This window comes from Lissotriton helveticus (genome assembly GCF_964261635.1).
Source record: "Lissotriton helveticus chromosome 1_1 unlocalized genomic scaffold, aLisHel1.1 SUPER_1_unloc_53, whole genome shotgun sequence".
Lineage (NCBI taxonomy): Eukaryota > Metazoa > Chordata > Amphibia > Caudata > Salamandridae > Lissotriton > Lissotriton helveticus.
Window position 1 is genome coordinate 190,257 of NW_027611696.1, and position 71,851 is coordinate 262,107.

The window sequence follows — 71,851 nt, forward strand, 5'->3', positions numbered from 1 at the left end:
TTTGTTGGGTCACCACGTGACAAGGTGGTGCCACAGATTTTGCAGCACACCTTTGCCGCATTCACCTTCTTTTCACCTTCGGGGAAGGTAAAAAATTTCCAAATAAAATGTTCTTTTACTTTGCGCCGAGGAGGGTCCTCTGGCACAAACTCTTCATCAGAGTCACTGGAGGTTGTCTGTCTTCCAGCCATTCTTCAGAAAAAGACAACATGCTGCAGAAGAACCAGGGAACAGCTCTTGCTCTCTCCAAGTTCAAAGTGGTAGTGAGGGAAATGGGTAGAGGCTTTCAATATTTGGAAAAAAAACTGTTATGAACCAATGAAAAGTGTTGTTTTAAGGTCACATGGCTTGACGCGCTTACGTACGCGCTCCGGAGCGTTCCGGGTGCGCTAACGCGGCACGTATGTAGGAGCTTATGGAGGTGCTTCCGGGGCCGCTTACGCGGTGCGTATGAATGACATTTTACTTGATTTTCGGAAATGTGTTTAGAGTCAAAATACGGTTTTTAAAAATCAAAAATACTACTTTTATGAGTATGCTACTGAATGTCTTGCATTGTTATTTACTTTAAATACATATATTTTTTCGCTCGTGGGAATAGCGCTCATGCTACGTGTACGGATGCGTTTACGGGTGCGCGCACCCTGAGCGCACCGGGGTTAAAAAATAAAAAAAAAACACAGGAAAAATACATTGAAAAATTAATATTACAAAAATATACAATATTTAAATAATTTAAAAAAATTATAATAATTAATAGCTATTAAAAAAACTTAATAATTCACTTTAAAAACCATAGGTTTCAAACTCGTTATAGTTAGGAATTAGCTTTTAAAAAACCTTTGAAATTCATTGAAAAAACCATAGGTTTAACACTCGTTATAGTTAGGAATTAGCATTTAAAAAACCTTTGAAATTCACTGAAAAAACCATAGGTTTCACACCAGTTATAGTTAGCTGAACATTTTACTCATACAAAACCATTGAAATTCCCACGTTATAGTTAGTTGGACTCACTATAACTCGCGCGCCCACAATCCACTGCTGATGATGTCACATATTACATCATTCATGACATCTCAAATGACATCACTGATGACATCTCTGATGACATCTCAATTGACATCAGTGATCACATCACTGATGACATCATTCATGTGATAATACGATGCACCTCCTCACACTCTAATCTAACCTTTGATACACCCAGTCTTAAATACAGACTACCATTCTTGAAACCATTGACACACCAATACCAGTTACTACATACGTACTCACTGATTCCTAGGTCTACACACACATCCACTCATTCACCCATACAATCACTCATACATACTGTCACTCATCAATACAACACTATCATATGCACTCATACACCTATACAGACACTCACATACTACCACTCATCCATGGAGTTACTCTCACACCTAGTCAGTCATGCAAAGAATCAATTACACTCCCATTTCATCATCTATACAGTTATACACAGAACACCTTACTTATTCAAACATATACTAACACATACTTACTCTCTTATACAATCACTGATACAAGTACACATTGATCCACACAGCCACGTGCACAATCACTGGCACTCATGCATAGTCATTTATATATGCCAACTCTCACATGCACCGTGTTTTACATATGTACTTACTTGGACATGTAGCAGTGAGATATTCATTCACTCACCAACACACACATACACACAGTCAACTGCCCATACAGCTGTTTCCACATGCAGTCTTGACCTCATACACCTAGTGAATCAACTGCTCACACATCTATGCACAGAGTCACACACCTCCCAGCCACCCACTCACACACTCAGCCTCACATACAAATACTTGGGCAACCAATCAATAACCCATATAGCCACTCATATAGCTACTGATCAACACCTGCAGGAGCTTACACAACAACAGGCATACTGATGCACACATTCAGGCAGTTTAGTCACTAACCCATGCATTCAGTAAGAAACATTTAATCACTCACTCATACAGTCAGTCACGCACCTACTAAATCCTTCATACAGACACTTATACATCCACTCATTGTTCAATATGTAAAACATATTTAAACTTTACAGAAACACACAGTCACTGGATGATGTCATCAGTGATGTCATCAGTGATGTCACTGACCATGTCATGAATGATGTAATATGTGACATCATCAGCAGTGGATTGCGGGCGCGCGAGTTATAGTGAGTCCAACTAACTATAACGTGGGAATTTCAATGGTTTTGTATGAGTAAAATGTTCAGCTAACTATAACTGGTGTGAAACCGATGGTTTTTTCAGTGAATTTCAAAGGTTTTTTAAATGCTAATTCCTAACTATAACGAGTGTTAAACCTATGTTTTTTTCAGTGAATTTCAAAGGTTTTTTAAAAGCTAATTCCTAACTATAACGAATTTGTAACCTACGGTTTTTAAAGTGAATATATATATATATACATACACATACATACACATACACACACAGCACTGGGGATGGGGGTCCCCAGAGGCGAATAAGGCTCAGGGAGGCAGGCCATGCAGACCTACTCCCCTTTCAAATACAAGGGGTCCTGGGGTCCCCATGGCCTAATGAGGCACGAACAGGGGTCCCCCTCCCCTTTAAAAAAACACAGCCCTGGGTGTTGGGGGTCTCCAGGGCCTTAATTGATTGATTGATTTGAAAATTTGTAGAGCACACGAATGCCAAGGGCGTCTTGGCGCTAAGTCGATGTAGAAAACCAGAACTGCCGATGATGTGATGCTCTAACTTGGAGGTAAAAAGCCAGGTTTTACAGCTTTTCTGAATGATAGTAGCGATGGGCTATTTTTTATTGTAATAGGAAGAAGGTTCCAGATCTTGGCAGTCTGCAACAGGAAGCTTCTCCCCCCCCCCCCCACCTGACATGCTTGAATTTAGGGACCTGAATCAATATTGCCTGACCAGATCTCAGGCTCCTGGCTGGCTCATACCGTTTCAGATGAGATTTAAAAAGTGTGGTCCTACACCATAGAGGGCCTTATAAGCTAGGCAAACTGACTTAAACCTTATCCTTTTCTCCATTGGTAGCCAGTGGAGGGCTCTTAGTCTGTGGCAACCGGTTCAGATCTGGGGATGTCCAGCACCAACCTAGCTGCTGTGTTCTGTAGATGCTAGAGTTTTGTCAGATGCTGGATTTGTATTCCAGCATACAAGACATTGCCATAATCCAACCTGGACAAGGCCAGTGCCGTTACTAGGGTTTTGCATGATTCTTGGGGAATAAAAGGCAGTAGTCTTCTTAAGGCTCAGGGAGAGGCCCTTATGGCCCCTCTCCCCTTCTTTACTACATTTTGACCACAGGTGTGGTCCCCACAGGCCCTATATTAGTTCGGGGAGGGGGCCCCATGGCCCCCTTCTCCTTTAAAAAAAAAAATGCCCTGGGCGATGGAGTCTTATGAGGCTCGGGGAGATTGGCCACATAGGAGGGTTGGCTTTACATATGGTAATAAAATATTACTTTGTTATTTTTATTTGTTATTTTTTTTAAAAACTAGAAATTCACTGGAAAGACCAAAGGTTATCTGAAGGTTATCTGAAATCTGGCACAGACTATCTTAATGTATGCCTTTCTGCAAAGTACAGCATTTTAAAACATATTACAAGTTGTACTACACTCAGGGGGAAATAGCTACATGGGGTGGAACCAGTAACCAGCACTGTTCCCGATGCCATTCACACAGGCCGCATTTGATACACTGTTTGCAACCAGCCCAGTCCAAGGTGGCCTCATTTGGGACATTACTGAGTTCCTGGAGGGAGGACTGGGACTAAGTATAGTATAGAGCCCGCAACTTATATTACTGGGAATTAGTAATGAATCAATCATTAGCCAGGCACAGGCATTTGTGTTTATTTTAATGACAGATTTTCGGCTAAGCTTGGATACAGCATGGCAAGACCTCTCAGCACCATCGGTCCAACAATGGCTCGCTCGTCTAATGGCTATTTATCATACGGAAGTGGCAGTATATGCAAAAAAAAAAGGCGAGGGGGCTAGGAGGAAAGGGTCAAAGTTGTGGGCACCTCTGACGGGTGGGTGGCTACACTTGAAGAGGGATAGTAGAGCATCTTTCTATTCTCTATGAGATGTGGGAATGGGGGTCAGTTGGGTAAATTTTTCCGCAGGTGCCTCCTACATGGGAAAGATAGGAATATATGTATAAATGTTTGATCAGTGTATAAGAAGTGACATGAATTAATCTTAAGACTGGACTGTCCACTTGGAGAGGTACATTAAAACGTAAGCTATAAGATATGCAATAAAGATATGTTTAAAAGAAAAAAGGAAAACATCAAGTCATTCTCAAAGCTGTTGCAAAGGTAACCCATGAATCTTAGAAGAGGGGCTGTGAACTGTGCTTGGTAGAACCAAAGACCTATTTGAGGAATTATCAGCGTCCGCTTTTTGAGATTGGAAGTAAACCAGTTTTGCTCTTAGTATAAGTGGGTTACAACCACTGCAATGGATATGACAAGTGCTTCTGGCAAAGGGTATATATTTAAGGTTTTTCACTCAGTGTGGGTTCTCTCGTGTCGAAAGGCATCCATTTTACAACTCGTGTTCCTGAAATTCAGAACAGTGATAAGGATTTGACACAGGACGCGTTCTTTAATTTTCATTGAAATTAATTTTATGAATATAGCTTTTCTGGCATTCAGAACACTAATAAACACTTTTCCTTTATAACATGGATCTTCCAACTTAATCTTTACATGCCTTCAAAACACTCATACATTTATTTTGGTTAGTATGGGCTTTTACATGCAGAGTGAGAATTATTTTAAAACTAAAGCTTGTCTGGAATTGAAAGCACCGAAAATGATCTTCCCCATTATGTGTTTTCTCATGAACAGTAAGGTGACTTTTCACACGGAAGGTTTTCTGGCATTCAGAGCACTGATGAAGTTTTTCCCAACTATGAGTTCCCTCATGTAAAGTTAGACTGAGTTTATGACTGAAGCTTTTCTGGCACTCAAGGCACTGATGAGGTCTTTCCCCAGTGTGAGTTCTCTCATGTAAAGTTAGATTGAGTTTATGACTCAAGGTTTTCTGGAATTCAAGGCACTGATCAGGTTTTTCCCCAGTGTGAGTTCTCTGATGTACAATAAGACTGGTTTTATAACTGAAATGTTTTAGGCATTCAGAACACTGATAAGGTTTTTGTCCAGTATGTGTTTGTTCATGGTGAGTGAGACTATCTCGTTCACTAAAGTTTTTGTGACATTCAGAGCACTCATATAGTTTCTCCCCAGTGTGAGTTCTCTCATGGAAAATAAGACCAGTTTGCAACCAATAGCTTTTTAGTGGCATTCAGAGCAGTGATATGGTTTTTCCCCGGTGTGGGTTCTCTCATGTTGAGTGAGAAGGTATTTACGACTAAAGTTTTTTGGGCATTCAGAGCACTGATGGGATTTCTGCCCAGTATGGGTTAACTCATGCCGGGTGAGAACTTTTTTCCGACTGAAGGTTTTCTGGCATTCAGTGCACTTATAAGGTTTTTGCCCAGTATGCGTTCTCTCATGTTGAGTGAGATCTGCTTTACATTGGTAACTATTTAGGCATTCAGAGCACTGATAAGGTTTCTCTCCAGTGTGAGTTCTCTCATGTTGACTGAGAAGGGTTTTACAAATGAAGCTTCTCAGACATTCAGAGCACTGAAAAGGTTTTTCTCCAGTATGTATTCTCTCATGTCGAGTAAGGCTGAATTTACTTCGGAAACCTTTGTGGCATTCAGAGCACTTATGAGGTTTTTCCCCAGTGTGAGTTCTCACATGTCGAGTCAGATGCTGTTTGCGAGTGAAGCGTTTCTGGCATTCAGAGCACTGATAAAGTTTTTCCCCTGTGTGAGTTTTCTCATGCTCACTGAGACTGGATCGACACCTAAAGCTCTTCTCACATTCAGAGCATGAATGAGACTTCTTTTTGGTGCTAATATCTCCAAGTTCGGTTTTGTCTTGTATACATTCCATTATGAGATAAAATTTCTTTCTGAAGTTAATATCGCCAAGTTGGGACATGCCATAAGACAAGACTAAATCTTATTCAGCATGTGTTTAGCATCACCCACTCAAATGTGCTGCACTTGTTCAACTTAACACTTGGACATTTATTTAGCCAAAGATCAATTCTCTGTGGAGTTCACAGTTTATAACCTCTGTTGGCAACCTAATTCACCCTACAACCTTAATATCAGCAGCCCCTGGTACTTATGGGGAAGCCTCTCATGGGATTATTGCCTCTTCATTACATCCCTATAGATTCTCTAACCCTTTTCTCGAACGTATTCATTTATGAGTTAATGAAGCCCTTAACAGGTCTTTTTTTGGTGTTCAGTATTTCAAAGCTAGGTAAATATTCACATAATGTATTGGCATGAACATTCAGAATACTATTGTTTATCAGTAGCAGCACATTGTTTCTTGTCACCCTTCTTACGGATGTCTTCTATATCTGTATATAAGACTACAATGAGGATTTTAAGGATTTTGCAGGTCTTGCCCGGTAACAAATACCTGAGGTCACTTCTAATGGGTAAGAATGGTAGTGGACATATGGACCTGGACTACAAGCAAAATGTGGTCATTGGTCGCAGAGGTGCAGTTATTTTCCCTCACTCTCCTTCCCTTGGTCCCAGATTTACCCACATCGCTAGTTCGTAACTAGCAGATATCTTAGTCCTAACCTGATTACCTGGTCTTTTAAGCAGCTTTGTTTACAATGTATAAGTGATGAACAGATATTTGTTTTTGATTTAACGACAATTCACTGGATATGGTGCTCAAGTTCCATTTTGCTGAGGTCTGTCAAAAACTCTTCAAGTCCCACTTGTTCTGTGTGTATTATCTTCTCTTGGATCGATTAGAACTTTAGACTGATGTGTGTTCTCTCTGGTTGAGATAGATGGTCTTCCTGCCCTGGGTTAGCATCTCCAGGGCATTCATCATATACCATTAGAGCAGCAGGAAATCTATTTCGAGAAACTGCTTTCACATTCTTTATTTTACTCTAATCCAAGTTCCTCACCACATCTTTTTCCTGGATACTTTCCTCTTGTTGGAGCTCTGAAGCAACTTTACTTCTTTAGCGTAGGCGCTTTAATAGTTTTTAATTATTTGCTTATTACTGATCACCATTGTGTCTTCTACGCCAACACTTCAATCACCTGTGGATTTAAAACAAGAGATTGTTAAAGAATGCAAACTGGAACTAAGGAATAACATTTATTAGCTAATACAGACATCCAGAGTCTGAGTTCATTTTGAGAGAGGGATGAGAGGCCTCTAGGCATTCTCGAGATAGAAAGCTTGAGAACACTGGAATACTACGTTGAGGAGGTCTAAGGATGGAAATTCTGATGAACAGTTTTACCCTTGTGTTTCAGGCCTATAATTCCCCAGTCAGTATTATGTAGAATGTGTTTGTATAGTAACCGAAAAGTATAATTTATAAAGTTATTAATATACTTTTATTTAAGTTTATTTTTTTACAGATATTGTTTATCATTATTAAAATTAAGTTATCATGCCTGAGAATTTCAGAAAAAGAGAGCTAAAGGACAGTTACTTGAAAAAAACTCAACAACAAGTATTGGATGACCAAGATAATGTGACTAAAAAGAGAAAATGTTCTGGAAAGACCACCAACAAATTTATTAAAAATATTACTAGACTCAGAAAGAATATTGAAAATGTTGAAAAAAGCACACAAAAAATTCAAAAATATAGGAAAGGAAAAAAAGGCAATGTACATTCAAAGGATACAACTTATGGCAAAAGAAGAGAAAATTAATATAAAGAAATACGTAAAAAATTATTTTATAACAGAGTAGTGCATAATTTTCTGAAAGATATGAAGAAATATAAATAGAGAGCACTGTTTTTATAAAAGGAAGAAACATATTAAATCTATTGTTGAAAAGGCTTTTGAAGTAAAGAGGAAATTATTTATTTTAGTTTTAAACAGAAGTCGATCACTAGATAAACGAATCCATTTCATGAAGGCCAAAAGTAAGAGGGAAAGAGTAATTAATAGAACTAATTTTTGTGAGGTGTTTTTGCGGGAATGGAAACACAGTTCAAGTTCAGAGCCTTTCTTTAATGAAGAGAGTTATTTTCAGACCAATGATTTGCTGCTTGCAGTGACACCAGTGGTCGAGCTTATGAGGTTAGAAATTGTTGTCCAACTGAGAAAGAGAAAATGGTTCCCAGAAATGCAGAAGGAAGAAGTGATAGCTGATGAAGTTCTAGGCTGTGGGGCAGGAGGGAGAGGAGCACAGAGTGGGGCAGAGTGTGAGAGATGCGCATGCAGATAGACAAGGAGGGGGGCAATGTGGGGCAGGAGAGCGAGGAGTACAGAGTGGGGGCAGAGTGTGAGAGATGCGCATGCAGATAGACAAGGAGGGGGGCAATGTGGGGCAGAAGGGAGAGGAGTACAGAGTGAGGGCAGAGTGTGAGAGATGCGCATGCAGATAGACAAGGAGGGGGGCAATGTGGGGCAGAAGGGAGAGGAGTGCAGAGTGGGGGCAGAGTGTGAGAGATGTGCATGCAGATAGACAAGGAGGGGGCAATGTGGGGCAGGAGAGAGAGGAGTACAGAGTGGGGGCAGAGTGTGAGAGATGCGCATGCAGATAGACAAGGAGAGAGGGCAATGTGGGGCAGGAGGGAGAGGAGTGCAGAGTGGGGGCAGAGTGTGAGAGATGCGCATGCAGATAGACAAGGAGAGGGGGGCAATGTGGGGCAGGAGGGAGAGGAGTAGATTGGGGGCAGAGTGTGAGAGATGCGCATGCAGATAGACAAGGAGAGGGGGCAATGTGGGGCAGGAGGGAGAGGAGTACAGAGTGGGGCAGAGTGTGAGAGATGCGCATGCAGATAGGCAAGGAGGGGGGCAATGTGGGGCAGGAGGGAGAGGAGTACAGAGTGGGGGCAGAGTGTGAGAGATGCGCATGCAGATAGACAAGGAGAGGGGGCAATGTGGGGCAGGAGGGAGAGAAGTACAGAGTGGGGCAGAGTGTGAGAGGTGTGCATGCAGATAGACAAGGAGGGGGCAATGTGGGGCAGGAGGGAGAGGAGTAGATTGGGGGCAGAGTGTGAGAGATGCGCATGCAGATAGACAAGGAGAGGGGGGGCAATGTGGGGCAGGAGGGAGAGGAGTACAGAGTGGGGGCAGAGTGTGAGAGATGCGCATGCAGATAGACAAGGAGGGGGCAATGTGGGGCATGAGGGAGAGGAGTAGATTGGGGGCAGAGTGTGAGAGATGCGCATGCAGATAGACAAGGAGAGGGGGGGCAATGTGGGGCAGGAGGGAGAGGAGTACAGAGTGGGGGCAGAGTGTGAGAGATGCGAATGTAGATAGACAAGGAGAGGGGGCAATGTGGGGCAGGAGAGGAGTACAGAGTGGGGGCAGAGTGTGAGAGATGCGCATGCAGATAGACATGGAGAGGGGGGCAATGTGGGGCAGGAAGGAGAGGAGTACAGAGTGGGGGCAGAGTGTGAGAGATGCGCATGCAGATAGACAAGGAGGGGGGCAATGTGGGGCAGGATTGAGAGGAGTACAGAGTAGGGGCAGAGTGTGAGAGATGCGCATGCAGATAGACAAGGAGAGGGGGCAATGTGGGGCAGGAGGGAGAGCAGTACAGAGTGTGGGCCGAGTGTGAGAGATGCGCATGCAGATAGACAAGGAGGGGGGCAATGTGGGGAAGAGGGAGAGTAGTACAGAGTGGGGGCAGAGTGTGAGAGATGCACATGCAGATAGACAAGGAGAGGGGGCAATGTGGGGCAGGAAGGAGAGGAGTACAGAGTGGGGGCAGAGTGTGAGAGATGCGCATGCAGATAGACAAGGAGAGGGGGCAATGTGGGGCAGGAGGGAGAGGAGTACAGAGTTGGGGCAGAGTGTGAGAGATGCGCATGCAGATAGACAAGGAGAGGGGGCAATGTGGGGCAGGAGAGAGAGGAGTACAGAGTGTGGGCAGAGTGTGAGAGATGCGCATGCAGATAGACAAGGAGAGGGGGCAATGTGGGGCAGGAGAGAGAGGAGTACAGAGTGTGGGCAGAGTGTGAGAGATGCGCATGCAGATAGACAAGGAGAGGGGGGCAATGTGGGGCAGGAGGGAGAGGAGTACAGAGTGGGGGCAGAGTGTGAGAGATGCGGATGCAGATAGACAAGGAGAAGGGGCAATGTGGGGCAGGAGGGAGAGCAGTACAGAGTGTGGGCAGAGTGTGAGAGATGCGCATGCAGATAGACAAGGAGAGGGGGGCAATGTGGGGCGGGAGAGGAGTACAGAGTGTGAGAGATGCGCATGCAGATAGACAAGGAGAGGGGGAAATGTGGGGCAGGAGGGAGAGGAGTACAGAGTGGGGCAGAGTGTGAGAGATGCGCATGCAGATATACAAGGAGGGGGCAATGTGGGGCAGGAGGGAGAGGAGTACAGAGTGTGGGCAGAGTGTGAGAGATGCGCATGCAGCTAGACAAGAAGGGGGCAATGTGGGGCAGGAGGGAGAGTAGTACAGAGTGTGGGCAGAGTGTGAGAGATGCGCATGCAGATAGACAAGGAGGGGGGCAATGTGGGGCAGGAGGGAGAGGAGTACAGAGTGGGGGCAGAGTGTGAGAGGTGCGCATGCAGATAGACAAGGAGGGGGGCAATGTGGGGCAGGAGGGAGAGGAGTACAGAGTGAGGGCAGAGTGTGAGAGATGCGCATGCAGATAGACAAGGAGGGGGGCAATGTGGGGCAGGAGGGAGAGGAGTACAGAGTGGGGGCAGAGTGTGAGAGATGCGCATGCAGATAGACAAGGAGAGGGGGCAATGTGGGGCAGGAGGGAGAGCAGTACAGAGTGTGGGCCGAGTGTGAGAGATGCGCATGCAGATAGACAAGGAGGGGGGCAATGTGGGGAAGAGGGAGAGTAGTACAGAGTGGGGGCAGAGTGTGAGAGATGCACATGCAGATAGACAAGGAGAGGGGGCAATGTGGGGCAGGAAGGAGAGGAGTACAGAGTGGGGGCAGAGTGTGAGAGATGCGCATGCAGATAGACATGGAGAGGGGGGCAATGTGGGGCAGGAAGGAGAGGAGTACAGAGTGGGGGCAGAGTGTGAGAGATGCGCATGCAGATAGACAAGGAGGGGGGCAATGTGGGGCAGGATTGAGAGGAGTACAGAGTAGGGGCAGAGTGTGAGAGGTGCGCATGCAGATAGACAAGGAGGGGGGCAATGTGGGGCAGGAGGGAGAGGAGTACAGAGTGAGGGCAGAGTGTGAGAGATGCGCATGCAGATAGACAAGGAGGGGGGCAATGTGGGGCAGGAGGGAGAGGAGTACAGAGTGGGGGCAGAGTGTGAGAGATGCGCATGCAGATAGACAAGGAGGGGGCAATGTGGGGCAAAAGGGAGAGGAGTACAGAGTGGGGGCAGAGTGTGAGAGATGCGCATGCAGATAGACAAGGAGGAGGGCAATGTGGGGCAGGAGTGAGAGAGGAGTACAGAGTGGGGGCAGAGTGTGAGAGATGCGCATGCAGATAGACAAGGAGGGGGGGCAATGTGGGGCAGGAGGGAGGGAGAACAGTGTGGGGCAGAGTGTGAGAGATGCGCATGCAGATAGACAAGGAGGGGGCAATGTGGGGCAGGAGGGAGAGGAGCACAGAGTGTGAGAGATGTGCAAGCAGATAGACAAGAGAGGGGGGCAATGTGGGGCAGGAGGGAGAGAGAGAGGAGTACAGAGTGGGGGCAGAGTGTGAGAGATGTGCATGCAGATAGACAAGGACAGGGGGGGCAATGTGGGGCAGGAGGGAGGGAGAGGAGTACAGAGTGGGGGCAGAGTGTGAGAGATGCGCATGCAGATAGACAGGGAGACAATGTGGGGCAGGAGGGAGAGGAGTACAGAGTGTGGGCAGAGTGTGAGAGGTGTGCATGCAGATAGACAAGGAGAGGGGGCAATGTGGGGCAGGAGGGAGAGGAGTACAGAGTGGGGGATGATTGTGAGAGATGCACATGCAGATAGACAAGGAGAGGGGCAATGTGGGGAAGGAGGAAGAGGAGCACAGGGTGGGGGCAGAGTGTGAGAGATCTGCATAGCAGATAGACAAGGAGGGCGTCAATGTGGGGTAGGAGGGAGAGGAATACAGAGTGGGGGCAGAGTGTGAGATATGCGCATGCAGATAGACAAGGAGGGGGGCAATGTGGGGCAGGAGGGAGTGAGGAGTACAGTGTGGGGGCAGAGTGTGAGAGATGCGCATGCAGATAGACAAGGAGAGGGGGGCAATGTGGGGCAGGAGGGAGAGGAGTACAGAGTGGGGGCAGAGTGTGAGAGATGCGCATGCAGATAGACAAGGAGAGGGGGGCAATGTGGGGCAGGAGGGAGAGGAGTACAGAGTGGGGGCAGAGTGTGAGAGATGCGCATGCAGATAGACCTTGGGAGGGTGGCAATGTGGGGCAGGAGGGAGAGGAGTACAGAGTGTGAGAGATGCACATGCAGTTAGACAAGGAGGGGGCAATGTGGGGCAGGAGGGAGTGAGGAGTACAGCGTGGGGGCAGAGTGTGAGAGATGCGCTTGCAGATAGACAAGGAGGGGGCAATGTGGGACAGGAGGGAGAGAGGAGTACAGAGTGGGGCAGAGTGTAAGAGATGCGCATGCAGATAGACAAGGAGAGGAGGCAATGTGGGGCAGGAGGGAGAGGAGTACAGAGTGGGGGCAGAGTGTGAGAGATGCGCATGCAGATAGACAAGGAGGGGGCAATGTGGGACAGGAGGGAGGGAGTACAGTGTGGGGCAGAGTGTGAGAGATGCGCATGCAGATAGACAAGGAGGGGGCAATGTGGGGCAGGAGGGAGAGGAGCACAGAGTGTGAGAGATGTGCAAGCAGATAGACAAGAGAGGGGGCAATGTGGGGCAGGAGGGAGAGAGAGAGGAGTACAGAGTGGGGGCAGAGTGTGAGAGATGCGCATGCAGATAGACAAGGACAGGGGGGGCAATGTGGGGCAGGAGGGAGGGAGAGGAGTACAGAGTGGGGCCAGAGTGTGAGAGATGCGCATGCAGATAGACAGGGAGACAATGTGGGGCAGGAGGGAGAGGAGTACAGAGTGTGGGCAGAGTGTGAGAGGTGTGCATGCAGATAGACAAGGAGAGGGGGCAATGTGGGGCAGGAGGGAGAGGAGTACAGAGTGGGGGCGGATTGTGAGAGATGCACATGCAGATAGACAAGGAGAGGGGCAATGTGGGGAAGGAGGAAGAGGAGCACAGGGTGGGGGCAGAGTGTGAGAGATCTGCATAGCAGATAGACAAGGAGGGGGTCAATGTGGGGTAGGAGGGAGAGGAATACAGAGTGGGGGCAGAGTGTGAGAGATGTGCATGCAGATAGACCTTGGGAGGGTGGCAATGTGGGGCAGGAGGGAGAGGAGTACAGAGTGGGGGCAGAGTGTGAGATATGCGCATGCAGATAGACAAGGAGGGGGCAATGTGGGGCAGGAGGGAGAGAGGAGTACAGAGTGTGGGCAGAGTGTGAGAGATGCGCATGCAGATAGGCAAGGAGGGGGGCAATGTGGGGCAGGAGGGAGAGGAGTACAGAGTGGGGCAGAGTGTGAGAGATGCGCATGCAGATAGACATGGAGGGGGCAATGTGGGGCAGGAGGGAGAGAGGAGTACAGAGTGTGGGCAGAGTGTGAGAGATGCGCATGCAGATAGACAAGGAGAGGGGGCAATGTGGGGCAGGAGGGAGAGGAGTACAGAGTGGGGCAGAGTGTGAGAGATGCGCATGCAGATAGACAAGGAGAGGGGGGCAATGTGGGGCAGGAGGGAGAGGAGTACAGAGTGGGGCAGAGTGTGAGAGATGCGCATGCAGATAGACAAGGAGGGGGCAATGTGGGGCAGGAGAGAGAGGAGTACAGAGTGGGGCAGAGTGTGAGAGATGCGCATGCAGATAGGCAAGGAGGGGGGCAATGTGGGGCAGGAGGGAGAGGAGTACAGAGTGGGGCAGAGTGTGAGAGATGCGCATGCAGATAGACATGGAGGGGGCAATGTGGGGCAGGAGGGAGAGAGGAGTACAGAGTGTGGGCAGAGTGTGAGAGATGCGCATGCAGATAGACAAGGAGAGGGGGCAATGTGGGGCAGGAGGGAGAGGAGTACAGAGTGGGGCAGAGTGTGAGAGATGCGCATGCAGATAGACAAGGAGAGGGGGGCAATGTGGGGCAGGAGGGAGAGGAGTACAGAGTGGGGCAGAGTGTGAGAGATGCGCATGCAGATAGACAAGGAGGGGGCAATGTGGGGCAGGAGGGAGAGAGGAGTACAGAGTGTGGGCAGAGTGTGAGAGATGCGCATGCAGATAGACAAGGAGAGGGGGCAATGTGGGGCAGGAGGGAGAGGAGTACAGAGTGTGGGCAGAGTGTGAGAGATGCGCATGCAGATAGACAAGGAGGGGGGCAATGTGGGGCAGGAGGGAGAGGAGTACAGAGTGGGGCAGAGTGTGAGAGATGCGCATGCAGATAAACAAGGATAGGGGCAATGTGGGGCTGGAGGGAGAGAGAGGAAGGAGATGCCTGCCGTGAGAGGTCCTGGTGGGGTCTCCTTGGCTGCAGGGGTGCAGGCACAGGCGTCCCACGGTGTGGGGGGCTCTAGCTCCAAGGGGCCCCCTCGGCACTGCACTGTGGCCGGAGAGCTCCTGATTGAGCCTGGAGGGGGCCCCTCTAAGTACCGTGCAGGGAGCCCCCTTCACTTTTCGTTACTCCAGTGGTGGGGGTCTCCTTGGCTGCAGGGGTGGAGGCACAGGCGTCCCACGGGCCCGAGGCATGGAAGAGTTTGCCAGACAGATGAAGGGCTGCAGTGGCCCTCCATGCAGAGAAATCCGGGTGCAAAAACCTGCAGCCATTGAAGTGAGCAAGGCGTGTTTAAGCACCAGCCCAACCGCAGTTGGCGTCAACATGCCATCTTAATATCATGTTATATTATATTTTGTACCAAAATGTGTTGTTCCTATCAAATGGGCATAGGATAGTGTTCCCCAGAAATGGTTCAGGCGATGGTGCATTGTGTAAAGAGCTGTAGGAAATGCCTCTTAGGAACACGTCGACTCCATTGCACAAACAAAGTGTCATAGGGCAAACAGTGTCCGTGTTTTTCGGGCCCACGGTTGAAAATGGAGCCTTTGGGAGCTATTGTGACTGTTTTAATATACTTTTCACTTTTCTGCACACAGCATGGGTGTTCATTTACACATAATATAGCCGCAAAGTCAATGGGCGAGCTTTGTAAACACGAGGGCCTGACAGCCCGTGCGCCTTGGGAGAGGTTCGCCTGGTCCCCGGCACACTCTGTGGCCCGCCAGCGCCAGCATCCCCCCACTCCACGGGTACACTAGTGCCCAAGGGGGGCTGATCCAACAGGGTGCCCAGACAGGACACACGCACGACGCGTGAAATGCGCGCTCATTAGTAATAATAACAAGCATTTACAATGCAATGGTCTCGGCATTATTAAAGGTAGAGCTATTAGCATTGCTCATTACATTTTTTTTTTAAATCATAAATAAATGGCATTGTCATTTACATTGCCAATAGCTTAATCGTTAAATAAATGGCATTGTTATTTACAATGCCAATAGCTTAATCGCTCCCAAATGCATGACCGATTGCATTTACACCCACACAGAGCCACACACACAAAGCCACCCACACACACATACAGAGCCACTCACACAGAGACACACACACACACAGAGCCACACACACACACACAGCCCCACACACACACAGAGCCCCACACACACACACACACATAGAGCTCCATATACACCCAGAGCCGCACCCACACCCAGAGCCACACACACACCCAGAGCCACATACACAAACAGGAGAGCAAGCACAGCGAGGGGGCAGGGAAGCAAGCACAGCGAGGGGGCAGGGGAGCAAGCACAGCCAAGGGGCAGGGGAGCAAGCACAGCCAAGGGGCAGGGGAGCAAGCACAGCCAGGGGGCAGGGGAGCAAGCACAGCCAGGGGGCAGGGGAGCAAGCACAGCGTGGGGGCAGGGGAGCAAGCACAGCGAGGGGGCAGGGAAGCAAGCACAGTGAGGGGGCAGGGAAGCAAGCACAGCGAGGGTGCAGGGAAGCAAGCACAGCGAGGGTGCAGGGAAGCAAGCACAGCGAGGGGGCAGGGAAGCAAGCACAGCGAGGGGGCAGGGAAACCAGGGGGCAGGGGAGCAAGCACAGCCAGGGGGCAGGAGAGCAAGCACAGCGAGGGGGCAGGGAAGCAAGCACAGCGAGGGGGCAGGGAAGCAAGCACAGCGAGCGGGCAGGGAAGCAAGCACAGCGGGGAGGCAGGGGAGCAAGCACAGCCAGGGGAGCAAGCACAGCCAGGGGGCAGGGAAGCAAACACAGCCAGGGGGCAGGGAAGCAAGCACAGACAGGGGGCAGGGAAGCAAGCACAGCCAGGGGGCAGGGAAGCAAGCACAGCCAGGGGGCAGGGAAGCAAGCACAGCCAGGGAAGGAAGCATAGCCAGGGGGCAGGAGAGCAAGCACAGCCAGGGGGCAGGAGAGCAATCACAGCCAGGGGGGCAGGGAAGCAAGCACAGCCAGGGGGCAGGGAAGCAAGCACAGCCAGGGGGCAGGGAAGCAAGCACAGCCAGGGGGGGCAGGGATGCAAGCACAGCCAGGGGGGCAGGGAAGAAAGCACCGCGAGGGGGCAGGAAGCAAGCACAGCGAGGGGGCAGGGGAGCCAGCACAGCCAGGGGGCAGGGGAGCAAGCACAGCCAGGGGGCAGGGGAGCAAGCACAGCGAGGGGGCAGGGGAGCAAGCACAGCGAGGGGGCAGGGAAGCAAGCACAGCGAGGGGGCAGGGAAGCAAGCATAGCGAGGGTGCAGGGAAGCAAGCACAGCGAGGGGGCAGGGAAGCAAGCACAGCGAGGGGGCAGGGAAGCAAGCACAGCGAGGGTGCAGGGAAGCAAGCACAGCGAGGGGGCAGGGAAGCAAGCACAGCAAGGGTGCAGGGAAGCAAGCACAGCGAGGGTGCAGGGAAGCAAGCACAGCGAGGGTGCAGGGAAGCAAGCACAGCGAGGGTGCAGGGAAGCAAGCACAGCGAGAGTGCAGGGAAGCAAGCACAGCGATGGTGCAGGGAAGCAAGCACAGCGATGGTGCAGGGAAGCAAGCACAGCGAGGGTGCAGGGAAGCAAGCACAGCGAGGGGGCAGGGAAGCAAGCACAGCGAGGGGGCAGGGGAAGCAGGGGGCAGGGGAGCAAGCACAGCCAGGGGGCAGGAGAGCAAGCACAGCGAGGGGGCAGGGAAGCAAGCACAGCGAGGGGGCAGGGGAGCAAGCACAGCCAGGGGCAGGGGAGCCAGCACAGCCAGGGGGCAGGGGAGCAAGCACAGCCAGGGGGCAGGGGAGCAAGCACAGCGAGGGGGCAGGGAAGCAAGCACAGCGAGGGGGCAGGGAAGCAAGCACAGCCAGGGGGGGCAGGGAAGCAATCACAGCCAGGGGGGCAGGGAAGCAAGCACAGCCAGGGGGGCAGGGAAGCAAGCACATCCAGGGGGGGCAGGGAAGCAAGCACAGCCAGGGGGGCAGGGAAGCAAGCACAGCGAGGGGGCAGGGAAGCAAGCACAGCGAGGGGGCAGGGGAGCAAGCACAGCCAGGGGCAGGGGAGCCAGCACAGCCAGGGGGCAGGGGAGCCAGCACAGCCAGGGGGCAGGGGAGCAAGCACAGCGAGGGGGCAGGGAAGCAAGCACAGCGAGGGGGCAGGGAAGCAAGCACAGCGAGGGGGCAGGGAAGCAAGCACAGCGAGGGTGCAGGGAAGCAAGCACAGTGAGGGTGCAGGGAACCAAGCACAGCGAGGGGGCAGGGAAGCAAGCACAACGAGGGTGCTGGGAAGCAAGCACAGCGAGGGGGCAGGGAAGCAAGCACAGCAAGGGTGCGGGGAAGCAAGCACAGCGAGGGTGCAGGGAAGCAAGCACAGGGAGGGTGCAGGGAAGCAAGCACAGCGAGGGGGCAGGGAAGCAAGCACAGCAAGGGTGCAGGGAAGCAAGCACAGCGAGGGTGCAGGGAAGCAAGCACAGCAAGGGTGCAGGGAAGCAAGCACAGCGAGGGTGCAGGGAAGCAAGCACAGCGAGGGTGCAGGGAAGCAAGCACAGCGAGGATGCAGGGAAGCAAGCACAGCGAGGGTGCAGGGAAGCAAGCACAGCGAGGGGGCAGGGAAGCAAGCACAGCGAGGGGGCAGGGGAACCAGGGGGCAGGGGAGCAAGCACAGCCAGGGGGCAGGAGAGCAAGCACAGCAAGGGGGCAGGGAAGCAAGCACAGCGAAAGGGCAGGGAAGCAAGCACAGCGAAAGGGCAGGGAAGCAAGCACAGCCAGGGGAGCAAGCGCAGCCAGGGGGCAGGGAAGCAAACACAGCCAGGGAGCAGGGAAGCAAGCACAGCCAGGGGGCAGGGAAGCAATCACAGCCAGGGGGCAGGGAAGCAAGCACAGCCAGGGGGCAGGGAAGCAAGCACAGTCAGGGGGCCGAGCAAGCACAGCAAGGGGGCAGGGGAGCAAGCACAGCCAGGGGGCAGGGGTGCAAGCACAGTGAGGGGGCTCCTTGACATTGTCATTCACCCTTGTATAGCGCTGGCTAGACCCGCAGGTATCAGAGCGCTTTCCCGTAGGAACGAAGCAAGGGAGAAACAAACTCTGTGTGCCCAATTATAGACAACCTGGAGCACGGCGCCCTGTGCTGTTCCAAGAGATTTTAATTCTTAAAAAATGCTTCTACCCATGTGCTTCTACCCCCAAGGGAATCACCAATTCACTCTTAGGCAGGCAACAGCATTCTGGGGGTGGTAGCGCCACTATTTGCATTACACGTGTGGAACTACATGTCCAAACATGCAGAGCGCTTTCCGCCGAAAGCTAGTAGTGGCTGAAAGGCACAAATGCCGCTGAATATCTCCAAGCAGAGAGCGGCCTGCGAACACACATTTGCCATTGTCTCATCACCTGAAGGGAGGCTAAGTGAAGTAAAGAAAATACGATTGTATAGACATCCGAGAGGTAATGAACTGAACCAGCGTCCCGGAATGAAGGGATCATTATAGGCAGCTTAGAAGGTCAGCCAAACGTGCACCCCCTCTAAATCTGGGCACCCTGGGCCCAGCTCACCCATTTCCAAAAGTCGGCCCTGGAAGAAAATACATTCTTGGTATAAAAGGGCGGGAAAGCGTCTAAGTGGAAACGCTGCCCTTGAACCCCGGATGATTGACTCTTCGTTTCAGCTCTTGCCTTATTATGGAGAGCTGGACAAATGAAAGCAATATCTAGAGGCAGCGCCTCATCATCTTTTAATATCTCCCCTGCTTCTTCTACAGCGATGTAGCCTGGCAGTCCAATTAGATGCCACGAAGCGCTGATGCCTGCTCCGTGGCTCTGCTCCCGTTCCCTCCAAGCCGCTGGAAGGAGAAGCATGTCTCTTGTGCAGCGCGAGAGGCTAGCGCGAGCGGGGGCGAGCGTGAGCCTCTCTGCCTCGCGCTGCAGCATCAGGCAGCGGCGCGGGCCGCTGGGCTCCTCATTAAATAACTCACCTTGTGTTTGGCGGAGAGGAGTTCACCGTCCGTGGTGAGGGTCCTGTGGTGAGGGCGGGAAACAAAGACGAGGGTGAGCGGAGGGGAAAGTGGTCATGGTAATGGAAATGGTGCAGAAGAGAAAGGAGAAACGTGAGATAGGTTAAAAGAAAGAGGGAAGACCCATGGTAGGAAGAATGGCAGCGGGGCTGTTCCTACCAACAACAAAAAAAAAATGCCTGCCGCAAAACTCAAAACAATTCCGATTTGGGGGCGTGTTTTTGGGTAAGTGACAGATGGCGTCACAGATAGAAAGAATCTAAAAAACATGCCCACGAATCGCAAAAAGATGGGGCTTGAACTGAGTGACGCCCCTCTCCTCCAATGACTGGCCTCCGTTTAGGAAGCCAGCCAATGGAGAAGAGGGGCGGGTTCCAAGCCCCCTCTAAGAAACATTAAATCTCAGGCTCCGCCCACTGCTACGCAGTGCGACGATCCTCGACGGTCCTCGACCTAAAAAGTAGCCGCCGCTGTCAGTGGCTGAAGAGGGTACAGTGGCTTTGCACAGCATTGCCTTAACTTGCTCTTGTAGGTTTCAGGGAGCTATTGTGCCTGAATACAGTGAAAGTACTTACCAGCACTAGCCCCCTCCCTTCTGCTGATACAAAGATGGCGCCCCACGAGTAGGGATGGCGGCCCGACTGTCTGCCTGTAGGTAAAGCTCCCCCACTTTAACACCCATCTAACCCCTCCCTTGGTAGTACACTTAGATGACGTTTAGAGGCCTGATTCACAAAGTTTGGTGTTGTGCGTAACTTAGGCCACACGTAAGTGTGAGTCCCTCTTACAGGCTCAGAACTCAGGACATTTTATACCTCAATAAGAGCTCTCTGGAACTTTGCAATTTCGACGAACCCGTAAATGTAGGCCATTTCAGGTGTATTATATCACCCGTCACAGCCACGAGTCACACACGGGCTAAAAAAGAACTGAGAATGGCCCTTTGTGTTAAACAACACACCTTTGGCGGGCATTCAAAACATCACACTGCTAACAGTGGCGTCACTAGGAGGGTGGGGGGGTGCGGACCGCACCGGGTGACACCATCACATGAGGTGACTGCACCGACGCTCTCAGCACGACTACGGCTCCACGGTGACCAGGGAGCAGGCTCCACAGGCTGAGATTCAAGGTGGAAGCGAGCCCCAGGGTCAGACTCACGCACACTCTCTTAAAAGCACACGCACACGCAGAATGTGTCAAGCTTCTCTCACACACTTCCATTTCACCCTCAACCCAGGGCACGCTCGTCGTCGTCTCCCAGTTCGGACCCAGACGCATTGCTGTCAGCTCCTTAAGCACAAGGACAGAACAGGTGGAAGGAACCCAGTGACACCACATCTGTGCGGATGGATAGATGAATGGCGCTTCCAGGCGCTACTCACACAGACTCAGCTGCGGAGCTCCGGGGGCGGAATCTTGCAGCGTTTAGGCAGCGCAAATGTATCCAGCTCAGCAAGACAAGTGCTGGACCCCCCACCCTTCTGAAGCACAGGTCAGAGGGACAAAAGGCGCTGCGGGCGGTCCCTGCGACCCATCATTCAGACAGGGGCTCATCTACCCTCCTGGGGCCCCGGAGACACCCCCGTACCTCACAACAACAAACTGAATACGGTGCAAGGCCGCAGGGACGTGTCTGTGTTCAGACCCCGCATTCCCACAAGGCTCGTCAGTGTTTCACAACACGGGTGGCGTGGACGGCGGGGCCCGGGGGCGGCAAGAGTGTCCATCAAAGAAAGGCGCCACCCCAAAGCGCGGCCCCCGAAGCATGCACTTGCAACAGAATCCCATACAATCATGTCCATCTGAATACCAGTCACGAGAACTGCACTTCCCTAGAAAGTAAGTTAAGTAAACAACTCACATTATGTAAATAAAAACCCGACAATCTACTTACAAAAACGACAGGTTGTTTGGCGGGACACTTCAAATGATTCCCAAAGTCACGGGTTTACACGAAGTGTTGTGAAAAGAACTTCCTTCCGTGGCTAAATAATAAAACAAAACTTTGTGTTAATGGTAAACATAATACAAAGGACGCATTGACGCACTCGGCACATTTAAGAAGTTGAGATGTACTTACACAAAGACGAGAACTGGAAAGAGCCCGAGTGCCACAGGGCCCGTCTCTGGTCGCTTGAACGAGGCGCTGTCCTGGACAGGGGCTTGTGTGGAGGTTAAATAAGGAATACGATAAAGAAAAGAAAAGCGTGTACTTTGATCACAGCAAGCAATGACGTGTGCAATGACGTGTGCAATGACGTGTACCCTGACAACAAACGAGGCAGGCCTGGTGTGAATGGGAAGGTAGCGCCGACATCCACAGTGAGGTGTGACTAGCGCTGCTTGTTGTAAAGATGGCAGAGGCTGACCCTGTGATTGGCGCCTCCTTTCATCCCGTCTGATATGTAAATGTGGGCGGCGCCAGTGACCTGCAGAGGTCCGGTGGAGGCAGCGACATGGAGTTGTTTCGAGTGTGAATGTGTCTTCAAAGATAGGGATCGCTCTGCAGGATGTGGCGACCTGGCCTGAGTTAAAGTCTGGTATGTGAGGGGGGGAGGTGTGGGGGGCTGATCTAAGCAGTAAGAGCAATGCAACATCGAAGGGTTTGTGTGATGTGTTAGAGTAACAATGGCAATCTTAAACATCCCTGGAATAAAGTTTGTTAACCTTCTTCCCGCTAAAGACATCGAGTGCATGTAATGTAAAGAAAATATATGGGTAGAAAGATTTATTCTACGCTGCAGGAGCCGTCAATGATGTGTCTTTCTTTCAGCGCGAGGCGCACGTTCATATTTAAAAGACATTTGTAATGCTGCGGCAGCTCCAGACTTAAAAGGGCCTCTGTGCGCTTTTTTGCTTTCTGTTAATGGCAAAGCACGCGAGCCGCCGCTGCGGCATTACAAATGCATCAAAACCACAGCTGTGGAGATCAAGCAAACACTGTCGACACTGCTCATCGCTGCTGATTTTTACAAATTGTAACTGAGGCTAGACAATGAAAGGAAGGCCTATTGGCTTTGCAAATGCTTGTTGTAATCGATCTCTGTTGGCAGCACGTGTTGTAGACATTAAGGATGATGTATGGATACCTCGAGTCCTGGACCCACGGGCACCCGGGCGTAACTTGTAAACCTCTTGCCTTTGAAACGCTGCTTGTATATTGTATATATAGTAGGTTGTGTGCGACAGTGGGGGGGGGGGGGGGCACCTGGAGAGCGGTGGCGGAGAGGCCCGCACACAGGGGTCGGGCGGTGTTGACACCACTAAACGTATTAATGTCAAGGGGTCACTGCAATCTAAAACAAGCATTGGAAATGCAATAGGTCTCACAATAGAATAGTTAGACTTTTTTCTTTTTGCAAATGGAAGAGTGGCGTTGCGTGGATGAGTGGCGTTGCGTGGATGAGTGGCGTTGCATGGATGAGTGGCGTTGCGTGGATGAGTGGCGTTGCGTGGATGAGTGGCGTGTGTAAATGGCGTTGCGTGTGTGAGTGGCGTTGCGTGTGTGAGTGGCGTAGCGTTTGTGAGTGGCGTAGCGTGTGTGAGTGGCGTAGCGTGTGTGAGTGGCGTTGCGTGTGTGAGTGGCGTTGCGTGTGTGAGTGGCGTTGCGTGTGTGAGTGGCGTTGCGTGGATGAGTGGGGTTGGAATGCAATAAGTATAGCATTAGAAAAGTTGTAGTTATTGGTGAGGGTGAGGGTGTTTGAGGGTAAGGGGGTGAGGGTGATTGAGGGTAAGGGGGTGAGGGTGAGGGGTTTAGGGTGAGTGAGGGTGAGGTGTTGAGTGGGGGTGAGTGAGGGTGAGTGAGTGTGAGGGAGGGTGAGTGAGGGAGAGGTGTTGAGGGTGGGTGAGGCGTTGAGGGTGAGAGGGTGAGTGAGGGTAAGGGTGAGGAGTTGAGTGTGAGTGAGGGTGAGAGTGATTGAGTGTGAGGTGTTGAGGGAGGGTGAGGGTGAGTGAGGGTGAGGGTGAGGTGTTGAGGGTGAGTGAGGGTGAGGAGTTGAGGGTGAGGGTTAGTGAGTGTGAGGGGTTGAGTGTGAGTGTGAGTGAGGGTGAGTGAGGGTGAGGGGTTGAGGGTGAGTGAGGGTGAGGGTGAGGCTGAGAGGTTGAGGGTAAGTGAGGGTGAGTGATGGTGAGACAGAGGGGGTGAGGGTAAGTGAGGGTGAGTGAGAGTGAGGGTGAGTGAGGGGTTGAGGGTGAACGGTTGAGGGTGAGTGAGGGTGAGGGTGAAGTGTTGAGGGTGAGTGAGGGTGAGGGGTTGAGAGTGAGTGAGGGTGAGGCGTTGAGGGTAAGTGAGGGTGAGGGTGAGTGAGGGGTTGAGGGTGAACGGTTGAGGGTGATTGAGGGTGAGGGTGAAGTGTTGAGGGTGAGTGAGGGTGAGGGGTTGAGAGTGAGTGAGGGTGAGGCGTTGAGGGTGAGTGAGGGTGAGGGTGAGTGTGGGTGAGGGTGAGTGAGGGTGGATGAGGGTGAGTGAGGGTGAGTGAGGGTGAGTGAGGGTGAGGGGTTGAGGGTGAGTGAGGGTGAAGGGTTGAGAGTGATTGAGGATGAGGATTTGAGGGTGAGTGGGGGGTTGAGGCTGAGTGAGGGTGAGGGTGAGTGAGGGTGAGGGGTTGAGGGTGAGTGAGGGTGAGGGTGAGGCTGAGCGGTTGAGGGTAAGTGAGGGTGAGTGATGGTGAGGCAGAGGGGGTGAGGGTAAGTGAGGGTGAGTGAGAGTGAGGGTGAGTGAGGGGTTGAGGGTGAACCGTTGAGGGTGAGTGAGGGTGAGGGTGAAGTGTTGAGGGTGAGTGAGGGTGAGGGGTTGAGAGTGAGTGAGGGTGATGCGTTGAGGGTAAGTGAGGGTGAGTGAGAGTGAGGGTGAGTGAGGGGTTGAGGGTGAACGGTTGAGGGTGAGTGAGGGTGAGGGTGAAGTGTTGAGGGTGAGTGAGGGTGAGGGGTTGAGAGTGAGTGAGGGGGAGGCGTTGAGGGTGAGTGAGGGTGAGTGTGGGTGAGGGTGAGTGAGGGTGAGTGAGGGTGAGTGAGGGTGGCTGAGGGTGAGTGAGGGTGAGTGAGGGTGAGTGAGGGTGAGTGAGGGTGAGTGAGGGTGAGTGAGGGTGAGGGGTTGAGGGTGATTGAGGATGAGTATTTGAGGGTGAGTGGGGGGTTGAGGCTGAGTGAGGGTGAGTGAGGGTGAGGGGTTGAGGGTGAGTGAGGGTGAGGGTGAGGCTGAGCGGTTGAGGGTAAGTGAGGGTGAGTGATGGTGAGGCAGAGGGGGTGAGGGTAAGTGAGGGTGAGTGAGAGTGAGGGTGAGTGAGGGGTTGAGGGTGAACGGTTGAGGGTGAGTGAGGGTGAGGGTGAAGTGTTGAGGGTGAGTGAGGGTGAGGGGTTGAGAGTGAGTGAGGGTGAGGCGTTGAGGGTAAGTGAGGGTGAGTGAGGGTGAGTGAGGGGTTGAGGGTGAACGGTTGAGGGTGAGTGAGGGTGAGGGTGAAGTGTTGAGGGTGAGTGAGGGTGAGGGGTTGAGAGTGAGTGAGGGGGAGGCGTTGAGGGTGAGTGAGGGTGAGTGTGGGTGAGGGTGAGTGAGGGTGAGTGAGGGTGGGTGAGGGTGAGTGAGGGTGAGTGAGGGTGAGTGAGGGTGAGTGAGGGTGAGTGAGGGTGAGTGAGGGTGAGGGGTTGAGGGTGAGTGAGGGTGAAGGGTTGAGAGTGATTGAGGATGAGGATTTGAGGGTGAGTGGGGGGTTGAGGCTGAGTGAGGGTGAGGGTGATTGAGGGTAAGGGTTTGAGGCTGAGTGAGGGTGAGGGTGAGTGGTTGAGTGTGAGTGAGGGTGAGGTGTTGAGGGTGAGTGAGGGTGAGTGAGAGTGAGTGAGGGTGAGTGAGGGTGAGGGCTTGAGGGTGAGTGAGGGTGAGTGAGTGTGAATGAGGGTGAGTGAGGGTGAGTGAGGGTGAGTGAGGGTGAGGGTGATTGAGGGTGAGTGAGGGTGAGTGAGGGTGAGGGTGAGTGTGGGTAAGTGAGGGTGAGGGTGAGTGAGGGTGATTGAGGGTGAGTGAGGGTGAGTGATGGTGATGTGTTGAGGGTGATAGAGAGTTATAGAGGGTGAGGGGTTGATGTTGTAAAAATTTTTTGTTAATAAAATGTCTGACGGAAATCGCCACCTGAACGCTACCTACATTTACCAGGTTAGCGTTCTAGTTTTTTTTTTTCTTTTCCCTCCCGTTACGTTTTTTTTTTGATGGACGTTTATTTTAGCCAATCGGAGCGCGACGTTTTTGACGTCGCGTTCCGATTAGCATACGTAATCGGTGGAATTCTCCAGAACATGGAGAATAGCCGGATGCGGAAGGCGTGTTCCTGTACGTGTGCTGTTGGTGCGTCGTCGGATAGGTAAGAGATTCCCTCGACGTGTATTTGTAATATAATGTAAAGTAGTATTGATAGTATGCATAAAATAGTTAATAATTACGAGTGTATTTATATAAATAGTGACATTTTTTGTTAGCGATTGTAATTATTTTAGTTATTTATGTAATTTATATGCAATTAGGTGTTTTATTTACTACATATAGTATATTTAAGTTAACGAATGAATAGGAGTGTATTTTTAATACTGTTGACATTGTATTTTTTTGTTTGTAATATTTCGAAATGATTATTATGTGGTGTAATTAAAGTCTTGTTTTTATTAATCGATATGTAATGTATTAATTTTCTTAAAGTGTTATGTAATGTATTATTAGCAGTTGTTTGTAATTTGACGTACAAGAGCTGTTCATTGAGTTTCTAAGTACTCTTTTCGCCATGAATATTGTACACTTAAAATGTATTAATTGTATAACGATTTCTTTTGTGAAGCTAAGAGACATATGTAATGTTTATTGATTTTTTTTTGCGCTGAATCCAAGTTGCGTAATATGTTTTTAATACTTGATGTAATTCCGTGTGATGAAGTGCTATTGTTATATGCCTACGGCTTTTTGTGTAACTCATGACAATTGTGTTTAATCCTTTCGATTTACGGGATGAATAGTGCTTGTTTATTACCCAAGTTAAAAATAGGCTGTTTTACTTTTGTGTTAGTACATCCTAGTCCTCGCATCCTGACTGATAATTCTTCGGTCTTTTGTTGGTGTTATTTTGTCCTAATAATTGTTGGTTTGGTGACCTGAAGCTTGATAAACATCATTGCGCGTATTTTTACTTTGGTTGTTATTTTCTAGGATGTCTTTTTGTTGCGTATCTTGAGTATGTATTTGTAGGGTGAATTAGGCTGTTAGTTTATTAGGGTGAATTAGGACTCAGGATTTCTATCTTGGAGTTAGAGTGTGGATTAGGATAGTTTATTTCAATTATTCCTTTTGTTGTTGTATGTGTGTGTGTGTGAGGGTGAGTGAGGGTGTGTGAAGCTGAGGGTGTGTGACGGTGTGTGAGGGAAGCTTGCACTGCTGCTGTCGGTGCTGTACCTGTTCCATGTGTAAGGGAAGCTTGCACTGCTGTTGCCTGTGCTGTACCTGCTCCGTGTGTGAGGGAAGCAAGCACTGCTGCCGCCTGTGCTGTACCTGATCTATGTGTAAGGGAAGCTTACACAGCTGCCGCCTGTGCTGTACCTGATCTATGTGTGAGGGAAGATTGCACTGCTGCCGACTATGCTGTACCTGATCTATGTGTGAGGGAAGCTTGCACTGCTGCTGCCTGTGCTGTACCTGATCTATGTCTGAGGGAAGCTTGCACTGCTGCTGTCGGTGCTGTACCTGTTCCATGTGTAAGTGAAGATTGCACTGCTGCCGCCTGTGCTGTACCTGATGTATGTGTGAGGGAAGCTTGCACTGCTGCCGCCTGTGCTGTACCTGATCTATGTTTGAGGGAAGCTTGCACTGCTGCAGCCTGTGCTGTACCTGATCTATGTGTGAGGGAAGCTTGCACTGCTGCTGTCGGTGCTGTACCTGTTCCATGTGTAAGGGAAGCTTGCACTGCTGCCGCCTGTGCTGTACCTGATGTATGTGTGAGGGAAGCTTGCACTGCTGCCGCCTGTGCTGTACCTGATCTATGTGTGAGGGAAGCTTGCACTGCTGCCGCCTGTGCTGTACCTGATCTATGTGTGAGGGAAGCTTGCACTGCTGCTGTCGGTGCTGTACCTGTTCCATGTGTAAGGGAAGCTTGCACTGCTGCCGCCTGTGCTGTACCTGATGTATGTGTGAGGGAAGCTTGCACTGCTGCCACCTGTGCTGTACCTGGTCTGTCTGTAAGGGAAGCTTGCACTGTTGCTGCCTGTGCTGTACCTGTTCCGTGTGTGAGGGAAGCTTGCAATGCTGCTGCCTGTGCTGTAACTGCTCCGTGTTTGAGAGAAGCTTGCATTGCTGCTGCCTGTGCTGTACCTGTTGCATGTGTAAGGGAAGCTTGCACTGCTGCCGCCTGTGCTGTACCTGATGTATGTGTGAGGGAAGCTTGCACTGCTGCCACCTGTGCTGTACCTGATCTATGTGTGAGGGAAGCTTGCACTGCTGCCACCTGTGCTGTACCTGATCTATGTGTGAGGGAAGCTTGCACTGCTGCTGCCTGTGCTGTACCTGATCTATGTGTGAGGGAAGCTTGCACTGCTGCTGCCTGTGCTGTACCTGATCTATGTGTGAGGGAAGCTTGCACTGCTGCTGTCGGTGCTGTACCTGTTCCATGTGTAAGTGAAGATTGCACTGCTGCCACCTGTGCTGTACCTGATCTATGTGTGAGGGAAGTTCGCACTGCTGCTGTCGGTGCTGTACCTGTTCCATGTGTAAGGGAAGCTTGCACTGCTGTTGCCTGTGCTGTACCTGCTGCATGTTTGAGAGAAGCTTGCATTGCTGTTGCCTGTGCTATACCTGCTCCGTGTGTGATGGAAGCTTGCACTGCTGCTGTCGGTGCTGTACCTGTTCCATGTGTAAGGGAAGCTTGCACTGCTGTTGCCTGTGCTGTACCTGTTGCATGTGTAAGGGAAGCTTGCACTGCTGCCGCCTGTGCTGTACCTGATGTATGTGTGAGGGAAGCTTGCACTGCTGCCACCTGTGCTGTACCTGATCTATGTGTGAGGGAAGCTTGCACTGCTGCCACCTGTGCTGTACCTGATGTATGTGTGAGGGAAGCTTGCACTGCTGCCACCTGTGCTGTACCTGATCTATGTGTGAGGGAAGCTTGCACTGCTGCCACCTGTGCTGTACCTGATCTATGTGTGAGGGAAGCTTGCACTGCTGCTGCCTGTGCTGTACCTGATCTATGTGTGAGGGAAGCTTGCACTGCTGCTGTCGGTGCTGTACCTGTTCCATGTGTAAGTGAAGATTGCACTGCTGCCACCTGTGCTGTACCTGATCTATGTGTGAGGGAAGTTCGCACTGCTGCTGTCGGTGCTGTACCTGTTCCATGTGTAAGGGAAGCTTGCACTGCTGTTGCCTGTGCTGTACCTGCTGCATGTTTGAGAGAAGCTTGCATTGCTGTTGCCTGTGCTGTACATGTTCCGTGTGTGATGGAAGCTTGCACTGCTGCCGCCTGTGCTGTACCTGCTCTATGTGTGAGGGACGGTTGCACTGCTGCTGTGGGTGCTGTACCTGTTCCATGTGTAAGGGAAGCTTGCACTGCTGTTGCCTGTGCTGTACCTGCTCCGTGTTTGAGGGAAGCTTGCATTGCTGTTGCCTGTGCTGTACCTGCTCCGTGTGTGATGGGAGCTTGCACTGTTGCTGCCTGTGCTGTACCTGCTCTGTGTGTGAGGGAAGGTTGCACTGTTGCTGCCTGTGCTGTACCTGTTCCGTGTGTGAGGGAAGCTTGCAATGCTGCTGCCTGTGATGTACCGGCTCCATGTGTAAGGGAAGCTTGCACTGCAGTTGCCTGTGCTGTACCTGCTCCGTGTTTGAGAGAAGCTTGCATTGCTGTTGCCTGTGCTGTACATGTTCCTTGTGTGATGGAAGCTTGCACTGCTGCCGCCTGTGCTGTACCTGCTCTATGTGTGAGGGAAGGTTGCACTGCTGCTGTGGGTGCTGTACCTGTTCCATGTGTAAGGGAAGCTTGCACTGCTGTTGCCTGTGCTGTACCTGCTCCGTGTTTGAGGGAAGCTTGCATTGCTGTTGCCTGTGCTGTACCTGCTCCGTGTGTGATGGAAAATTGCACTGTTGCTGCCTGTGCTGTACCTGCTCTGTGTGTGAGGGAAGGTTGCACTGTTGCTGCCTGTGCTGTACCTGTTCCATGTGTAAGGGAAGCTTGCACTGCTGCCGCAATTGCTGTACCAGATGTATGTGTGAGGGAAGCTTGCACTGCTGCCGCCTGTGCTGTACCTGATCTATGTGTGAGGGAAGGTTGCACTGTTGCTGCCTGTGCTGTACCTGCTCTGTGTGTGAGGGAAGCTTGCACTGTTGCTGCCTGTGCTGTACCTGCTCCGTGTTTGAGGGAAGCTTGCATTGCTGTTGCCTGTGCTGTACCTGCTCCGTGTGTGATGGAAGCTTGCACTGTTGCTGCCTGTGCTGTACCTGCTCTGTGTGTGAGGGAAGCTTGGACTGTTGCTGCCTGTGCCTCACCAAGATTTGTCTAAGTAAATGGAGAGGGGGGAGAGAGTTGGAAGAGAGAGTGAAAGAGGCAGAAACGTGTTGAGGAATAGAAAGAGAGAAGGGATCTGTAACCTGAGAGATGTGGCATAACAGAACGCTCGCTAGTGCGGGCACTGCTGCTCAGGGTATCGGCGCGATTTGTGTAAGTGGGTGACTGAAGCAGAGTGGGTGAATATATATGTCTGATGATAATGGATGTCTGATGATTGCATGTCTGCTGGGGTGCAGGGTCAGTACAAGTCAAGCTGTAAGTTGGTGTGTGTCAGAACTGGTTGCCTCGGGGCCAACGAAGTCTGTTGCAGTCGGTTGCGAGGAGTGGGGGGCAGCCTTTGATGTGCGAGAGAGCTGCCGTGAAAGGCATGTAATTAGGGGGGAGGAGAAGTGGCGCTGGGGTGAATGGAGGGAAGGCAGAGAAGGGGAGGGGGGATGAATGTGACCCGGCGGGCAGGGGAGGGGGTGAGCGGGGAGAGCGGCATGAAGGTGTGAAAGCAGCAGGGGCCTGGAGTGGGGCTAAGATAACTGAGACGGCGGGCAGGGGAGGGGGTGAGCGGGGAGAGCGGCATGAGGGGGTGAAAGCAGCAGGGGCCTGGAGTGGGCCTAAGATAACTGAGACGGCGGGCAGGGGAGGGGGTGAGCTGGGAGAGCGGCATGAGGGTGTGAAAGCAGCAGGGGCCTGGAATGGGGCTAAGATACCTGAAGCCACTCGACACGGCAGGCAGGGGAGGGGGCGTAGCGGGGGTGTGGGAGGAGTGCGGCTGAGGGATGTTAGCGCTGAATCCAACTTGCGTAATATGTTTTCTATATTTGATGTAAATCCGTGTGATGAACTGCTATTGTTATATGCCTACGGCTTTGTGTGTAACTCGTGACAATTGTGTTTAATCCGTCCCATTTACCGGATGAATAGTGCTTGTTTATTACCCAAGTTAAAAATAGGCTGTTTTACTTTTGGGTTTGTACATCCTCGTCCTCGCATCCTGACCGAGATTTCTTCGTTCTTTTGTTGGTGTTCAGTTGTCCTAATAATTGTTAGTTTGGTGACCTGAAGTTTGAAAAACATCATTGCGCGTTTTTTTACTTAGGTTGTTATTTTCTAGGATGTCTTTCTGTTGCGTATCTTGATGGTGTATTTGTAGGGTGAATTAGGCTGTTAGTTTATTATGGTGAATTAGGACTCAGGATTTAAATCTAGGAGTTAGAGTGTGGATTAGGATAGTTTATTTCTAGTCTTCTTTTTGTTGTTGTATGTGTGTGTGTGTGTGTGTGTGAGGGTGAGTGAGGGTGTGTGAAGCTGAGGGTGTGTGACGGTGTGTGAGGGAAGCTTGCACTGCTGCTGTCGGTGGTGTACCTGTTCCATGTGTAAGGGAAGCTTGCACTGCTGCCGCCTGTGCTGTACCTGATCTATGTGTGAGGGAAGATTGCACTGCTGTTGGCTGTGCTGTACCTGTTCCGTGTTTGAGTGAAGCTTGCATTGCCGTTGCCTGTGCTGTACCTGCTCCGTGTGTGATGGAACCTTGCACTGCTGCCGCCTGTGCTGTACCTGATCTATGTGTGAGGGAAGCTTGAACTGCTGCTGTCAGTGCTGTACCTGTTCCATGTGTAAGGAAAGCTTGCACTGCTGTTGCCTGTGCTGTACCTGCTCCGTGTTTGAGTGAAGCTTGCATTGCCGTTGCCTGTGCTATACCTGCTCCGTGTGTGATGGAAGCTTGCACTGCTGCTGTCGGTGCTGTACCTGTTCCATGTGTAAGGGAAGATTGCACTGCTGTTGGCTGTGCTGTACCTGCTCCGTGTGTGAGGGAAGCTTGCACTGCTGCCACCTGTGCTGTACCTGATCTATGTGTGAGGGAAGCTTGCACTGCTGCTGTCGGTGATGTACCTGTTCCATGTGTAAGGGAAGCTTGCACTGCTGTTGGCTGTGCTGTACCTGCTCCGTGTTTGAGTGAAGCTTGCATTGCCGTTGCCTGTGCTGTACCAGCTCCGTGTGTGATGGAAGCTTGCACTGCTGCCGCCTGTGCTGTACCTGATCTATGTGAAACGTGGAGAGTTAAAAGAAAGAGGGAATGAATCTAAGCTGCGAGATGTGGCATAACAGAAGGATTGGTAGTGCGTGCACCGCTGCTTGGGGTATCTGCAAGATTTGTGTAAGTAAATGGAGAGGGGGGTGAGAGTTGGAAGAGAGAGTGAAACAGGCAGAAACGTGGAGAGTTAAAAGAAAGAGGGAATGTATCTAAGCTGCGAGATGTGGCATAACAGAAGGATTTGTAGTGCGTGGACCGCTGCTTGGGGTACGACAAACAGGAGATGGTGACTAAAGTTTCAACAATGAGGTTGGAAGGCAGAAAAGTGGAGAGTTAAAAGAAAGAGGGAATGAATCTAATCTGCGAGATGTGGCATAACAGAAGGATTGGTAGTGCGTGCAACGCTGCTTGGGGTATCTGCAAGATTTGTGTAAGTAAATGGAGAGGGGGGTGAGAGTTGGAAGAGAGAGTGAAACAGGCAGAAACGTGGAGAGTTAAAAGAAAGAGGGAATGAATCTAAGCTGCGAGATGTGGCATAACAGAAGGATTGTTAGTGCGTGCACCGCTGCTTGGGGTATCTGCGAGATTTGTGTAAGTAAATGGAGAGGGGGGTGAGAGTTGGAAGAGAGAGTGAACCAGGCAGAAACGTGGAGAGTTAAAAGAAAGAGGGAATGAATCTAAGCTGCGAGATGTGGCATAACAGAAGGATTGTTAGTGCGTGCACCGCTGCTTGGGGTATCTGCGAGATTTGTGTAAGTAAATGGAGAGGGGGGTGAGAGTTGGAAGAGAGAGTGAACCAGGCAGAAACGTGGAGAGTTAAAAGAAAGAGGGAATGAATCTAAGCTGCGAGATGTGGCATAACAGAAGGATTGGTAGTGCGTGCACCGCTGCTTGGGGTACGACAAACCGGAAATGGTGACTAAAGTTTCAACAATGAGGTTGGAAGGCAGAAATGTGGAGAGTTAAAAGAAAGAGGGAATGAATCTAAGCTGCGAGATGTGGCATAACAGAAGGATTGGTAGTGCGTGCAACGACAAACAGGAGATGGTGACTAAAGTTTCAACAATGAGGTTGGAAGGCAGAAACGTGGAGAGTTTTAAAGAAAGAGGGAATGAATCTAAGCTGCGAGATGTGGCATAACAGAAGGATTGGTAGTGCGTGCACCGCTGCTTGGGGTATCTGCGAGATTTGTGTAAGTAAATGGAGAGGGGGGTGAGAGTTGGAAGAGAGAGTGAAACAGGCAGAAACGTGGAGAGTTAAAAGAAAGAGGGAATGTATCTAAGCTGCGAGATGTGGCATAACAGAAGGATTTGTAGTGCGTGCGCCGCTGCTTGGGGTACGACAAACAGGAGATGGTGACTAAAGTTTCAACAATGAGGTTGGAAGGCAGAAACGTGGAGAGTTAAAAGAAAGAGGGAATGCATCTAAGCTGCGAGATGTGGCATAACAGAAGGATTGGTAGTGCGTGCAACGACAAACAGGAGATGGTGACTAAAGTTTCAACAATGAGGTTGGAAGGCAGAAACGTGGAGAGTTAAAAAAAAGAGGGAATGAATCTAAGCTGCGAGATGTGTGCTCCGTGTGTGAGGGAAGCTTGCACTGCTGCCACCTGTGCTGTACCTGATCTATGTGTGAGGGAAGCTTGCACTGCTGCTGTCGGTGATGTACCTGTTCCATGTGTAAGGGAAGCTTGCACTGCTGTTGGCTGTGCTGTACCTGCTCCGTGTTTGAGTGAAGCTTGCATTGCCGTTGCCTGTGCTGTACCTGCTCCGTGTGTGATGGAAGCTTGCACTGCTGCCGCCTGTGCTGTACCTGATCTATGTGAAACGTGGAGAGTTAAAAGAAAGAGGGAATGAATCTAAGCTGCGAGATGTGGCATAACAGAAGGATTTGTAGTGCGTGCACCGCTGCTTGGGGTACGACAAACAGGAGATGGTGACTAAAGTTTCAACAATGAGGTTGGAAGGCAGAAACGTGTAGAGTTAAAAGAAAGAGGGAATGAATCTAAGCTGCGAGATGTGGCATAACAGAAGGATTGGTAGTGCGTGCACCGCTGCTTGGGGTATCTGCGAGATTTGTGTAAGTAAATGGAGAGGGGGGTGAGAGTTGGAAGAGAGAGTGAACCAGGCAGAAACGTGGAGAGTTAAAAGAAAGAGGGAATGAATCTAAGCTGCGAGATGTGGCATAACAGAAGGATTTGTAGTGCGTGCACCGCTGCTTGGGGTACGACAAACAGGAGATGGTGACTAAAGTTGGAAGAGAGAGTGAACCAGGCAGAAACGTGGAGAGTTAAAAGAAAGAGGGAATGAATCTAAGCTGCGAGATGTGGCATAACAGAAGGATTTGTAGTGCGTGCACCGCTGCTTGGGGTACGACAAACAGGAGATGGTGACTAAAGTTTCAACAATGAGGTTGGAAGGCAGAAACGTGGAGAGTTAAAAGAAAGAGGGAATGAATCTAAGCTGCGAGATGTGGCATAACAGAAGGATTGGTAGTGCGTGCAACGCTGCTTGGGGTATCTGCAAGATTTGTGTAAGTAAATGGAGAGGGGGGTGAGAGTTGGAAGAGAGAGTGAAACAGGCAGAAACGTGGAGAGTTAAAAGAAAGAGGGAATGAATCTAAGCTGCGAGATGTGGCATAACAGAAGGATTGGTAGTGCGTGCACCGCTGCTTGGGGTATCTGCGAGATTTGTGTAAGTAAATGGAGAGGGGGGTGAGAGTTGGAAGAGAGAGTGAAACAGGCAGAAACGTGGAGAGTTAAAAGAAAGAGGGAATGTATCTAAGCTGCGTGATGTGGCATAACAGAAGGATTTGTAGTGCGTGCGCCGCTGCTTGGGGTACGACAAACAGGAGATGGTGACTAAAGTTTCAACAATGAGGTTGGAAGGCAGAAACGTGGAGAGTTAAAAGAAAGAGGGAATGCATCTAAGCTGCGAGATGTGGCATAACAGAAGGATTGGTAGTGCGTGCAACGACAAACAGGAGATGGTGACTAAAGTTTCAACAATGAGGTTGGAAGGCAGAAACGTGGAGAGTTAAAAGAAAGAGGGAATGAATCTAAGCTGCGAGATGTGGCATAACAGAAGGATTGGTAGTGCGTGCACCGCTGCTTGGGGTATCTGCGAGATTTGTGTAAGCAAATGGAGAGGGGGGAGTTAAAAGAAAGAGGGAATGCATCTAAGCTGCGAGATGTGGCATAACAGAAGGATTGGTAGTGCGTGCAACGACAAACAGGAGATGGTGACTAAAGTTTCAACAATGAGGTTGGAAGGCAGAAACGTGGAGAGTTAAAAGAAAGAGGGAATGAATCTAAGCTGCGAGATGTGGCATAACAGAAGGATTGGTAGTGCGTGCACCGCTGCTTGGGGTATCTGCGAGATTTGTGTAAGTAAATGGAGAGGGGGGTGAGAGTTGGAAGAGAGAGTGAAACAGGCAGAAACGTGGAGAGTTAAAAGAAAGAGGGAATGTATCCAAGCTGCGAGATGTGGCATAACAGAAGGATTTGTAGTGCGTGCGCCGCTGCTTGGGGTACGACAAACAGGAGATGGTGACTAAAGTTTCAACAATGAGGTTGGAAGGCAGAAACGTGGAGAGTTAAAAGAAAGAGGGAATGCATCTAAGCTGCGAGATGTGGCATAACAGAAGGATTGGTAGTGCGTGCAACGACAAACAGGAGATGGTGACTAAAGTTTCAACAATGAGGTTGGAAGGCAGAAACGTGGAGAGTTAAAAAAAAGAGGGAATGAATCTAAGCTGCGAGATGTGGCATAACAGAAGGATTGGTAGTGCGTGCACCGCTGCTTGGGGTATCTGCGAGATTTGTGTAAGTAAATGGAGAGGGGGGTGAGAGTTGGAAGAGAGAGTGAAACAGGCAGAAACGTGGAGAGTTAAAAGAAAGAGGGAATGTATCTAAGCTGCGAGATGTGGCATAACAGAAGGATTTGTAGTGCGTGCACCGCTGCTTGGGGTATCTGCGAGATTTGTGTACGACAAACAGGAGATGGTGACTAAAGTTTCAACCATGAGGTTGGAAGGCAGTGAAGTGAAATGTGAGGAGGCACCTCTTCAAATTGTAAAACAGACGGAGGGCATTGCTCTGGGGAGGGGGTGTAGGAGAAATGCACATGGCGGGCAGGGGAGGGGGCGGAGCGGGGAGAGCGGCATGTGGGTGTGAAGAAGCCGGGCCTTTGAAGTGAAGCTAAGCTTCACTTCAAAGGTGTCGGAGGAATGCGGCAGAGGGAACAGAAGGCGATTGCGGCTGAGGGAACTGATGTGCACGAGCTTTTAAGCTCAATGCACATGCGCATTGAGCTTAAAAGTCACGGGCACTGCAAGGAATCGCCAGGATTCCTTGCTTCTTAGTTAAAGCTTGTTTAAGCCGCAATAGGCTCGCAAGCTCGATGCGCATGCGCATCGACAGGCGAGACCTAAATAGCTTCCGCCGCCCAAAAAATATGCTAAATATATCCAATCTAAAAAATAGATGTTTACGTTTTTTATCAATTGCATTACCGCCAGATAAACAAGCACTGGCGTTGCCAATAGGTCTCGCAGTAGGAAAGTTTAAGCTATTGGTTTTCTAAATGACATTTTATTTTTTTGTTTTGTGATTTACAATGCCCATACTTTTAACTTTTCGCATTAGGAAAGTTTGAGCGATTGGTATTGTAAATGACACTTTTTTAATTTATGTGTTGGTTTTGAAAATAGCAAAATTAATATCTTTGTCAGTTACAATGTCAATAGTTTTAACTTTCGCAAATGTGACACCTATAGCATTTGTAATGCAATGTGTGTTGTATTTACGTGACTTAGATGTATTGATATTACAAATAACAATGGCTTTTAATTTTGTAAATAATTAATACTTAAATAAAAGTTATTGTAATTCATAATGGCAATAGCTTAAACGTTTGTAAATAACTTTTGTGAAGATTATGTTCAGTGTATTTTATTGTGACGAAAATCCAAGAACATTGCATTTGCACCTACACACACATATGTGTTGTAGCACTGAGTGGTGTGAGGGTGTGAGGGTGAGGGGGTGTGAGGGTGAGGGTGAGTGGGTGTGTGAGTGTGTGAGGGTGAGTGAGGGGGTGTGAGGGGGTGTGAGGGTGAGTGAGGGTGAGGGTGTGAGGGCTGAGTGAGGGTGAGAGGGTTGTGAGGGGGGTGAGGATGAGTGGGTGTGTGAGGGTGTGAGGGTGAGTGAGGGGGTGTGAGGGTGAGTGTGTGAGGGTGAGGGTGTGAGGCTGAGTGAGGGTGAGAGGGTTGTGAGGGGGGGTGAGGATGAGGGGGTGAGTGAGGGTGTGAGGGTGAGGGGGTGAGGCTGAGTGAGGGTGAGAGGGTTGTGAGGGGGGTGAGGATGAGGGGGTGAGTGAGGGTGTGAGGCTGAGGGGGTGTGAGGGTGGGGGAGGGTGGGTGAGGGTGTGACAATGGGTGAGGGTGAGGGTTTGTGAGGGTGAGAGGATGTGAAGGTGTGTGATGAATAATTATTTTTTTTTTTAAATACATTTGTATGCGCTTGCACAATGGCAATACAAAAATGCTCAATGCATAATGGCACGTTTGCATAAAGCAGAAAGTAAAGTCAGACATCAGCGAAGTAGCCATCTTTAAAGACAAAAGTATAGCCTTCTGATAAACGTAGTAACAACCAAAACACTTCTGTTCGCAAATATTAAAAATGCTGTGCAGTTAAAAAAGGAATAGAATCAAACATTATGAAATGTAAAATAAATATACACACTTAAAAATATGAAGACACTCGCTATTGAAGTTTTTCAATATAAGTTTAAGCCTGGGTCGTACTTACTCGAGCTTACATGTCGGCACAACCACAGTGCACACGGCCCTTCAACCTGATTGTTGCCCTGGTAACGGAGGCCGCTGAAACGCTGCTGAAGGAGCGGTGGTGGTGGAAGAGGCAGCATCCTGGTGAGGAATCCCAGGGGCAGACGGAGGATGGAGAAGGACAGCGGGTGGGGATAGATCCGGGGCAAGGGGTGAAGGGGTGGAGGCGGGAAGAGAGCGAGATACCTTGTCCTTTTTGTTAAGATATCCGTTGATTTTTAAATAGCATGCGTTATTTATATAATTTGGTTAGTATTACAATTATTTGTGAGTGGTGCGGGGAGCATTGGAAACCCCCCGTAAACCACTCTGATTGCAGCGCAGCCCAGCACAAGGGTAGCGCTGCTGAAATGAGCGTGCAATGAATGCTCGACTAAGTTATGGCAGCAAAGCTCCTGCAGATTTGAGGCCCCTCTCTCTGCTGTATGTGTTTGCAGCCCTCCCGTCTCCCCTACCGATTAAGGCGCCCCTTAGGAATCAACATACAAATAGCTTAAGTTGATGGACGATAAGTGATAAGTTGTCCATTGAAGAGAAGTGCGTTCGATAACCCGGCCCCCAGGTTTAAAGGCCGTCTTTTTCAACGCCGAAAATGAATTCAGTCCATTGGACGGGGTTTTTCGAAATTATATTTCCTTCAAAACATATAACACAAGTTAGGTTGGTCCCGGCACAGTAGGACATGTAATTTATAATCATTGTACTAGAAAAATCACAACAAGACGGAGGGAAAGGCAGATAAGGGGAGGGGGGAGGAGAAATGCGACACGGCGGGCAGGGGAGGGGGCGGAGCGGGGAGAGGGTGTGAAAGCAGCAGGGGACTGGAGTGCGGCTGAGGGAACTGATGTGCACGCGCTTTTAAGCTCAATGAGCATGCGCATTGAGCTTAAAAGTCACGGGCACTGCAAGGAATCGCCACGATTCCTTGCAAGTTAGTTAAAGAGTGGTTAAGCCCCAATAGTCTCGCAAGCTCGATGCGCATGCGCATCGACAGGCGAGACCTAAAAATGAAGTTTACCCACTTACCCCACTTTTTGTCTTGAGACAAGCACTTCTGGAAACATAAACACATTCCCCTCAATGTAGTTCGTGACGTTGAACACACAGCGCCCAGAGGCCCCCATGTCAAACAAGCAGCCCTCGGTGCACGCTGTGTGTGAACCACGCACCGCACGCGAGACCTAAAAATCAGACCCGAGTCCCAGCGACACATTCACATCTGGGCGGAGCTTCGACCGACGGACCCCACGCGCTGTGTGACCCTCGGCAGACTGTGCCTGGACACACCAGACACGAGGCGCTACACACGAGGTGCGTGTTCATCCCTCAGAAAGAGGGAAATGTCCGGATCCATTTCCATCTTTCAGCCCCGGGGCCTGGCTCCGGTGATGCTGCCCCCCCCCCTCAACGATCCGTCCCCAATAGTGACCTTTAACCCTGAAGTGTCCTCTCTGGAGCGGGCAGATCTCTGTGGTGTTTCTGACTTGTGGTGATGATCGCGTCTTGTGCAGCTGACACTGCCCCCCACTGTACCCCACTCCTGGTGTCTGTCCCTCTGGGGGTGTTATACGGTGTGTATCTCTTCTTGTCACAATTTGTGATAATAAATGTTTAATAGGAGGCGCCTTGACTCCCCCCGGCCTCGTTCACGCTTTATAAAGATCCTAAAATAAATACAGAATAAACCCCTCCCTGGGGGACTGCTGCTGCCAACCCCTGGGGGCCCCTGTAGAAGGTTAGGAGGGCCCCCGCTGCTTCTGCTTGTGGGAGGGGCCCCTCTGCTGCTCCTTGTGGGAGGGGCCCCTCTGCTTCTCTGTATGGGAGGGGCCCCTCTGCTTCTGCTGGTGGGAGGGCCCCCTCTACTCCTTGTAGGAGGGGCCCCTCTGCTTCTCTGTATGGGAGGGCCCCCTCTGCTTCTCTGTATGGGAGGGGCCCCTCTGCTTCTTGTGGGAGGGGCCCCTCTGCTTCTCTGTATGGGAGGGGCCCTTCTGCTTCTCTGTATGGGAGGGGCCCCTCTGCTTCTGCTTGTTGGAGGGCCCCCTCTGCTCCTTGTAGGAGGGGCCCCTCTGCTTCTGTATGGGAGGGGCCCCTCTGCTTCTTGTGGGAGGGGCCCCTCTGCTTCTCTGAATGGGAGGGGCCCCTCTGCTTCTCTGTATGGGAGGGGCCCCTCTGCTTCTTGTGGGAGGGGCCCCTCTGCTTCTCTGTATGGGAGGGGCCCCTCTGCTTCTCTGTATGGGAGGGGCCCCTCTGCTCCTTGTAGGAGGGGCCCCTCTGCTTCTCTGTATGGGAGGGGCCCCTCTGCTTCTGTATGGGAGGGGCCCCTCTGCTTCTCTGTATGGGAGGGGCCCCTCTGCTTCTCTGTATGGGAGGGGCCCCTCTGCTTCTCTGTATGGGAGGGGCCCCTCTGCTCCTTGTAGGAGGGGCCCCTCTGCTTCTCTGTATGGGAGGGGCCCCTCTGCTTCTCTGTATGGGAGGGGCCCCTCTGCTCCTTGTAGGAGGGGCCCCTCTGCTTCTCTGTATGGGAGGGGCCCCTCTGTTTCTCTGTATGGGAGGGGCCCCTCTGCTCCTCTTGGGAGGGGCCCCTCTGCTTCTCTTTTGGGAGGGGCCCATCTGCTCCTTGTGGGAGGGGCCCCTCTGCTTCTCTTGTGGGAGGGGCCCCTCTGCATCTCTTGTAGGAGGGCCCCCCCTGCTTCTTCTTGGAGGGCCCCCGCTGCTTCTGCTTGTGGGAGGGGCCCCTCTGCTGCTCCTTGTGGGAGGGGCCCCTCTGCTTCTCTGTATGGGAGGGGCCCCTCTGCTTCTGCTTGTGGGAGGGCCCCCTCTGCTCCTTGTAGGAGGGGCCTGTAGGAAGGTGGCTACCTGACTATGGTTACCCCAGATTTTTTGCCTGTGTTTAGCTGGTTTTTTGACTTAGTTGACCTGGTTCCCTGCTAATCAGGGCCCCAGGCCATCTGCTCTCTCTGTAAAATGGATTCCATGTACCCTAGGTACATACCCCAATTGGAAATGGACCCCTTGTCAGCCCCTGTATAATGCACTATAGGTGCCCAGGGCATAGGGGCCACCAAGGCCTACCAGGGGCTGTAGCATATCTTTTGCCACCCCTGGCTGGTTCTTAAATTGACACAACTGGCTGATCACTCAGCTGGGGTAAGGTGGTGTAATCACCCCTTGCTTAGATGTAGTATACCTATATCTAAACCTATATCTGGACACATATTAACCTGTGAGCCACTCCTATGGAAGGCCTCATCAATCCTGGAGGCAGAGTGCGTGGTTTCATGTGAGATGGAGCTCTAGCATGAGCTGAGCCTGTCTGCAGCTGTCGGGAACAACTCCCTAAGCTGTTTCAGGATAATGCCATACCATATACTCTTAAGTGCCTTATAATCCTCGCGGTTATATAGCAACTTTGGTTTGGCTTTATCAAAACATGTCGTGTAAGGTGTCATACGATTTGGAATACTATCCCCTCGCCAGTTCTGGCGACGGGGATAGCATTCCACCCCTCTAGAGGGGTAAGACATGTTACTTTGCTTAAATGCGGTTGATTTCTCCAAAGACCTTAGATCCACAAAATGGATGCCTCTGCCACAGACAAATGTCTGGACCCCTGCAGCTGACCGAAACTCAGCCAAAGGGGTCCTGGACAAAGGGTTTCCTGTCACAGGAGGGTGTCACCGCCCTCCAGACAGGAGATAGTGGATTGTAGCAGGGAGGTTTGAAAGAAACCAGACACTGCCTGGGGCGCACAAGGCTGCCCCTTGCATAATCCGGCCAAACCGGTTCTGGGGCACTCCAGCCCTCGTGCCAGGGCGGCCTGGATCAAAGGAAAGGGGTGTATCCACCCCCTTCCTGGGTCCCACCCATAGGGAGGGACCTAGCAGGTAATCACGCCCCCCAGATTGGAATAAGAGTGGGAGCAGTGCCAATGCACATCAGATTTCCTGGAAGAAACATTAGAAACGAAACTCTGGACCCTTGGACCTCCATCTCAACGTGGAAGCCCGAAGAATCTCCCTTGTGGTCAAGGAGTGACGACCCTGCAGCAGCAGGCACCATCCAGCCCTCGACGTCTACTTAGTTGCAGTTCCCGCCGGAGCTCGAGCGACTGAGATCGACGAGATCAAGCCTGCCTGCCTTCCAACAGCCCGATCCACAGTCCCTGCAAAGCTGAGACCCGTGGAGGCGACCGGAAGCGTGGGGCACGCCATCTTGAATTGACCACGAGACGCTGACCGTGCAGCCCACGAGTGACCCTCGAAGCTGTGCACCGGGGTTTGAGAAGCCCCCACCCTGAGCTGCTCCTGAGCCGAAGTTCAGCCCTCCACACTCGACGAGTGCTGCGTGGGGCCCTTTGGCTCTATTTGGCTCAACGCGTTGGCCCGGTCACTTGCCAGCTGGCTAGTGGTCCCTGTGCCGACGAACTACCTAAGAAGACTCATGAATCTGGTTGCTCCAGATCCACACCAGCTCCCCTGAAAAGGAGCCCTGACTCTGACCTTCCTGGTCCGAGTGAGAAGCAATCTTCCGATCCCGCGTGGATTGCTCTTGCCAAGGCTTGTTTGCTCCAAACTTGAAGCCGACTGCACCGACGGTGAGAGCCTGCGTGGGACAGATCGTGACCTGCTCCTGGACGTCGCAGATTCCCCAGAGCCCACGTGACAGCGGAGAGAAGCTCCTCGACGACCACCTGATTGCGCCCGACATTGCCTGGTTCCGTCCTGGTTCCACCCTGGTCACTGCTGAGTGACCCAGACTCTGTCCCCTCTGCTTTCAGGTACTCTACAACTTGAGTCCACCCTTGGACTCCACCGGACACTTCATCTTTAACCCGCCTGCAGCCCTTTCAGCTTCAAGCACCAAGAGCCTGCGTGTCAAAACCCGACGCCACTTCGACCCTGTGCACCCACTTCCTGTGGGTGAGGTAAATTTGCTCCGCCGGTGTTCCCACACTGGTGCACACCTTTAGGGTCTGTGTGTTAAGTTTTGTTCCTCTAGGTCCAGCGGAAGTGTCCTTAAACTTTAACTCTATGACTTTTACGCACCATTGGTTAACATTGGTGCATGCGTGCGCTTCCCGCACATCTCCCGAATCCCGAGGGCCATTCCCGACTTCAGCATTGCTTGTCCCGACTGCTCCCAGCGATTCCCTAGGCCCTAGGCCTAACCACTGTTCGAGTGGCCTCTCTTATACCACTTGTTTAGTATATGGTTTGAGTGGCCACCCGCCCTCATCCATAATTGTGCAACTTGTATGTTTAAACAGTGCTTTTGATTTAACGCTTGTGCCCCTTTATTCATAAAGAATACTGGGGATTGTTTTAGTAATAAACACATATATTTTTATAATATATACTTGTGTGGTGTCCTTTCATTTGGTATTACAGGATTGTATGTGGTAAAACAGCTCGCTTAACACGACCTCTTAAGTTAAGCCTTTAGGCTGCTTAGTCCATGCTACCCCTAGGATAGCTTGTCTAATAAGGTTGACTTACAACCAGACACCATAAGGGATTGTTTGGTCAGGTAGTAGGTGGTTCCAGAATTGGAAACATCCCCTACCAGGCCAACTTCTCACAGGGCCCCTCTGCTTCTCTGTATGGGAGGGCCCCCTCTGCTTCTCTGTATGGGAGGGGCCCCTCTGCTCCTTGTAGGAGGGGCCCCTCTGCTTCTCTGTATGGGAGGGGCCCCTCTGCTTCTTGTGGGAGGGGCCCCTCTGCTTCTCTGTATGGGAGGGGCCCCTCTGCTCCTTGTGGGAGGGCCCCCTCTGCTCCTTGTGGGAGGGGCCCCTCTGCTTCTCTGTATGGGAGGGGCCCCTCTGCTTCTGCTTGTAGGAGGGGCCCCTCTGCTCCTTGTAGGAGGGGCCCCTCTGCTTCTGTATGGGAGGGGCCCCTCTGCTTCTTGTGGGAGGGGCCCCTCTGCTTCTCTGTATGGTAGGGGCCCCTCTGCTTCTCTGTATGGGAGGGGCCCTTCTGCTTCTCTGTATGGGAGGGGCCCCTCTGCTTCTGCTTGTTGGAGGGCCCCCTCTGCTCCTTGTAGGAGGGGCCCCTCTGCTTCTGTATGGGAGGGGCCCCTCTGCTTCTTGTGGGAGGGGCCCCTCTGCTTCTCTGAATGGGAGGGGCCCCTCTGCTTCTCTGTATGGGAGGGGCCCCTCTGCTTCTTGTGGGAGGGGCCCCTCTGCTTCTCTGTATGGGAGGGGCCCCTCTGCTCCTTGTAGGAGGGGCCCCTCTGCTTCTCTGTATGGGAGGGGCCCCTCTGCTTCTGTATGGGAGGGGCCCCTCTGCTTCTCTGTATGGGAGGGGCCCCTCTGCTTCTCTGTATGGGAGGGGCCCCTCTGCTTCTCTGTATGGGAGGGGCCCCTCTGCTCCTTGTAGGAGGGGCCCCTCTGCTTCTCTGTATGGGAGGGGCCCCTCTGCTTCTCTGTATGGGAGGGGCCCCTCTGCTCCTTGTAGGAGGGGCCCCTCTGCTTCTCTGTATGGGAGGGGCCCCTCTGTTTCTCTGTATGGGAGGGGCCCCTCTGCTCCTTGTAGGAGGGGCCCCTCTGCTTCTCTGTATGGGAGGGGCCCCTCTGCTTCTGTATGGGAGGGGCCCCTCTGCTTCTCTGTATGGGAGGGGCCCCTCTGCTTCTCTGTATGGGAGGGGCCCCTCTGCTTCTCTGTATGGGAGGGGCCCCTCTGCTCCTTGTAGGAGGGGCCCCTCTGCTTCTCTGTATGGGAGGGGCCCCTCTGCTTCTCTGTATGGGAGGGGCCCCTCTGCTCCTTGTAGGAGGGGCCCCTCTGCTTCTCTGTATGGGAGGGGCCCCTCTGCTTCTGTGTGGGAGGGGCCCCTCTGCTTCTCTGTATGGGAGGGGCCCCTCTGCTCCTTGTAGGAGGGGCCCCTCTGCTTCTGTATGGGAGGGGCCCCTCTGCTTCTTGTGGGAGGGGCCCCTCTGCTTCTCTGTATGGGAGGGGCCCCCTCTGCTTCTCTGTATGGGAGGGGCCCTTCTGCTTCTCTGTATGGGAGGGGCCCCTCTGCTTCTGCTTGTTGGAGGGCCCCCTCTGCTCCTTGTAGGAGGGGCCCCTCTGCTTCTGTATGGGAGAGGCCCCTCTGCTTCTTGTGGGAGGGGCCCCTCTGCTTCTCTGAATGGGAGGGGCCCCTCTGCTTCTCTGTATGGGAGGGGCCCCTCTGCTCCTTGTAGGAGGGGCCCCTCTGCTTCTCTGTATGGGAGGGGCCCCTCTGCTTCTTGTGGGAGGGGCCCCTCTGCTTCTCTGTATGGGAGGGGCCCTCTGCTTCTGTATGGGAGAGGCCCCTCTGCTTCTCTGTATGGGAGGGGCCCCTCTGCTTCTTGTGGGAGGGGCCCCTCTGCTTCTCTGTATGGGAGGGGCCCCTCTGCTTCTCTGTATGGGAGGGGCCCCTCTGCTCCTTGTAGGAGGGGCCCCTCTGCTTCTCTGTATGGGAGGGGCCCCTCTGCTTCTCTGTATGGGAGGGGCCCCTCTGCTCCTTGTAGGAGGGGCCCCTCTGCTTCTCTGTATGGGAGGGGCCCCTCTGTTTCTCTGTATGGGAGGGGCCCCTCTGCTCCTTGTGGGAGGGGCCCCTCTGCTTCTCTTGTGGGAGGGGCCCCTCTGCTTCTGTATGGGAGGGGCCCCTCTGCTTCTCTGTATGGGAGGGGCCCCTCTGCTTCTTGTGGGAGGGGCCCCTCTGCTTCTCTGAATGGGAGGGGCCCCTCTGCTTCTCTGTATGGGAGGGGCCCCTCTGCTTCTTGTGGGAGGGGCCCCTCTGCTTCTCTGTATGGGAGGGGCCCCTCTGCTTCTCTGTATGGGAGGGGCCCCTCTGCTCCTTGTAGGAGGGGCCCCTCTGCTTCTCTGTATGGGAGGGGCCCCTCTGCTTCTGTATGGGAGGGGCCCCTCTGCTTCTCTGTATGGGAGGGGCCCCTCTGCTTCTCTGTATGGGAGGGGCCCCTCTGCTTCTCTGTATGGGAAGGGCCCCTCTGCTCCTTGTAGGAGGGGCCCCTCTGCTTCTCTGTATGGGAGGGGCCCCTCTGCTTCTTGTGGGAGGGGCCCCTCTGCTTCTCTGAATGGGAGGGGCCCCTCTGCTTCTCTGTATGGGAGGGGCCCCTCTGCTCCTTGTAGGAGGGGCCCCTCTGCTTCTCTGTATGGGAGGGGCCCCTCTGCTTCTTGTGGGAGGGGCCCCTCTGCTTCTCTGAATGGGAGGGGCCCCTCTGCTTCTCTGTATGGGAGGGGCCCCTCTGCTCCTTGTGGGAGGGGCCCCTCTGCTTCTCTGTATGGGAGGGGCCCCTCTGCTTCTCTGTATGGGAGGGGCCCCTCTGCTCCTTGTAGGAGGGGCCCCTCTGCTTCTCTGTATGGGAGGGGCCCCTCTGCTTCTCTGTATGGGAGGGGCCCCTCTGCTCCTTGTGGGAGGGGCCCCTCTGCTTCTCTTGTGGGAGGGGCCCCTCTGCATCTCTTGTAGGAGGGCCCCCCTGCTTCTTCTTGGAGGGGCCCCTCTGCTTCTCTTTTGGGAGGGGCCCCTCTGCTCCTTGTGGGAGGGGCCCCTCTGCTTCTCTTGTGGGAGGGGCCCCTCTGCATCTCTTGTAGGAGGGCCCCCCCTGCTTCTTCTTGGAGGGCCCCCGCTGCTTCTGCTTGTGGGAGGGGCCCCTCTGCTGCTCCTTGTGGGAGGGGCCCCTCTGCTTCTCTGTATGGGAGGGGCCCCTCTGCTGCTCCTTGTGGGAGGGGCCCCTCTGCTTCTCTGTATGGGAGGGCCCCCTCTGCTCCTTGTAGGAGGGGCCCCTCTGCTTCTCTGTATGGGAGGGCCCCCTCTGCTTCTCTGTATGGGAGGGGCCCCTCTGCGTCTTGTCGGAGGGGCCCCTCTGCTTCTCTGTATGGGAGGGGCCCCTCTGCTTCTCTGTATGGGAGGGGCCCCTCTGCTCCTTGTAGGAGGGGCCCCTCTGCTTCTCTGTATGGGAGGGGCCCCTCTGCTTCTGCTTGTTGGAGGGCCCCCTCTGCTCCTTGTAGGAGGGGCCCCTCTGCTTCTGTATGGGAGGGGCCCCTCTGCTTCTTGTGGGAGGGGCCTCTCTGCTTCTCTGTAAGGGAGGGGCCCCTCTGCTTCTCTGTATGGGAGGGGCCCCTCTGCTTCTTGTGGGAGGGGCCCCTCTGCTTCTCTGTATGGGAGGGGCCCCTCTGCTTCTCTGTATGGGAGGGGCCCCTCTGCTCCTTGTAGGAGGGGCCCCTCTGCTTCTCTGTATGGGAGGGGCCCTCTGCTTCTGTATGGGAGGGGCCCCTCTGCTTCTCTGTATGGGAGGGGCCCCTCTGCTTCTCTGTATGGGAGGGGCCCCTCTGCTCCTTGTAGGAGGGGCCCCTCTGCTCCTTGAGGAAGGGGCCCCTCTGCTTCTGCATGGGAGGGGCCCCTCTGCTTCTCTGTATGGGAGGGGCCCCTCTGCTCCTTGTAGGAGGGGCCCCTCTGCTTCTCTGTATGGGAGGGGCCCTCTGCTTCTGTATGGGAGGGGCCCCTCTGCTTCTCTGTATGGGAGGGGCCCCTCTGCTCCTTGTAGGAGGGGCCCCTCTGCTTCTCTGTATGGGAGGGGCCCTCTGCTTCTGCATGGGAGGGGCCCCTCTGCTTCTCTGTATGGGAGGGGCCCCTCTGCTCCTTGTAGGAGGGGCCCCTCTGCTTCTCTGTATGGGAGGGGCCCTCTGCTTCTGTATAGGAGGGGCCCCTCTGCTTCTCTGTATGGGAGGGGCCCCTCTGCTCCTTGTAGGAGGGGCCCCTCTGCTTCTCTGTATGGGAGGGGCCCCTCTGTTTCTCTGTATGGGAGGGGCCCCTCTGCTCCTTGTGGGAGGGGCCCCTCTGCTTCTCTTGTGGGAGGGGCCCCTCTGCATCTCTTGTAGGAGGGCCCCCCCTGCTTCTTCTTGGAGGGGCCCCTCTGCTTCTCTTTTGGGAGGGGCCCCTCTGCTCCTTGAGGGAGGGGCCCCTCTGCTCCTTGTGCGGTGGGGGGAGGAGTTAGATGGATGGAAAAAGAGGAAGAGGGGGGAGGCTGGGACATATTAAGGATTTTGGGGGCCCTGGACCGAACATTTTGGGCCCTCTGCTCAGAGCAGTTGTGAATTCATGGTCCAATCAGACTGCTCCAGACTCTAAAGTGTGTCCAATGACTCAGCAGCAGCTCACTGACGTCACTGAGCACAATCCCTGCCACCCACCTGTAATACAAATATATGAAAACAACCTGTGTTTAAAACCATTCAAGGTCATCAGGGCAGGGCTGTGTGGAGAACAGAGCCAGGTCTAGCAGGGGCCCCTGAAAGGCTGGGGCCCGGGGCCAGAGCCCACTTTGCCAAGACCTTAAAAGGTCTCCGGGAGGAGGGAGAGAGAGAAACAGAGGGAGGAGAGGTGGAGAGAAAGCGATCAGAGAGAGAGGAAAAACTCGGAGATGGATGGATAGATAGATGGATGGATGGGTGTGTGGATGACTGGATGGATGGTGAATGGATGGGTGGGTGGATGGATGTGTGTGTGGGTGGTTGTATGGATAGATGGATAGATAGGTGGGTGGGTGGATGGATGGGTGCGTGGGTGGATGGATGGATAGATGGGTGGATGGATAGGTGAGTGGATCTATGGATGGGTGGATGGATGGATGGATGGGTAGATGGATGGATGGGTAGATGGATGGATGGGTAGATGGATGGGTGGAGGAGTAGATGGATGGGTGGATGGATGATTGTGTGGGTGGATGGTCTGGGTGGATTGGTGAATGGATGGAGTGGTGGGTGGATGGATGTGTGTGTGTGGACGGATGTGTGTGTGTGTGAATGGATGGGTGGGTAAATGAATTGATGGGTGGGTGGATGGATGTGTTGTTGGTTGGGTTGGTAGATGGATGGATGGGTGGATGGATGGATGGAAGGATGGGTAAAGAGAGAGAGATTGCACAAGAAGCTGAAGAGAGCACTTTTGCCAGGGTCGCCGTTGGTTCCCAGTCCCGCCCGGGTAGCAAGGACCGCGCAGAGGCAGGAGCCGCTGGTACCACAAAGTCCTATAAACTACCACTGGTGTGGTGGTGTCACTTCTTCTTGCCCTAATAATCCCCCTCCTTTCTGTCCCCACTCAGTAGAAGTAATGTCACGGTGTCTGGGGAGGGACAACTCTGCTGCTGCAGGGTCCTGCTGCCCTGCGCTGTACACTACTACATCCAGTGCTTAATTTGTAAAAGGAATAAGAGCCTACCCCACAGTTGTGCTCAGAAGCCCACAGCCGGCGCTATTGAATGTCAAGTGCTGAAAACCAAGGCTGCGCTGTCTTGATTCCACCTCATGGCTCTTTAATCCACCCCAGACACTCCCGGCTCCTTTATCTCACTCTTGATTCCACCTCATTGCTCTTTAATCCAGCCCCAGACACTCTCGGCTCCTTTATCTCATGTTGATTCCACCTCATGGCTCTTTAATCCACCCCACACGCTCTCGGCTCCTTAATCTCACACTTGATTCCATCTCGAGGCTCTTTAATCCACCCACAAACACTCTCGGCTCCTTTATCTCATGTTGATTCCACCTCATGGCTCTTTAATCCACCCCACACACTCTCGGCTCCTTAATCTCACACTTGATTCCACCTCAGGGCTCTTTAATCCACCCCCAGACACTCACGGGTCCTCTATCTCACTCCTAATTCCACCTTGTGGCTCTTTAACCCACCCCCACTCCCGGCTCCTTTATCTCACTCTTGATTTCACCTCATGGCTCTTTAATCCACCCCCAGACACTCCCGGCTCCTTTATCTCACTCTTGATTCCACCTCATGGCTCTTTAATCCACCCCAGACACTCCCGGCTCCTTTATCTCACTCTTGATTCCACCTCATGGCTCTTTAATCCACCCCAGACACTCCCGGCTCCTTTATCTCACTCTTGATTCAACCTCATGGCTCTTTAATCCACCCCAGACACTCTCGGCTCCTTTATCACACTCTTGATTCCACTTTATGGCTCTTTAATCCACCCCAGACACTCTAGGCTCCTTTATCTCACTCTTGATTCCACCTCATGGATCTCTATTCCACCCCAGACACTCTCGGCTCCTTTATCTCACTCTTAATTCCACCTCATGACTCTTTAATCCATCCCCAGACACTCTCGACTCCTTTATCTCACTCTTGATTCCACCTCATTGCTCTTTAATCCACCCCATACACTCCAGGCTCCTTTATCTCACTCTTGATTCCATCTCATGGCTCTTTAATCCACCCCAGACACTCCCGGCTCCTTCAAATCACTCTTGATTCCACCTCGTGGCTCTTTAATCCACCCCAGCCACTCCCGGCTCCTTTGTCTCACTCTTGATTCCACCTCACTGCTCTTTAATCCACCCCAGACACTCTCGGCTCCTTTATCACACTCTTGATTCCACTTTATGGCTCTTTAATCCACCCCAGACACTCTCGGCTCCTTTATCTCACTCTTGATTCCACCTCATGGCTCTTTAATCCACCCCAGACACTCCTGGCTCCTGTATCTCACTCTTTATTCCATCTCATGGCTATTTATTCCACCTCCAGACACTCCCGGCTCCTTTATCTCACTCTTGATTCCACCTCATTGCTCTTTAATCCACCCCATACACTCCAGGCTCCTTTATCTCACTCTTGATTCCATCTCATGGCTCTTTAATCCACCCCAGACACTCCCGGCTCCTTTATCTCACTCTTGATTCCACCTCGTGGCTCTTTAATCCACCCCAGCCACTCCCGGCTCCTTTGTCTCACTCTTGATTCCACCTCATGGCTCTTTAATCCACCCCAGACACTCTCGGCTCCTTTATCTCACTCTTGATTCCACTTCATTGCTCTTTAATCCACCCCATACACTCCCGGCTCCTTTATCTCACTCTTGATTCCATCTCATGGCTCTTTAATCCACCCCAGACACTCACAGGTCCTCTATCTCGCTCTTAATTCCACCTTGTGGCTCATTAACCCACCCCCACTCCCGGCTCCTTTATATCACTCTTGATTCCACCTCATTGCTCTTTAATCCATCCCCATACACTCTCGGCTCCTTTATCTCATGTTGATTCCACCTCATGGCTCTTTAATACATCCCCAGATGCTCTTGGCTCCTTTATCTCACTCTTGATTCCACCTCATGGCTCTTTAATCCACCCCAGACACTCTCGGCTCCTTTATCTCATGTTGATTCCACCTCATGGCTCTTTAATCCACTCCCAGACACTCACGGGTCCTCTATCTCACTCTTAATTCCACCTTGTGGCTCTTTCACCCACCCCCACTCCTGGCTCCTTTATCTCAGTCTTGATTCCACCTCATTGCTTTTTAATCCACCCCATACACTCCAGGCTCCTTTATCTCACTCTTGATTCCACCTCATGGCTCTTTAATCCACCCCAGACAGTCTCGGCTCCTTTATCTCATGTTGATTCCACCTCATGAATCTTTAATCCATCCCCAGACAATCTCGGCTCCTTTATCTCACTCTTGATTCCACCTCATGGCGCTTTAATCCATCCCCAGACACTCTCGGCTCCTTTATCTCACTCTTGATTCTACCTCATGGCTCTTTAATCCACCACCAGACACTCCTGGCTCCTTTATCTCACTCTTAATTCCACCTCATGGCGCTTTAATCCATCCCCAGACACTCTCGGCTCCTTTATCTCACTCTTGATTCTACCTCATGGCTCTTTAATCCACCACCAGACACTCCTGGCTCCTTTATCTCACTCTTGATTACACCTCATGGCTCTTTAATCCACCCCAGACACTCTCGGCTCCTTTATCTCATGTTGATTCCACCTCATGGCTCTTTAATCCACCCCCAGACACTCACGGGTCCTCTATCTCACTCTCAATTCCACCTTGTGGCTCTTTAACCCACCCCCACTCTCGGCTCCTTTATCTCATGTTGATTCCACCTCATGGCTCTTTAATCCACCCCAGACACTCTCGGCTCCTTTATCTCATGTTGATTCCACCTCATGGCTCTTTAATCCATCCCCAGACACTCTTGGCTCCTTTATCTCACTCTTGATTCCACCTCATGACTCTTTAATCCACCCCCAGACACTCTCAGCTCCTTTATCTTACTCTTGATACCACCTCATGGCTCTTTAATTCACCTCAGACACTCTTGGCTCCTTTATCTCACTCTTGATTCCACCTCATGGCTCTTTAATCCACCCCAGACACTCTCGGCTCCTTTATCTCACTCTTGATTCCACCTCATGGCTCTTTAATCCACCCCAGACACTCCTGGCTCCTTTATCTCACTCTTGATTCCACCTCGTGGCTCTTTAATCCACCCCAGCCACTCCCGGCTTCTTTGTCTCACTCTTGATTCCACCTCATGGCTCTTTAATCCACCCCAGACACTCTTGGCTCCTTTATCTCACTCTTGATTCCACTTCATTGCTCTTTAATCCACCCCATACACTCCAGGATCCTTTATCTCACTCTTGATTCCATCTCATGGCTCTTTAATCCACCCCAGACACTCCCGGCTCCTTTATCTCACTCTTGATTCCACCTCATGGGTCTTTAATCCATCCCCAGACACTCTGGGCTCCTTTATCTCACTCTTGATTCCACCTCATGGCTCTTTAATCCACCCCAGACACTCTCGGCTCCTTTATCTCATGTTGATTCCACCTCATGGCTCTTTAATCCACCCCCAGACACTCACGGGTCCTCTATCTCACTCTTAATTCCACCTTGTGGCTCTTTAACCCACCCCCACTCTCGGCTCCTTTATCTCATGTTGATTCCACCTCATGGCTCTTTAATCCACCCCAGACACTCTCGGCTCCTTTATCTCATGCTGATTCCACCTCATGGCTCTTTAATCCATCCCCAGACACTCTTGGCTCCTTTGTCTCACTCTTGATTCCACCTCATGGCTCTTTAATCCACCCCAGACACTCCCGGCTCCTTTATCTCACTCTTGATTCAACCTCATGGCTCTTTAATCCACCCCAGACACTCCTGGTTCCTTTATCTCACTCTTGATTCCACCTCGTGGCTCTTTAATCCACCCCAGCCACTCCCGGCTCCTTTGTCTCACTCTTGATTCCACCTCATGGCTCTTTAATCCACCCCAGACACTCTCGGCTCCTTTATCTCACTCTTGATTCCACTTCATTGCTCTTTAATCCACCCCATACACTCCCGGTTCCTTTATCTCACTCTTGATTCCACCTCGTGGCTCTTTAATCCACCCCAGCCACTCCCGGCTCCTTTGTCTCACTCTTGATTCCACCTCATGGCTCTTTAATCCACCCCAGACACTCACAGGTCCTCTATCTCGCTCTTAATTCCACCTTGTGGCTCATTAACCCACCCCCACTCCCGGCTCCTTTATATCACTCTTGATTCCACCTCATTGCTCTTTAATCCATCCCCATACACTCTCGGCTCCTTTATCTCATGTTGATTCCACCTCATGGCTCTTTAATACATCCCCAGATGCTCTTGGCTCCTTTATCTCACTCTTGATTCCACCTCATGGCTCTTTAATCCACCCCAGACACTCTCGGCTCCTTTATCTCATGTTGATTCCACCCCATGGCTCTTTAATCCACCCCCAGACACTCACGGGTCCTCTATCTCACTCTTAATTCCACCTTGTGGCTCTTTCACCCACCCCCACTCCCGGCTCCTTTATCTCAGTCTTGATTCCACCTCATTGCTCTTTAATCCACCCCATACACTCCAGGCTCCTTTATCTCACTCTTGATTCCACCTCATGGCTCTTTAATCCACCCCAGACAGTCTCGGCTCCTTTATCTCATGTTGATTCCACCTCATGAATCTTTAATCCAGCCCCAGACAATCTCGGCTCCTTTATCTCACTCTTGATTCCACCTCATGGCGCTTTAATCCATCCCCAGACACTCTCGGCTCCTTTATCTCACTTTTGATTCTACCTCATGGCTCTTTAATCCACCACCAGACACTCCTGGCTCCTTTATCTCACTCTTAATTCCACCTCATGGCGCTTTAATCCATCCCCAGACACTCTCGGCTCCTTTATCTCACTCTTGATTCTACCTCATGGCTCTTTAATCCACCACCAGACACTCCTGGCTCCTTTATCTCACTCTTGATTCCACCTCATGGCTCTTTAATCCACCCCAGACACTCTCGGCTCCTTTATCTCATGTTGATTCCACCTCATGGCTCTTTAATCCACCCCAGATACTCACGGGTCCTCTATCTCACTCTCAATTCCACCTTGTGGCTCTTTAACCCACCCCCACTCTCGGCTCCTTTATCTCATGTTGATTCCACCCCATGGCTCTTTAATCCACCCCAGACACTCTCAGCTCCTTTATCTCATGTTGATTCCACCTCATGGCTCTTTTATCCATCCCCAGACACTCTTGCTCCTTTATCTCACTCTTGATTCCACCTCATGACTCTTTAATCCACCCCCAGACACTCTCAGCTCCTTTATCTTACTCTTGATACCACCTCATGGCTCTTTAATCCACGCCAGACACTCTCGGCTCCTTTATCTCACTCTTGATTCCACCTCATGGCTCTTTAATCCACCCCAGACACTCTCGGCTCCTTTATCTCACTCTTGATTCCACCTCATGGCTCTTTAATCCACCCCAGACACTCCTGGCTCCTTTATCTCACTCTTGATTCCACCTCGTGGCTCTTTAATCCACCCCAGCCACTCCCGGCTTCTTTGTCTCACTCTTGATTCCACCTCATGGCTCTTTAATCCACCCCAGACACTCTCGGCTCCTTTATCTCACTCTTGATTCCACTTCATTGCTCTTTAATCCACCCTATACACTCCAGGATCCTTTATCTCACTCTTGATTCCATCTCATGGCTCTTTAATCCACCCCAGACACTCCCGGCTCCTTTATCTCACTCTTGATTCCACCTCATGGGTCTTTAATCCATCCCCAGACACTCTTGGCTCCTTTATCTCACTCTTGATTCCACCTCATGGCTCTTTAATCCACCCCAGACACTCTCGGCTCCTTTATCTCATGTTGATTCCACCTCATGGCTCTTTAATCCACCCCAAGACACTCACGGGTCCTCTATCTCACTCTTAATTCCACCTTGTGGCTCTTTAACCCACCCCCACTCTCGGCTCCTTTATCTCATGTTGATTCCACCTCGTGGCTCTTTAATCCACCCCAGCCACTCCCGGCTTCTTTGTCTCACTTTTGATTCCACCTCATGGCTCTTTAATCCACCCCAGACACTCTCGGCTCCTTTATCTCACTCTTGATTCCACTTCATTGCTCTTTAATCCACCCCATACACTCCAGGATCCTTTATCTCACTCTTGATTCCATCTCATGGCTCTTTAATCCACCCCAGACACTCCCGGCTCCTTTATCTCACTCTTGATTCCACCTCATGGGTCTTTAATCCATCCACAGACACTCTTGGCTCCTTTATCTCACTCTTGATTCCACCTCATGGCTCTTTAATCCACCCCAGACACTCTCGGCTCCTTTATCTCATGATGATTCCACCTCATGGCTCTTTAATCCACCCCCAGACACTCACGGGTCCTCTATCTCACTCTTAATTCCACCTTGTGGCTCTTTAACCCACCCCCACTCTCGGCTCCTTTATCTCATGTTGATTCCACCTCATGGCTCTTTAATCCACCCCAGACACTCTCGGCTCCTTTATCTCATGTTGATTCCACCTCATGGCTCTTTAATCCATCCCCAGACACTCTTGGCTCCTTTATCTCACTCTTGATTCCATCTCATGGCTCTTTAATCCACCCCAGACACTCTCGGCTCCTTTATCTAATGTTGATTCCATCTCATGGCTCTTTAATCCATCCCCAGACACTCTTGGCTCCTTTATCTCACTCTTGATTCCACCTCATGGCTCTTTAATCCACCCCAGACACTCCTGGCTCCTTTATCTCACTCTTGATTCCACCTCATGGCTCTTTAATCCACCCCAGACACTCTCGGCTCCTTTATCTCAATCTTGATTCCACCTCATGGCTCTTTAATCCATCCCCAGACACTCTCGGCTCCTTTATCTCGCTCTTGATTCCACCTCATGGCTCTTTAATCCACCCCAGACACTCCCGGCTCCTTTATCTCACTCTTGATTCAACCTCATGGGTCTTTAATCCACCCCATACACTCCCGGCTCCTTTATCTCACTCTTGATTCCACCTCATGGCTCTTTAATCCATCCCCAGCCACTCTTGGCTCCTTTATCTCACTCTTGATTCCACCTCATGGCTCTTTAATCCACCCCAGACACTCCCGGCTCCTTTATCTCACTCTTGATTCCATCTCATGGCTCTTTAATCCACTCCCAGACACTCTTGGCTCCTTTATCTCACTCTTGATTCCACCTCATGCCTCTTTAATCCACCCCAGACACTCTCGGCTCCTTTATCTCACACTTGATTCCACCTCATGACTCTTTAATCCACCCCAGACACTCTTGGCTCCTTTATCTCACACTTGATTCCACCTCATGGCTCTTTAATCCACCCCAGACACTCACAGGTCCTCTATCTCGCTCTTAATTCCACCTTGTGGCTCTTTAACCCACCCCCACTCCCGGCACCTTTATCTCACTCTTGATTCCACCTCATTGCTCTTTAATCCATCCCCATACACTCTCGGCTCCTTTATCTCATGTTGATTCCACCTCATGGCTCTTTAATCCATCCCCAGATGCTCTTGGCTCCTTTATCTCACTCTTGATTCCACCTCATGGCTCTTTAATCCACCCCAAACACTCTCGACTCCTTTATCTCACTCTTGATTCCACCTCATGGCTCTTTAATCCATCCCCAGACACTCTTGGCTTCTTTATCTCACTCTTGATTCCACCTGCTGGCTCTTTAATCCACCCAGACAGTCTCGGCTCCTTTATCTCATGCTGATTCCACCTCATGGCTCTTTAATCCACCCCCAGACACTCACGGGTCCTCTATCTCACTCTTAATTCCACCTTGTGGCTCTTTAACCCACCCTGACTCCCGGGTCCTTTATCTCACTCTTGATTTTACCTTAATGCTCTTTAATCCATCCCCATACACTCTCGGCTCCTTTATCTCATGTTGATTCCACCTCATGGCTCTTTAATCCATCCTCAGATGCTCTTGGCTCCTTTATCTCACTCTTGATTCCACCTCATGGCTTTTTAATCCACCCCAGACACTCTTGGCTCCTTTATCTCATGTTGATTCCATCTCATGGCTCTTTAATCCACCCCCAGACACTCTCGGCTCCTTTATCTCACTCTTGATTCCACCTCATGGCTCTTTAATCGACCCCAGACACTCTCGGCTCCTTTATCTCATGTTGATTCCACCTCATGGCTTTTTAATCCACCCCCAGACACTCTTGGCTCCTTTATCTCACTCTTGATTCCACCTCATGGCTCTTTAATCCATCCCCAGACACTCTTGGCTCCTTTATCTCACTCTTGATTCCACCTCACGGCTCTTTAATCCACCCCAGACAGTCTCGGCTCCTTTATCTCATGTTGATTCCACCTCGTGGCTCTTTAATCCACCCCAGACACTCTTGGCTCCTTTATCTCATGTTGATTCCACCTCATGGCTCTTTAATCCATCCCCAGACACTCTTGGCTCCTTTATCTCACTCTTGATTCCACCTCATGGCTCTTTAATCCACCCCAGACACTCTCGGCTCCTTTATCTCGCTCTTGATTCCACCTCATTGCTCTTTAATCCACCCCAGACACTCTCGGCTCCTTTATCACACTCTTGATTCCACTTTATGGCTCTTTAATCCACCCCAGACACTCTTGGCTCCTTTATCTCACTCTTGATTCCACCTCATGGATCTCTATTCCACCCCAGACACTCTCGGCTCCTTTATCTCATTCTTGATTCCACCTCATGGATCTCTATTCCACCCCAGACACTCCCAGCTCCTTTATCTCATCTTGATTCCACCTCATGACGCTCTAATCCATCCCCAGACACTCTTGGCTCCTTTATCTCACTCTTGATTCCACCTCATTGCTCTTTAATCCACCCCATACACTACAGGCTCCTTTATCTCACTCTTGATTCCATCTCATGGCTCTTTAATCCACCCCAGACATTCCTGGCTCCTTTATCTCACTCTTGATTTTACCTCGTGGCTCTTTAATCCACCCCAGCCACTCCCGGCTCCTTTGTCTCACGCTTGATTCCACCTCATTGCTCTTTAATCCACCCCAGACACTCTCGGCTCCTTTATCACACTCTTGATTCCACCTCATGGCTCTTTAATCCACCCCAGACACTCTTGGCTCCTTTATCTCACTCTTGATTCCACCTCATGGCTCTTTAATCCACCCCAGACACTCACGGGTCCTCTATCTCACTCTTAATTCCACCTTGTGGCTCTTTAACCCACCCCCACTCTCGGCTCCTTTATCTCATGTTGATTCCACCTCATGGCTCTTTAATCCACCGCAGACACTCTCGGCTCCTTTATCTCATGTTGATTCAACCTCATGGCTCTTTAATCCATCCCCAGACACTCTTGGCTCCTTTATCTCACTCTTGATTCCACCTCATGGCTCTTTAATCCATCCCCAGACACTCCTGGCTCCTTTATCTCACTCTTGATTCAACCTCATGGCTCTTTAATCCACCCCATACACTCCAGGCTCCTTTATCTCATGTTGATTTCACCTCATGGCTCTTTAATCCATCCCCAGACACTCTTGGCTCCTTTATCTCACTCTTGATTCCACCTCATGACTCTTTAATCCACCCCCAGACACTCTCAGCTCCTTTATCTTACTCTTGATACCACCTCATGGCTCTTTAATCCACCCCAGACACTCTCGGCTCCTTTATCTCACTCTTGATTCCACCTCATGGCTCTTTAATCCACCCCAGACACTCTCGGCTCCTTTATCGCACTCTTGATTCCACCTCATGGCTCTTTAATCCACCCCAGACACTCCTGGCTCCTTTATCTCACTCTTGATTCCACCTCGTGGCTCTTTAATCCACCCCAGCCACTCCCGGCTTCTTTGTCTCACTCTTGATTCCACCTCATGGCTCTTTAATCCACCCCAGACACTCTCGGCTCCTTTATCTCACTCTTGATTCCACTTCATTGCTCTTTAATCCACCCTATACACTCCAGGATCCTTTATCTCACTCTTGATTCCATCTCATGGCTCTTTAATCCACCCCAGACACTCCCGGCTCCTTTATCTCACTCTTGATTCCACCTCATGGGTCTTTAATCCATCCCCAGACACTCTTGGCTCCTTTATCTCACTCTTGATTCCACCTCATGGCTCTTTAATCCACTCCAGACACTCTCGGCTCCGTTATCTCATGTTGATTCCACCTCATGGCTCTTTAATCCACCCCAAGACACTCACGGGTCCTCTATCTCACTCTTAATTCCACCTTGTGGCTCTTTAACCCACCCCCACTCTCGGCTCCTTTATCTCATGTTGATTCCACCTCGTGGCTCTTTAATCCACCCCAGCCACTCCCGGCTTCTTTGTCTCACTCTTGATTCCACCTCATGGCTCTTTAATCCACCCCAGACACTCTCGGCTCCTTTATCTCACTCTTGATTCCACTTCATTGCTCTTTAATCCACCCCATACACTCCAGGATCCTTTATCTCACTCTTGATTCCATCTCATGGCTCTTTAATCCACCCCAGACACTCCCGGCTCCTTTATCTCACTCTTGATTCCACCTCATGGGTCTTTAATCCATCCCCAGACACTCTTGGCTCCTTTATCTCACTCTTGATTCCACCTCATGGCTCTTTAATCCACCCCAGACACTCTCGGCTCCTTTATCTCATGTTGATTCCACCTCATGGCTCTTGAATCCACCCCCAGACACTCACGGGTCCTCTATCTCACTCTTAATTCCACCTTGTGGCTCTTTAACCCACCCCCACTCTCGGCTCCTTTATCTCATGTTGATTCCACCTCATGGCTCTTTAATCCACCCCAGACACTCTCGGCTCCTTTATCTCATGTTGATTCCACCTCATGGCTCTTTAATCCATCCCCAGACACTCTTGGCTCCTTTATCTCACTCTTGATTCCATCTCATGGCTCTTTAATCCACCCCAGACACTCTCGGCTCCTTTATCTCATGTTGATTCCATCTCATGGCTCTTTAATCCATCCCCAGACACTCTTGGCTCCTTTATCTCACTCTTGATTCCACCTCGTGGCTCTTTAATCCACCCCAGACACTCCTGGCTCCTTTATCTCACTCTTGATTCCACCTCATGGCTCTTTAATCCACCCCAGACACTCTCGGCTCCTTTATCTCAATCTTGATTCCACCTCATGGCTCTTTAATCCATCCCCAGACACTCTCGGCTCCTTTATCTCGCTCTTGATTCCACCTCATGGCTCTTTAATCCACCCCAGACACTCCCGGCTCCTTTATCTCACTCTTGATTCAACCTCATGGGTCTTTAATCCACCCCATACACTCCAGGCTCCTTTATCTCACTCTTGATTCCACCTCATGGCTCTTTAATCCATCCCCAGCCACTCTTGGCTCCTTTATCTCACTCTTGATTCCACCTCATGGCTCTTTAATCCACCCCAGACACTCCCGGCTCCTTTATCTCACTCTTGATTCCATCTCATGGCTCTTTAATCCACTCCCAGACACTCTTGGCTCCTTTATCTCACTCTTGATTCCACCTCATGCCTCTTTAATCCACCCCAGACACTCTCGGCTCCTTTATCTCACACTTGATTCCACCTCATGACTCTTTAATCCACCCCAGACACTCTTGGCTCCTTTATCTCACACTTGATTCCACCTCATGGCTCTTTAATCCACCCCAGACACTCACAGGTCCTCTATCTCGCTCTTAATTCCACCTTGTGGCTCTTTAACCCACCCCCACTCCCGGCTCCTTTATCTCACTCTTGATTCCACCTCATTGCTCTTTAATCCACCCCAGACACTCTTGGCTCCTTTATCTCACTCTTGATTCCACCTCATGGCTCTTTAATCCACCCCAGACACTCTCGGCTCCTTTATATCATGTTGATTCCACCTCATGGCTCTTTAATCCACCCCAAGACACTCACGGGTCCTCTATCTCACTCTTAATTCCACCTTGTGGCTCTTTAAACCACCCCCACTCTCGGCTCCTTTATCTCATGTTGATTCCACCTCGTGGCTCTTTAATCCACCCCATCCACTCCCGGCTTCTTTGTCTCACTCTTGATTCCACCTCATGGCTCTTTAATCCACCCCAGACACTCTCGGCTCCTTTATCTCACTCTTGATTCCACTTCATTGCTCTTTAATCCACCCCATACACTCCAGGATCCTTTATCTCACTCTTGATTCCATCTCATGGCTCTTTAATCCACCCCAGACACTCCCGGCTCCTTTATCTCACTCTTGATTCCACCTCATGGGTCTTTAATCCATCCCCAGACACTCTTGGCTCCTTTATCTCACTCTTGATTCCACCTCATGGCTCTTTAATCCACCCAGACACTCTCGGCTCCTTTATCTCATGTTGATTCCACCTCATGGCTCTTTAATCCACCCCCAGACACTCACGGGTCCTCTATCTCACTCTTAATTCCACCTTGTGGCTCTTTAACCCACCCCCACTCTCGGCTCCTTTATCTCATGTTGATTCCACCTCATGGCTCTTTAATCCACCCCAGACACTCTCGGCTCCTTTATCTCATGTTGATTCCACCTCATGGCTCTTTAATCCATCCCCAGACACTCTTGGCTCCTTTATCTCACTCTTGATTCCATCTCATGGCTCTTTAATCCACCCCAGACACTCTCGGCTCCTTTATCTCATGTTGATTCCATCTCATGGCTCTTTAATCCATCCCCAGACACTCTTGGCTCCTTTATCTCACTCTTGATTCCACCTCATGGCTCTTTAATCCACCCCAGACACTCCTGGCTCCTTTATCTCACTCTTGATTCCACCTCATGGCTCTTTAATCCACCCCAGACACTCTCGGCTCCTTTATCTCAATCTTGATTCCACCTCATGGCTCTTTAATCCATCCCCAGACACTCTCGGCTCCTTTATCTCGCTCTTGATTCCACCTCATGGCTCTTTAATCCACCCCAGACACTCCCGGCTCCTTTATCTCACTCTTGATTCAACCTCATGGGTCTTTAATCCACCCCATACACTCCAGGCTCCTTTATCTCACTCTTGATTCCACCTCATGGCTCTTTTATCCATCCCCAGCCACTCTTGGCTCCTTTATCTCACTCTTGATTCCACCTCATGGCTCTTTAATCCACCCCAGACACTCCCGGCTCCTTTATCTCACTCTTGATTCCATCTCATGGCACTTTAATCCACTCCCAGACACTCTTGGCTCCTTTATCTCACTCTTGATTCCACCTCATGCCTCTTTAATCCACCCCAGACACTCTCGGCTCCTTTATCTCACACTTGATTCCACCTCATGACTCTTTAATCCACCCCAGACACTCTTGGCTCCTTTATATCACACTTGATTCCACCTCATGGCTCTTTAATCCACCCCAGACACTCACAGGTCCTCTATCTCGCTCTTAATTCCACCTTGTGGCTCTTTAACCCACCCCCACTCCCGGCTCCTTTATCTCACTCTTGATTCCACCTCATTGCTCTTTAATCCATCCCCATACACTCTCGGCTCCTTTATCTCATGTTGATTCCACCTCATGGCTCTTTAATCCATCCCCAGATGCCCTTGGCTCCTTTATCTCACTCTTGATTCCACCTCATGGCTCTTTAATCCACCCCAAACACTCTCGACTCCTTTATCTCACTCTTGATTCCACCTCATGGCTCTTTAATCCATCCCCAGACACTCTTGGCTTCTTTATCTCACTCTTGATTCCACCTGCTGGCTCTTTAATCCACCCAGACAGTCTGGGCTCCTTTATCTCATGCTGATTCCACCTCATGGCTCTTTAATCCACCCCCAGACACTCACGGGTCCTCTATCTCACTCTTAATTCCACCTTGTGGCTCTTTAACCCACCCCGACTCCCGGGTCCTTTATCTCACTCTTGATTCCACCTTAATGCTCTTTAATCCATCCCCATACACTCTCGGCTCCTTTATCTCATGTTGATTCCACCTCATGGCTCTTTAATCCATCCTCAGATGCTCTTGGCTCCTTTATCTCACTCTTGATTCCACCTCATGGCTTTTTAATCCACCCCAGACACTCTTGGCTCCTTTATCTCATGTTAATTCCATCTCATGGCTCTTTAATCCACCCCCAGACACTCTCGGCTCCTTTATCTCACTCTTGATTCCACCTCATGGCTCTTTAATCGACCCCAGACACTCTCGGCTCCTTTATCTCATGTTGATTCCACCTCATGGCTTTTTAATCCACCCCCAGACACTCTTGGCTCCTTTATCTCACTCTTGATTCCACCTCATGGCTCTTTAATCCATCCCCAGACACTCTTGGCTCCTTTATCTCACTCTTGATTCCACCTCACGGCTCTTTAATCCACCCCAGACAGTCTTGGCTCCTTTATCTCATGTTGATTCCACCTCATGGCTCTTTAATCCACCCCAGACACTCTTGGCTCCTTTATCTCACTCTTGATTCCACCTCATGGCTCTTTAATCCACCCCAGACACTCTCGGCTCCTTTATCTCGCTCTTGATTCCACCTCATTGCTCTTTAATCCACCCCAGACACTCTCGGCTCCTTTATCACACTCTTGATTCCACTTTATGGCTCTTTAATCCACCCCAGACACTCTTGGCTCCTTTATCTCACTCTTGATTCCACCTCATGGATCTCTATTCCACCCCAGACACTCTCGGCTCCTTTATCTCACTCTTGATTCCACCTCATGGATCTCTATTCCACCCCAGACACTCCCAGCTCCTTTATCTCATCTTGATTCCACCTCATGACGCTCTAATCCATCCCCAGACACTCTTGGCTCCTTTATCTCACTCTTGATTCCACCTCATTGCTCTTTAATCCACCCCATACACTACAGGCTCCTTTATCTCACTCTTGATTCCATCTCATGGCTCTTTAATCCACCCCAGACACTCCTGGCTCCTTTATCTCACTCTTGATTTTACCTCGTGGCTCTTTAATCCACCCCAGCCACTCCCGGCTCCTTTGTCTCACTCTTGATTCCACCTCATTGCTCTTTAATCCACCCCAGACACTCTCGGCTCCTTTATCACACTCTTAATTCCACCTTGTGGCTCTTTAACCCACCCCCACTCTCGGCTCCTTTATCTCATGTTGATTCCACCTCATGGCTCTTTAATCCACCGCAGACACTCTCGGCTCCTTTATCTCATGTTGATTCCACCTCATGGCTCTTTAATCCACCCCAGACACTCTCGGCTCCTTTATCTCATGTTGATTCCACCTCATGGCTCTTTAATCCATCCCCAGACACTCTTGGCTCCTTTATCTCACTCTTGATTCCACCTCATGGCTCTTTAATCCATCCCCAGACACTCTTGGCTCCTTTATCTCACTCTTGATTCCACCTCATGGCTCTTTAATCCACCCCCAGACACTCCTGGCTCCTTTATCTCACTCTTGATTCCACCTCATGGGTCTTTAATCCATCCCCAGACACTCCCGGCTCCTTTATCTCACTCTTGATTCCACCTCGTGGCTCTTTAATCCACCCCAGACACTCTCGGCTCCTTTATCTCACTCTTGATTCCACTTCATTGCTCTTTAATCCACCCCATACACTCCAGGATCCTTTATCTCACTCTTGATTCCATCTCATGGCTCTTTAATCGACCCCAGACACTCCCGGCTCCTTTATCTCACTCTTGATTCCACCTCATGGCTCTTTAATCGACCCCAGACACTCTCGGCTCCTTTATCTCATGTTGATTCCACCTCATGGCTTTTTAATCCACCCCCAGACACTCTTGGCTCCTTTATCTCACTCTTGATTCCACCTCATGGCTCTTTAATCCATCCCCAGACACTCTTGGCTCCTTTATCTCACTCTTGATTCCACCTCACGGCTCTTTAATCCACCCCAGACAGTCTCGGCTCCTTTATCTCATGTTGATTCCACCTCATGGCTCTTTAATCCATCCCCAGACACTCTTGGCTCCTTTATCGCACTCTTGATTCCACCTCATGGCTCTTTAATCCACCCCAGACACTCTCGGCTCCTTTATCTCGCTCTTGATTCCACCTCATTGCTCTTTAATCCACCCCAGACACTCTCGGCTCCTTTATCACACTCTTGATTCCACTTTATGGCTCTTTAATCCACCCCAGACACTCTTGGCTCCTTTATCTCACTCTTGATTCCACCTCATGGATCTCTATTCCACCCCAGACACTCTCGGCTCCTTTATCTCACTCTTGATTCCACCTCATGGATCTCTATTCCACCCCAGACACTCCCAGCTCCTTTATCTCATCTTGACTCCACCTCATGACGCTCTAATCCATCCCCAGACACTCTTGGCTCCTTTATCTCACTCTTGATTCCACCTCATTGCTCTTTAATCCACCCCATACACTACAGGCTCCTTTATCTCACTCATGATTCCATCTCATGGCTCTTTAATCCACCCCAGACACTCCTGGCTCCTTTATCTCACTCTTGATTTTACCTCGTGGCTCTTTAATCCACCCCAGCCACTCCCGGCTCCTTTGTCTCACTCTTGATTCCACCTCATTGCTCTTTAATCCACCCCAGACACTCTCGGCTCCTTTATCACACTCTTGATTCCACCTCATGGCTCTTTAATCCACCCCAGACACTCTTGGCTCCTTTATCTCACTCTTGATTCCACCTCATGGCTCTTTAATCCACCCCAGACACTCTTGGCTCCTTTATCTCACTCTTGATTCCACCTCATGGCTCTTTAATCCATCCCCAGACACTCTTGGCTCCTTTATCTCACTCTTGATTCCACCTCATGGCTCTTTAATCCACCCCCAGACACTCCTGGCTCCTTTATCTCACTCTTGATTCCACCTCATGGGTCTTTAATCCATCCCCAGACACTCCCGGCTCCTTTATCTCACTCTTGATTCCACCTCGTGGCTCTTTAATCCACCCCAGACACTCTCGGCTCCTTTATCTCACTCTTGATTCCACTTCATTGCTCTTTAATCCACCCCAGACACTCCCGGCTCCTTTATCTCACTCTTGATTCCATCTCATGGCTCTTTAATCCACTCCCAGACACTCTTGGCTCCTTTATCTCACTCTTGATTCCACCTCATGCCTCTTTAATCCACCCCAGACACTCTCGGCTCCTTTATCTCACACTTGATTCCACCTCATGACTCTTTAATCCACCCCAGACACTCTTGGCTCCTTTATCTCACACTTGATTCCACCTCATGGCTCTTTAATCCACCCCAGACACTCACAGGTCCTCTATCTCGCTCTTAATTCCACCTTGTGTCTCTTTAACCCACCCCCACTCCCGGCTCCTTTATCTCACTCTTGATTCCACCTCATTGCTCTTTAATCCATCCCCATACACTCTCGGCTCCTTTATCTCATGTTGATTCCACCTCATGGCTCTTTAATCCATCCCCAGATGCTCTTGGCTCCTTTATCTCACTCTTGATTCCACCTCATGGCTCTTTAATCCACCCCAAACACTCTCGACTCCTTTATCTCACTCTTGATTCCACCTCATGGCTCTTTAATCCATCCCCAGACACTCTTGGCTTCTTTATCTCACTCTTGATTCCACCTGCTGGCTCTTTAATCCACCCCAGACAGTCTCGGCTCCTTTATCTCATGCTGATTCCACCTCATGGCTCTTTAATCCACCCCCAGACACTCACGGGTCCTCTATCTCACTCTTAATTCCACCTTGTGGCTCTTTAACCCACCCCGACTCCCGGGTCCTTTATCTCACTCTTGATTCCACCTTAATGCTCTTTAATCCATCCCCATACACTCTCGGCTCCTTTATCTCATGTTGATTCCACCTCATGGCTCTTTAATCCATCCTCAGATGCTCTTGGCTCCTTTATCTCACTCTTGATTCCACCTCATGGCTCTTTAATCCACCCCAGACACTCTTGGCTCCTTTATCTCATGTTGATTCCATCTCATGGCTCTTTAATCCACCCCCAGACACTCTCGGCTCCTTTATCTCATGTTGATTCCACCTCATGGCTCTTTAATCCACCCCCAGACACTCTTGGCTCCTTTATCTCACTCTTGATTCCACCTCATGGCTCTTTAATCCATCCCCAGACACTCTTGGCTCCTTTATCTCACTCTTGATTCCACCTCACTGCTCTTTAATCCACCCCAGACAGTCTCGGCTCCTTTATCTCATGTTGATTCCACCTCATGGCTCTTTAATCCACCCCAGACACTCTTGGCTCCTTTATCTCATGTTGATTCCACCTCATGGCTCTTTAATCCATCCCCAGACACTCTTGGCTCCTTTATCTCACTCTTGATTCCACCTCATGGCTCTTTAATCCACCCCAGACACTCTTGGCTCCTTTATCTCGCTCTTGATTCCACCTCATTGCTCTTTAATCCACCCCAGACACTCTCGGCTCCTTTATCACACTCTTGATTCCACTTTATGGCTCTTTAATCCACCCCAGACACTCTTGGCTCCTTTATCTCACTCTTGATTCCACCTCATGGATCTCTATTCCACCCCAGACACTCTCGGCTCCTTTATCTCACTCTTGATTCCACCTCATGGATCTCTATTCCACCCCAGACACTCCCAGCTCCTTTATCTCATCTTGATTCCACCTCATGACGCTCTAATCCATCCCCAGACACTCTTGGCTCCTTTATCTCACTCTTGATTCCACCTCATTGCTCTTTAATCCACCCCATACACTACAGGCTCCTTTATCTCACTCTTGATTCCATCTCATGGCTCTTTAATCCACCCCAGACACTCCCGGCTCCTTTATCTCACTCTTGATTTTACCTCGTGGCTCTTTAATCCACCCCAGCCACTCCCGGCTCCTTTGTCTCACTCTTGATTCCACCTCATTGCTCTTTAATCCACCCCAGACACTCTTGGCTCCTTTATCACACTCTTGATTCCACCTCATGGCTCTTTAATCCACCCCCAGACACTCTTGGCTCCTTTATCTCACTCTTGATTCCACCTCATGGCTCTTTAATCCACCCCAGACACTCACGGGTCCTCTATCTCACTCTTAATTCCACCTTGTGGCTCTTTAACCCACCCCCACTCTCGGCTCCTTTATCTCATGTTGATTCCACCTCATGGCTCTTTAATCCACCACAGACACTCTCGGCTCCTTTATCTCATGTTGATTCCACCTCATGGCTCTTTAATCCATCCCCAGACACTCTTGGCTCCTTTATCTCACTCTTGATTCCACCTCATGGCTCTTTAATCCATCCCCAGACACTCTTGGCTCCTTTATCTCACTCTTGATTCCACCTCATGGCTCTTTAATCCACCCCCAGACACTCCTGGCTCCTTTATCTCACTCTTGATTCCACCTCATGGGTCTTTAATCCATCCCCAGACACTCCCGGCTCCTTTATCTCACTCTTGATTCCACCTCGTGGCTCTTTAATCCACCCCAGACACTCTCGGCTCCTTTATCTCACTCTTGATTCCACTTCATTGCTCTTTAATCCACCCCATACACTCCAGGATCCTTTATCTCACTCTTGATTCCATCTCATGGCTCTTTAATCCACCCCAGACACTCCCGGCTCCTTTATCTCACTCTTGATTCCACCTCATGGGTCTTTAATCCATCCCCAGACACTCTTGGCTCCTTTATCTCACTCTTGATTCCACCTCATGGCTCTTTAATCCACCCCAGACACTCTCGGCTCCTTTATCTCATGTTGATTCCACCTCATGGCTCTTTAATCCACCCCCAGACACTCACGGGTCCTTTATCTCACTCTTAATTCCACCTTGTGGCTCTTTAACCCACCCCCACTCTCGGCTCCTTTATCTCATGTTGATTCCACCTCGTGGCTCTTTAATCCACCCCAGCCACTCCCGGCTTCTTTGTCTCACTCTTGATTCCACCTCATGGCTCTTTAATCCACCCCAGACACTCTCGGCTCCTTTATCTCACTCTTGATTCCACTTCATTGCTCTTTAATCCACCCCATACACTCCAGGATCCTTTATCTCACTCTTGATTCCATCTCATGGCTCTTTAATCCACCCCAGACACTCCCGGCTCCTTTATCTCACTCTTGATTCCACCTCATGGGTCTTTAATCCATCCCCAGACACTCTTGGCTCCTTTATCTCACTCTTGATTCCACCTCATGGCTCTTTAATCCACCCCAGACACTCTCGGCTCCTTTATCTCATGTTGATTCCACCTCATGGCTCTTTAATCCACCCCCAGACACTCACGGGTCCTCTATCTCACTCTTAATTCCACCTTGTGGCTCTTTAACCCACCCCCACTCTCGGCTCCTTTATCTCATGTTGATTCCACCTCATGGCTCTTTAATCCACCCCAGACACTCTCGGCTCCTTTATCTCCCTCTTGATTCCACCTCATGGCTCTTTAATCCACCCCAGACACTCCTGGCTCCTTTATCTCACTCTTGTTTCCCCCTCATGGCTCTTTAATCCACCCCAGACACTCTCGGCTCCTTTATCTCAATCTTGATTCCACCTCATGGCTCTTTAATCCATCCCCAGACACTCTCGGCTCCTTTATCTCGCTCTTGGTTCCACCTCATGGCTCTTTAATCCACCCCAGACACTCCCGGCTCCTTTATCTCACTCTTGATTAAACCTCATGGGTCTTTAATCCACCCCATACACTCCAGGCTCCTTTATCTCACTCTTGATTCCACCTCATGGCTCTTTAATCCATCCCCAGCCACTCTTGGCTCCTTTATCTCACTCTTGATTCCACCTCATGGCTCTTTAATCCACCCCAGACACTCCAGGCTCCTTTATCTCACTCTTGATTCCATCTCATGGCTCTTTAATCCACCCCCAGACACTCTTGGCTCCTTTATCTCACTCTTGATTCCACCTCATGCCTCTTTAATCCACCCCAGACACTCTCGGCTCCTTTATCTCACACTTGATTCCACCTCATGACTCTTTAATCTACCCCAGACACTCTTGGCTCCTTTATCTCACACTTGATTCCACCTCATGGCTCTTTAATCCACCCCAGACACTCACAGGTCCTCTATCTCGCTCTTAATTCCACCTTGTGGCTCTTTAACCCACCCCCACTCCCGGCTCCTTTATCTCACTCTTGATTCCACCTCATTGCTCTTTAATCCATCCCCATACACTCTCGGCTCCTTTATCTCATGTTGATTCCACCTCATGGCTCTTTAATCCATCCCCAGATGCTCTTGGCTCCTTTATCTCACTCTTGATTCCACCTCATGGCTCTTTAATCCACCCCAAACACTCTCGACTCCTTTATCTCACTCTTGATTCCACCTCATGGCTCTTTAATCCATCCCCAGACACTCTTGGCTTCTTTATCTCACTCTTGATTCCACCTGCTGGCTCTTTAATCCACCCCAGACAGTCTCGGCTCCTTTATCTCATGCTGATTCCACCTCATGGCTCTTTAATCCACCCCCAGACACTCACGGGTCCTCTATCTCACTCTTAATTCCACCTTGTGGCTCTTTAACCCACCCCGACTCCCGGGTCCTTTATCTCACTCTTGATTCCACCTTAATGCTCTTTAATCCATCCCCATACACTCTCGGCTCCTTTATCTCATGTTGATTCCACCTCATGGCTCTTTAATCCATCCTCAGATGCTCTTGGCTCCTTTATCTCACTCTTGAGTCCACCTCATGGCTCTTTAATCCACCCCAGACACTCTTGGCTCCTTTATCTCATGTTGATTCCATCTCATGGCTCTTTAATCCACCCCCAGACACTCTCGGCTCCTTTATCTCACTCTTGATTCCACCTCATGGCTCTTTAATTGACCCCAGACACTCTCCGCTCCTTTATCTCATGTTGATTCCACCTCATGGCTCTTTAATCCACCCCCAGACACTCTTGGCTCCTTTATCTCACTCTTGATTCCACCTCATGGCTCTTTAATCCATCCCCAGACACTCTTGGCTCCTTTATCTCACTCTTGATTCCACCTCACGGCTTTTTAATCCACCCCAGACAGTCTCGGCTCCTTTATCTCATGTTGATTCCACCTCATGGCTCTTTAATCCACCCCAGACACTCTTGGCTCCTTTATCTCATGTTGATTCCACCTCATGGCTCTTTAATCCATCCCCAGACACTCTTGGCTCCTTTATCTCACTCTTGATTCCACCTCATGGCTCTTTAATCCACCCCAGACACTCTCGGCTCCTTTATCACACTCTTGATTCCACTTTATGGCTCTTTAATCCACCCCAGACACTCTTGGCTCCTTTATCTCACTCTTGATTCCACCTCATGGATCTCTATTCCACCCCAGACACTCTCGGCTCCTTTATCTCACTCTTGATTCCACCTCATGGATCTCTATTCCACCCCAGACACTCCCAGCTCCTTTATCTCATCTTGATTCCACCTCATGACGCTCTAATCCATCCCCAGACACTCTTGGCTCCTTTATCTCACTCTTGATTCCACCTCATTGCTCTTTAATCCACCCCATACACTACAGGCTCCTTTATCTCACTCTTGATTCCATCTCATGGCTCTTTAATCCACCCCAGACACTCCCGGCTCCTTTATCTCACTCTTGATTTTACCTCGTGGCTCTTTAATCCACCCCAGCCACTCCCGGCTCCTTTGTCTCACTCTTGATTCCACCTCATTGCTCTTTAATCCACCCCAGACACTCTCGGCTCCTTTATCACACTCTTGATTCCACCTCATGGCTCTTTAATCCACCCCCAGACACTCTTGGCTCCTTTATCTCAC

At 50.9% G+C, this 71,851-nt stretch overlaps 1 pseudogene across 1 annotated transcript; it reads right to left on the reverse strand.

Annotated features, from left to right (window-relative positions):
- Positions 1-4,652: 4,652 nt before the first annotated feature.
- LOC144806212 (uncharacterized) lies at positions 4,653-21,880 on the reverse strand (annotated as a pseudogene). The gene is made up of 3 exons (XR_013605727.1): positions 21,679-21,880; positions 21,493-21,583; positions 4,653-7,207 (listed from the first exon to the last, which is right to left on the reverse strand). The product of XR_013605727.1 is annotated as an uncharacterized LOC144806212 (transcript).
- Between the last annotated feature and the right edge of the window lie 49,971 nt (positions 21,881-71,851).